Consider the following 60,948-nt stretch of genomic DNA (forward strand, 5'->3'; position numbering starts at 1 on the left):
CAAGAGGCACGTGAGCAGTACCTGGTTTGGTAGTCACTCTAAAGAGGTCAATGCTTTTTGTAATATTAATGGCTTTGTCGTGCAGTTAGAAAGTAATTTTAAGTTCAGAAGATTAAGTATCATGTGTTGGATGTTCAAAATTAAGTCACTTAATGACTTTGCTAGACAAGATTTTTCTCCCCATTGGATGCCTGATAGATGAGGGACTATGAATAAATAATAAAGACTTGAAATTTGCATAAGAATATTATAATTCAAAAGGTTACAGAAAAAAGAGTTTCAAAAGTTGTATTTTATATAAGGCATTTAAAAAGGTTTTGGGCCCACTATTTAAGGTTACTTAAGGAAGAGTTTTTATGTTATTACGTTCTCAGGAGATAACATCTTTACACCCATTAAAGGTTTCAATGTATTGCTCTATTGAATCTGAAACTCAATATCATAGAAATCAGTAATATATGAAGAATCTGGTTTCTAACTTAACAAGGAGGCAGAAAAAGTAGTGTGTTGTTGCTGCTTGAGGCACAAAGCAGCCTTATGATCTTTTGGTTCCTTTATGTTTCAGTCTGTGGAGTCAGCCAACTACTTCCCACATTGAACAACTATCTTTTGCTTGCATTTTAACATAATGCAAATGGACTTTTTAAAAAAGTTTCTTCATTAAAAGATGTTGTCTGTCTGAAAGGAAATCTTTGGGATCAGGGCAAAAGAAGAGGAAACAGACAATATACACTCTATACTACCCATTCTGAATATTGATCAATCCATATTGTAAAACAAGTTGACTACTGCATTTCATTTAGTGGGAATAGATTATAATGTGATTCAATTTCTAAATGAAGTGATGATTGGAAAAAACATCATAAACCAAAGAATTAGCTAGCTACTGTGTCTTCCCGGGTATGAGTTTCTAGGTATGACACTCTTTGAGAAATGGAATCTGCCCTTTTTTTCTCCCTACTAGAAAAGGGAGGGTAGAGAAGCAAAGGCCTGGGGCAGGGAAAGACAGGCTCCAGGCTGTTTCCAGGACTGTTCTCTGGAAGGGGCTGGGAGCAGCCTCCGCTTGAACCCATCTCTCTTTTTCCACACCTGGGATAATTTTGAAGGAGGCAGCCTTGGAGAAAACCATCCTCAAAGGGCACCAGAGGGCTTTGCAGGCTCCCCGGGGCTGCTTTCCTTACACTGGAAAAGATACTGGACAGGATTCAGGCACCCTCAACTCCAGAAACCTCGGAGTCTTCCTCTGTGAAAAGCATGAATGATAACGTTAGGCTGCTTCGCTCACAAACACTGGTGTACCCAATAAAAGTGCTGCCCAATGCCAAACCTAATGTGCCCCCCTCCTGTCACCACCCAGTCAGCAGGGAAAATAAGAACCAGGAGTTTGGGAATGGAGAGGAGAGAGTGGTTTTTCATAGGTGGTAAGAGTAAGTTTAACAAGACTAGAAACACTCAGGGCTGTGGCTCATGTGTTTCCTGGAGCCCTGAGCCACAGGGCTTCCTGGAGATCCTCAGGAGGTTTTAACCCAGAGGCCAGGAATCTTCTTTCCTGTGTGACTTACAAACTGGGCTCTCTGCAGATGTTCTGAAATTCTTGCATAACCCACACATTCCTCTACTTCCAGCTAACTCTACTTTCCTCACTAGCTGCGTTAGGAGCTCCCTCTTAGTCCACGTGCAGGCTCAGTGGCTGTGCAGAGGGAAAACACTTGCTGCAGTAGCCCTTATATCCCACTGCGCCTCCATGTGGCCCCCCACCCTGGACAGAGCTGCAGGGTCCCTCACAACCTGTAGCTGGACACAGTGCAAGGCTGCTTCAGTGTCACTGCTATTCAGAGTTCTTGTGAGGATTAGATGAGATACTAGTTGGGGGAAATTGTAAATTGTAAAGCATCTTAGACATGTCAAGTGTTATTCAATATGACACTCTAGTAAGAACATGGGCTTTAGAACCAGATAGCTCTAAATTCCAAACTCACCTCTGTGAACCTGGGCAAGTTGCTTTACTTCTGGGAGACTCAATTCCCTCATCCATAAAATGAGATTGCAAAGCAGAGAGGTATATGCCTGCTGCCCCTAGGGGGCTGCAGGCTGCTTCTCTTCTAAGAGACTTCATATGACAGCATTCATCACCACATCATGAACTTACCGTGGTCAAAACAGTGAAAGGCTGTCCGGTTCTCAGCCTTTGAAGCTCAACCAGCTGAGTTGGCGGCAGCCAGAGAGCAGGGCCTTGCTGAAGACCGCACTCCCTGCAGCCACGCTCTCCGGATGGCGCATGAACTCTGGATGTCTATTATTTTATGAAGGGAAACAGTTATCCTTGGAAGAAGATCACTTGTGTCAATGTGACCAATTCATGTCCTCCTTGTGGGTGGATCTCAGGGCAAGACAAATCATCATCAGATGCCAATTTATTCATTTACCAGGAGATAGAAGTGTCCCTGAGACCAGTGAAAAGAACTGAATCCACGTGACCAGTGCATTCTCTTCCTTGAGGGAGATTTATGTAGGATGCCAGATAGTAGCCAGAAGGAGACTTGTCAGCATGGAGTTAGATGAGTCCAATGTTTAACAACAAGGGCTGAAATTGCTGGATGGGCTTCTCTCAAGAGCAACCGCCTGGCCAATGGGGCCTGAGTCCCTTCCCGCCTTCCTTGCAATAGCGCTTGGATTGGCCTCCACGTTTGTTTTTCTCTGCCTGTGTCTGCTCATCCTCCTGAATAACCAACACAAGAAGAACCTGACACTGTCAGTTATGATTATGCAGTTAATCAGGTTCTATCAGGTCTTGCAGGCCCACGAGCCATTTATCTCTTTAAGATGATTTTATAAGACAGCTTTTTTCCTGATCCAGCATGCACTGATCTCCCATTTTACCTCTCAGAAAACAGTTTTATTTATCTTACTCCTAAACTTTTGGGGCTCCCTCTCTGAAGCCCCCAAGTACTGATAACAGGATTAAATGATACGACATATGAAAGTTGTCTTTCTGGTGCATAGGAGGGGCTCAGTAAAGAATAATTCTCTGTTTTCCTTCCCTTTCATGCAATATGATAGCTCTTAAGACTTTTATGGAACATAGCCCTGTGCTATGTCACTTGTATTTCAAAGATTAATAGAAAATTGGATTCCAGCCCCTGAGGAGCTCAGGGTATGGTGGTGCAGAGATATTTAAGTGGATAATGTTTTGTTGAGTGTAAAAACCCTGTTGTTCCCAGGCCCATTGGCTGTGGGAATAAATGTGACCTTCCTGGTATTCATTTATTCATTTTGCTGTGCTGTTAGACCTCACCTCTACAAATACAGGGCCCCACCTCCTGCAAAATCCTCCCAAAGATGTGCCAGTGCTCAGGGAGATTAGTGTCCACCCTTCATCCCCATTTTCTCCATTAGCATTAGTCCACACCATGCCCATTTTAAAATTTGAATCAATGATGTTTTCTTAACCCCAGCTAAAGTATATACAAAGCAACCTGAAGTTCCCCGACACCCCACCACCCAGCTGCCCACCCTCACTCTTCCTGCCCCTTGCTGGTACTGAGTCTTTCCTACATTGTGATTCTGGAGCTTCCAAACACCCCAAATATTTCTGAGTATCCCTAGCAGGTATTGCAAATGTTTTCTGAAATGACTCTGTGCCTTCTGTGACCAGCCCTTCTCCTATCAGGCCTGATAGGAGGGAAGGAAGGGGCAGGGGCAGGAAGGAAGGGGCGGGGGAAGGGGCAGGCAGCAGTGTCCCCTGACTTTCTGCCACGTTCTCTGTTGCTACTTTCTTTGTAGCAAAATGTTGGCCCAGCGTGGCCTGGGTGCTGCCTCTCCCTATGAAATGGTTTCAGAGTTGCAGATCGTTGTTTCCTTTAGTCTCTACAGAGGGCTCATGCAAACATCTCTTCAGTCTCTAATTTCTCCCCCAGAGGAGCTCAAAAACACATTCTTGGGTAGGGCAGGGGACCAGTGGGCATCATCTAGTCTAGACTCCCCTCATCTTCTCTCTGAGCTAGATCCCAGTCAAAATTTCCTCCCTCCTCTTTCAGCCCCCAAACCCAGAAGTCCTACTTCGTGTTGATTTATGCAAATAGATGACCAAGAGAGTCACTGGCCACCAAGGCCATACAGATCTGAGGTTAGACTTAGATAGAAGGGCTGTAATAGAAAAATGTGAACCAAGTTCTACAGAAGCAAGTGGTAGTATTGCTTTCAGTTCAGGCTTCACCATTTCTGCGAGGCCATCCCTCCCACTCTCACTCAAGTTAAGCACTTGCTCTTGAATCACCCCGCGGACATTTGCCAGATACCTAATCCGTGCCAAGTACAAAGTGAGGCCTCTAATGGCATGGTTCCCAAGCAGAATCCTGTCCTCCAGGAGATCGCTCCTCTGTTTGATCTCTATACTTGGTACTTCTCTGACCCTGAACACTAGTTTCATTTTTGGCTTATACATTTGGATCCCATATTAGTCTGCAACCTCTCTGAAGACCTAATCCACACTTTAGGCTTCTGAATAAATGTAGTCATCTGAATAGCAACATTTTGGTCAACGTCAGACTACATATACAATGGTGGTCCCGGAAGATTGTAATGGAGTTGAAGAATTACTGTTGCCTAGTGACATTGTAGCTGTCATAATGTAGTGTGACACATGACTCATGTCTGTGGCAGTACTGGTGTAAACAAACCTACTGCATTGCCCGTTATATAAAAGTGTACAATCATGACGTAGACCTTCACATTCACTCATCCCTTACTCACTGACTCATCCAGAACAACTTCCAGTCCTTTGAGCTCCATTTGTGGCAAATGCCCTATACAGATGTACCAATTTTTATATTTTATACTACATTTTTACTGTACCTTTTCTGTGTTTAGGTGTTAAAAAGTTGACTACAATATTCAGTACAGTAACACACTGTACAAGTTTGTAGTCTAGGAGCAATAGGTTATACCATATAGCCTTGGTGTGTAGTAGGCTTTCCCATCTAGGTTTGTGTAAATACACTCTGTGATGTTCACACGATGACAAAATCCCCTAAGGATGCATTTCTCGGAACATAGCCTCATTGTCAAGTGGTGCATGACCATAATTAAATTGTCGGCTGTGGGTGTTATCATAATCCGTGTAGTAGATTATCTTCAGTAAACTGTATATCTCTTTCCTGGATTAGTGACAGCAAGATCCAAGTAGGAAGCAATCAAAGTGAGTGAGTCATAGAGCACGGTGCTCACAAGCATGAAAATTATGCTTCTCTGTGCCTTGTTAAAATTGATTTTACAACTATCTGTTGATTTATGGGAGTCATGACATCTCTCTTATTTTATGACATAGATGATGAAGAGGAAATACATTTTTCCCTCAAATTGAAACTATCAAAATGGTTTCTTTTGGATGTTGCATATAGAGAAAAATCGATAAAGCAGACATAACTCTTCTTACCTGTACTAGAAATGTCAACACAACACATTTGAAATCTGTTGGGTTTTAATATCTTAGTTTATCACTATTATTTCCCCAAAGTATTCTTTCCCAAGTACCCAGAAGCCACATTCAACTTAAAGGCAGAGTAGGTGCAGTGATTTAAGAAACTTCCACAATAGTTTGTCTGGCTTGGCGATGCTCAGGGAGCTGCCACTGGTGTTTAATTGAGAGAGTATAACAGCATTTAGGAGTCCTGGTTGACAGTGACCAAAACCTAGCTGAAACACACAAGCTAGGTGAAAAACTATGCGTGTACAGTTGTACATGGAGAGGAATTTTATTGGCTCAATCCAAGGAAGGGTTGATAGACAAACTGTTGTAGGGTAAGAGTTGCAGGTGGACCCGAGAACAACCGGAGCCAGGAACTGAACCCCACTGAGGCTCTCACTCTCTTTCACCGTCTCTTAATTCAGGCCAGCCAACAATACTCAAATGTTCAATTGTATAATTTTCACCATCTGAGAGATTGTTCTATATTTTTAAAATCTTAGGGAAGAATTCTAATTGGTTTGACTTGGGTCAGGTACTTCCACCTGGTGGACTAACGGAGATTGGGTAAGACTGAGGTAGGTCTCAGGAAAAGCACAAGTTGCAGTGGGGGAACCTATGCACTCACCAGAAAAAGAAAAGCTAAATGGCTAATAAGAAAATTATCTACTACTATGATCTCTGGCCAGAACACCCCAAAAGGCATTTGTTAAGATGGCCTAGATGGCCTCTAACTCTATATTGTGTAGTCCTAGGATTTGAATTATTATGTCGATTTGTTTATTTATTTGACAAACAAAAATTGTGTATATTTATGGTGTACAGTGTGATGTTTTGCCTTATGTGTACATACATGATGGAATGGTTAAGGTAAGCTAATTGCTAAGGTAAGCAAACACATTAGCTCATTTCTCTTTTTGTTGTGTGGTAAGAACACTTAAAATATACTCTCCTAGCTATTTTCACATACATATATAATATACTGTTATTGACTATTGTCACCAAGTTGTACAACAGATTTCTTGAACTTATTCCTCCTATTTAACTGAAATTTAGCTTAATTTGGACAACATCCCCCAGCCACTGCTTGCCCCATATCCACCACTTCCATTGCTGGCTAAATTTGGAAAATATATGAAAAAGAAGTTAAGCAAATTCCAGAAAAAATTAGAAGACCAAAAAGCTCTACATTTGCCCGGCCTGTGAGGATTGATTCTCAACAATTCTGAATTCACTGGGTGTTTAGATGACATTTTGCTTCTATTTAACCGTGTGGACGAAGCCCTGTTCCATTTGCATGGCTGCCTGTACCCTTTAACACCCTGATTCAGAGCTCTGCTTTTGGCTCTCCTAACCCTTTTCTCCCCTCTTTTTGCAGTTGGTACACAAATATTCTTTAGATTGTCATTTTCCAAAAGGTCAAAAATGAGCTGTCTTCCCCTTTAGAGAGTGGGAAGTAGTGTGCATAACCTTCATGGCTATTTTCTCTCTTTTAGTTTTGCAGCCTTAGAAAATGGCATGTAACGTACCTAACCAAAGACAGCGGACTCTGTCAACAACAGGAGAAGCTCTATACGAAATTCTTGGTCTGCGTAAGGGAGCATCAAATGAAGAAATTAAGAAAACCTACAGGTACAGAGTTCAATGGTGACTTTTCTTGTGCTACTAGTGATAGTTATTTTGTGACTGGTAGGTGCCTCCATTAAAGACATAAGCTTCTTGCTAAGACCAGGTAATCTAAATTTTAGATCTAATGTTCCCTGCTCTACAACATAGGAGTGAGAAATGGACAGGCATGGCACTGATTTTATGGAAGAACTCACTGATGATGCTGGACCTTAGGAAAGGGCAGCCTATGTCTTAGACCTGCAGTGAGAGAGAGAGAGAGAGAGAGAGAGAGAGAGAAATGAGTGAACCGACCACAACCAATCGCTGTCATTTTTTTTTTCCTTCTTTGACAGTCTCAGTCTGTCGCCCAGGCTGGAGTGCAGTGGCTCAATCTTGGCTTACTCCAACCTCCGCCTCCTGGGTTCAAGCAATTCTCTGCCTCAGCATCCCAAGTAACTGGGATTACAGACACGTGCCACGATACCCAGCTAATTTTTTTTTTTTTTTTTTTTTTGTAGAGACGGGGTTTCACCATGTTGGCCAGGCTGGTCTTGAACTCCTGACCTCAGGTGATTTGCCCACCTTGGCCTCCCAAAGTGCTGGGGTTACAGGTATGAGTCACTGCACCCTGCCAACCACTGTCATTTAACCCATCTGATATAGCGTCACAGAGTCAGGTAGAGGAATTCTTTTTTAATAAAAGGAGTTGGGTGGAATGCTGTATTTGTAAGCCATATTTCTCAAGCCCTTACTTTTGAGCTTTTATAGTCTAGTTCCAAGTTAGTTATTTCTGGAAAACTTTGAAAAAGACATTTCAAAGTTTTTATTTTAAGTATCCAAGGAATAAAAAAATATTGAGGGAGAAATGCCACTACTACAACCCAAACATATGAGGGAAGCTGTAAAATTAAAGTCGAAGGGACAAATCCCCAACTCAAAACACAAAAAAAAATCATCTGCTTCTACACCGAAGTCTAGAAAGGCATATCAGTGACAGAAGAAACACTAGTTCAGGGCTTCCTACTCCAGGAGATATTCTGCACTGGCGCTGTAGTATGTCAGTCCTCTAAGAATTCCATGATGAGTTTAATGAATTTCTCAAAATTCTGATATTTGTCCCACCTGTAAGGCATGTAGCCTGTCCGATACTTGTCTTGACAATGTTTTGGGACCTCATAGGGCATTTTGAGGTATTTAACTGTCTCTTGGCTAGTTGGAGGAAGAAAGATGTGTGGACTTTAACCACCTTCGGGACAAGGCAGCTGCTTTCAGAGAGAGAAAATCTTTCCAGGAGAGTGTTTGTTTGTTTGCTTGTTTGTTTAGAGATAGGGCATCACTTTTGTCACCCAGGCTGAAGTGCAGTGGTCTGATCACAGCTCACTGCAGCCTCGAACCCCTGGGCTCAAGCAATCCTCCCACCTCAGCCTGCTGAGTAGCTAGGACTTCAGGCTAGCTACTCAGGCTATCAGGACCACCAGGCCTAGCTAATTTTTTGAAATTACCTTTTTAAAAAGATGGGATCTTGCTTTGTTGTCCAGGCTGGTCTTGAACCCCCAGCTTCAAGTAATCCTCCCACTTTGGCCTCCCAAAGTGCCAGAAGAGCCTTGACAGTTTCACATTGAAGCCTAAATTTGCTAAGACTCAGGTTCTTTCTTACATATAGTTTTAAGTAGATGAAACAACCAGAAACTTTTGACTTGTGATACTCTACCATGAAGGTCACGGTGATAACAGAAATAGTGGAATAATCTGTGCTTGTAAGCATTTAAGATACACCTGTGGGTTTTGGTGACTGATGATTAAACTGTTTTCCAACTTGCAAAAGATATGTTGAGTACAAAACTAATTTGCTTATTGTAGAGAATTTGCAAATTACCAAAAATGAAGGCAATAACATTTATCCATAATCCTACCTCTAGTAATAATTATCATTATTATTTTGTTTCTTTCCAGTCTTTTTTTTTTTTCTATCTAGAAAAGACATTTAAAAATCAGGTTGTATTAGTCTATATTCTTCAACTACCTCTTTTTTATTTTATTTTTATTTATTTATTTATTTATTTATTTCTGAGATGGAGTTTCACTCTTGTTGCCCAGGCTGGAGTGTAATGGCGCGATCTCAACTCACCGCAACGTCCACCTCCCGGGTTCAAGTGATTCTCTTGCCTCAGCCTCCTGAGTAGCTGGGACTACAGGTGCCTGTCACCATGCCCGGCTGATTTTGTATTTTTAGTAGAGATGGGTTTTCTCCATGTTGGTCAGGCTGGTCTTGAACTCCCCACCTCAGGTGATCCTCCCACCTTGGCCTCCTAAAGTGCTGGGATTACAGGAGTGAGCCACTACGCCTGGACTACTACTGCTTTTTTTTTTTTTTTTTTTTTTTTTATTAACAAGGTCTTATCATGAAAATATCTTGATGTTACTAAATAGTCTGATTTTTAATGGTGTTAGTCTATGGTTATTCTGTAATTTGTTTAGTCACATTGCAAGTTGTTATTGAACACATAAGTTCTTTTACTTATTCCTTATACTTAATGTACATATATTACAATGCATATTTTCAATTACTTATTTTCTTATGAGGTAAAAAGCTATGCCTTTATGGGAAAAAAAGAATCAAAGTATAAATAAATTTTCAGATTTTAATCAGTTACTTCTTGATTTAGTCTTGAATTAGGTTTTTTTAACCTATGTGCTTTTTCTTACTGTTCAGAAGTTTAAAATTAGGCAAATTTGTTAGTCATTTCTTTTATGACTTTTGTTTTACCAATTATGGTTAAAAGACCTCTTGCAATTACAACACTATAAAAATATTCACCTTATCTTCTTCTGGCACATTTATGATTTTGCTTTGACACTAAATCTTGATCCAATTGAGGTTTATTTTGGCATATTTCATATGCCAAAATATGAAAAAGGAATGAGGTTAAATTCCAGATCTAATTTTTTTCCAAATCCTTAGCCCACTAATACTTATTGAGTCTCTATATTTATCTATTAATGGGAAATTCTCTGGGTTTGGATTGGAACCTTCACCACTGGCAAACTGTAGGACTGAAATGCCTTTGAGAAGCATGTTTTGAAGAAGAAATGACAATGGTGCGAACTGCAATTTGGAACCAAATGGTTACATGAAAATGGTAGAGTCTGATCAAAGTGAATATCAATCTTCTAGTTTATATTTCCCTTAAGGTGCTAGGGAGAGAAAAGTCTTTGCTTTTCCATCTTGCCCTAGACCTATCCAGAGGAGTGTGCCTGGGAGCTGCCCACACCTGTTGGTGGACGTCCTTGGCTGAAGATCACTGAATTTGACTGAAGGCTTCAGGCTGGGACACTGTGCTGGGGGAGGGGAGGTGGGAGGGAATGCCATAATTGCATTGTCAGTTAACTAATTTTTGTAATAACTACAAAACTGCTCCCCAAAACGGGGAGGGAAAAAAGTGACATCCAACTTCCTTGTAATTTTTAAAATCCACTTTACTTTAAAAATGTGACTCTTGTCTTTATTAATTTTGTAAGCTAAAATTTCAGGTCATATGTTAATTAAGGCATTAATTATGCTGAGTTGTTTGCAAATTTAACAATTACAACATAAAGTCTATTCATGTAATTAGTGTCTTGCTATTAATTTTGTTTTAATGTGATACAAATATTATTTTTTCAGGTGATTAGGGTACTAGTATGCTGCCAAAAGCATCTACTTCTCCCTAAATTACATATTTGTATTCTGCAAGTTATTCAAAATGTATGAGCAAGCTGGAAATCCACTGAGACTATTATTCTTATATTGTGGGATCTGGATCAAAGCAGTCACAATATAGTGAAATTAAAAATCAGTGAAATTTAATAAAATTACCAACTGTTGAATCCATACACAACTTGGCCACTGTTATAATATTTGGCTGTGCTCTTGAAAACAAGGCTGAGTTAGAAGACTTCTTTCTTCTTTTGCATTTTATTTTTAAAAAGATAATCTTTCATTTGATTAAAATGAAAACAGGTATATAAAAAAGTCTTTCTCTTACCTCATATCCCCCAAATCACTTCCCCAGGGGAAGCAATATTATCAATTCTTTGTGTACCCTTCTAGAGAGATCTTATGTCTAAATAAGCATATATAGGCCAGGCACGGTGGCTCACACCTGTAATCTCAGAACTTTGGGAGGCCAAGGCAGGTGGATCACTTGAGGTCAGGAGTTTGAGACCAGCCTGGCCAACATGGCAAAACCCCATCTCTACTAAAAATATAAAAATTAGCTGGGCATGGTGATGCATGCCTGTAATCCCAGCTGCTCTGGAGGCTGAGGCAAGAGAATCGCTTGAACCTGGGAGGCAGAGGTTGCAGTGAGCCGAGAACCGAGATCATGCTGCTGTACTTCAGCCTGGGCGACAGAGTGAGACTGTGTCTCGGAATAAATAAATAAGCATATATACAGAACTTCCAGTCTAAGCAAGATGGTGTAGATTTTTCTCTCCCTGCTAAGCACACCTAAAAACCTTGGAAATATAACACAAGAGACAACCAAAAGAGAACTCTGAAAGGTAGAAAGAGGAAGGTTAATTGGTCAGAAATCCTAGGTCACAGCAGCAGGGCATTTTATAATCCCCTCCATCCCAACCCAACAAAAGATAACCCAGGCCCAGCTTTTCCCAATACCCAATCTAGCAAGAGAAGGCATCCAGTTAACCTTATTCTTCCTCCAAATTGAACAGAAGTCCTGCCAACAACATTAGACAAGTCCCACAGAAACAGCAAGTGGCATCAACTGAAAGCCCTCCATCAACATCTTGCCGGGGAAGTGCTCTCTTTTCCCACCACCAGTCTGGGACTCCTGTCTCTCACCTAGAGACCCCACTTGGCAGAGGACGTTAGTAAGGAGGATTCCACCACAAGCACCCAGCCCAGGAATGCTTCTGTCCCCACAGGCTGGAGACTCCCTTCCTTCAACTAAAGGCACCTGGTTCCTCAGCTACTACCAACAAGGAGTGTTGGGAGCCTCAGAAGCAGGAGACAAACCAAACAAACCAAAGAAGCACCGTAAAGACTCTGAAAAGCAGATTGTTATTGGAACCACTCACAAAAGTAGGCTAGAACCTGCATGCTAAACCTAAAGAAGGGGACTGCCTGCTAAAATAAAACAATTTAAATAGAAACCAGAATCTCCCAACATGATAGCCAAAATATCCAGATACAAACAAAATCACCCATCCTACAAAGAAGCGAGAAAATCATAACTTGAATAAGAAAAGAAAATCAGCTAACTCCTGTGCTGAGATGAACCAGATGTTGGAACCATCTGAAAAGCATTTTAAAGTAACCATCATAAAATAATTCAATGAGTAATGACAAGTAATGACATCATAAAATAATTCAACAAGTAATGCTTCTCTTGAAGCAAGTAAAAAAATGGAAATTCCCAGTGAAGAAATAGGAGTTACAAAAAAGAACCAAATGGAAACTACAGAACCAAAAAAAAAAAAAAAAAAAAAAAACATAAATAATAAAACTAACTAGATAAGATTAATAGTACAGTGGAGATGACAGAGAATAGAAATTGAGGACAGATCAATAGAATGTGCCCGATCTGAATAATCGATAAGCAATAAACTGAAAACAGAGCCTCAGAAACCTGTGGGACAATAACAAAGACCCAACATTTATAGCATTGCCGTCCTAGATGGAGAGGAGTGAAACAATGGGACTAAAAGAGTACTCAGAGAAGTAATGGCTGGAAATTGCCCACATTTGGCAAAAGATAGAAACCTACAGACTTAAGAGGCTGAGAGAACTCCAACAGGATAAACCCAAAGCAATCCATGACAAGAACATTATAATTAAACTTCTGAAAACTAAAGACAAAGAAAAAAATGTGGAAGCAGTCAGGGAGAAACAATGCATGGCCAAACACCCATTTGAATGGCAGCATATTTCTCATCTAAAGCAACAGAAGCCTGAAGAAAGTGACAAAACATTTTTCAAGTGATGAAAGAGAAGAACTGTCAGCAGAAAATTCTATATCTGGTGAAACTGTATTTCAGGAGTGAAGGGGAAATACGTTCTCACATAAAGGAAATCTAAAAGAGTTTGTCACTAGCAGATCTCCTCTTAAAGAATGGCTAAAGGAAGTTCTTCAAAAGAAAGGAAATGATAAAGGAAGGAATCTTAGGCGATCAGGAAGAAGGAAAGAACAAGGGAGAAAGCAGAAATATGGGAAAATACAAGAGACTGTCCTTTTCCTAGTGAGTTTTCATGTATGATGATTGGGACGAAATTTATAATACCATGTGATACTCAAAACAATGATATTTAAAAACGGGAGGATAAAGCAGCCAAAGTGGGAGTAAGGTTTGCACCTTCACTCAAACTGATATCAATAGATTGTGATGTCACACACACATACACATATATAATACCCAGTCACTGGGAAACCCACACAAAATGACACGTTCCAATACACACAAATAAATCAACATGGAATCCTAAAAATGTTCAAATAACCCACAGGAAGACAAGAAAAAAGAACAAGAAAAATGAGAAACAAATGAAACAAACAGAAAATTTAAAATCTATTTCAACAGCCTACCATCTCCCCAATTGTCCAAGTCCCATTATCTAAAATTTGTAGCCTTAAACCCTCACATAATAATTATATTGTGTAAACAGCCTAAGCATATATGTTATATTTTCCTTTCTTCTACCCATGGTGGTGTGTTCTCCCTCCTAGCCTGTACTTTGTATTTTCTTAACAACATATCTTAAAGATAATTCTAAGGAATGATCAGTTCATGAAAGGATTTCTCATTCTTTTCATATTACCATGTAGTATTCCATGACATGGATGTCCCATGGCTTAATTAGTTTCCTAATGATAGATATTTAGGTTGTTTCCCATCAAGGCTGTCTTTTTAAAACCAACTTTTCGCCTCTCGGAGAGGGAAACCCCATAGTCCAGAGAGGTAGATAGAGGTGGGGAAAAAGAAACAATCTTGATTCCTGATCCCTTTTCAGTATTTGCATGTCCTGATCCCAGATTCCTAGAGCAAGAATCTCATGGATCCAGCCAGATCAGATGCCCATTCACGTCTAACTAGCTCTGATTCAGGGAATCACAGCTTCCCACTATCACTTAGCAAGGAGGTGCGATCCAACTTTTACCAGAAGGGAAAGGGACAGTGTTCTCTAAAAAAGGGGACAAAGTTGGGAAAGAAATTATCAGTATCTCCAGTTCTTCATTCTTTTACAGAATTAACCATAAACAGCAGCCTCAAAGACCTATCTCAGTCCCTCCCATGTCTATTTGTAGATCTTTATCATAGAGTCTTCCTGTGAATAAAGCACTTTTTCCTATGTCATCTGAAACTCAACCATATGTCATTAGTCAGCTGATAAAATGGAGTCCCCAGCTACCTCAAAGGACAGCTGGGAAAGGTGACAAGAGGAAGGCTTTTACTGTGCCAATCCATCAGGTATTGAAGTTCTTGCCTTATTGACATTTTGTGAAGAGAAATGAGATCTTTTTTTTTTTCAAGGGACGCCAAGCTCTTGGTGGCAAAGCACAGTGAAAATACCAGGTACTATTGTGAATGAACAAATATCCAAGTCTAAAATTATCCTGCCCTTTGGTGCTGCTGTTCCAAAACCATTTATCTAACATAAGATGAATTTGTGATCCAAGTCAAAAGTGGCATATCACAGGGTGAAACTCATGGTATAGTGTCATCCAGAGCCTTCATTATGGAATAAATCTTCCTTTAGTATTGCAGATCATAATCATCCCAAAGGGATTGAAGTCTTAGGCTCATTTAATCTGATTTTATCATTGCTAGATCATGTCACTTAATCTGACCAGTATTTGCCTGAGATAAGCAAATATTTTACCCTCTTCTCCCACTGCCTAAAAGTCTTAAGTCTCCCCCTTATCATGCTGTCTGAAGGATACTTATTTGAGTTAATCTTTTAAAATTCAGATAGACCTAAAATGATGGAGGTTATCCATCATTCATACATTTGCCTGAACTTTAAACTGACATGTTTTGCCTTTCCACCTAATTTAGATATTGCTCCAAGAGCCAACAGGAATTTTGAGTTAGAAAGCTAGTGAAGGAAGTGAGGAGAAGGGAGAGTCACTAGTGGACGGTGGGATGATTGAACAATTGGGGAGATGGGAGACTGCTGAAATAAGGAACTCAAAGACTGCTCTCTATATAACCTCAATACTCAGGCTCAAGACCCTTTCAAGTGACTTGAGAACTTGGGTTCACTGCAGTCTCTGCCATCCTTCTTCTAGAAGTCTCCTCTGAGGAAGCCTTCCAGGGCCTGGGAGCCAGTTCATCTCCATGTAGTGGCATTGTCCACCAAGCCATGTTGCCACCCTGTAGCTGATGCTGCTTTGCCATTTGCTATGTTGGCATGTCCACGGTCACTGCTAGACACAGCCCTGGGTGCTAGACTCTGCTGCTACAGCTCCCCTGCCACTCAGCTGCACCTCCCTGCCAGGCATGGTAGGCGCAGCTGGTGCTCCTTGCCAACCACTCAGTCCCCAAATCCTCTGACCGCTCCTTCAGGCCCAGAAGCCTTTTCTGCTGTTTACCTTGAGAGCCGAGGGAGCACCAAAGCCTGCTGGGCTGTACCTCTGGCAGGGATGAGGCTGGGCTTAGGGGATGGCTCCCTCCCTCCTCTTTGTGATATGCTCTGTTAGAGCCCCCTGTGAGTTCAAAGCATGGTAGAAAAGCTCCTTCCAGTTTTCCTTGTAGCTCTCTTTTTCTCTAGGACCCAGACACATGCTCAGGGGGTGAGCCAGACACTAGCAGTAGTGTCGCTCTGCTTAGACTCTCAATCTTATCCAACAGTCCCCCCTGCTCCTGTGTCAAGGTCTCCACACCTGGCTCTTTCTTTCCTAAGAGGCATTCTTTTCCAGAAGATTCTACAATTCCCTCCCCAGCCTAAGAGAGGTTTGTGTCAGTCTGTCCCACTGGTTCTTTAGATGTACCCAGCTGGGGCTGCCACAGTCATGGCTTGGATTCCTTTCTGGAAGCCTCTTCAGCTCTGTGGAACTTCTGGGAGGCCATTGCTACCAGTTTTCCAAACACATCCTGATGTGCCCTAACCCCGAGCAGTGAACAATGGGCGATAATGACTCAAAGAGCAGCCCTACCATATTCCTGCAGCAAGGCCACCCGATTCTGTGTTGAAACAGGTAAATAAAATGTGTCATCTTACTGTTTGTTGCTCAGCAAGTACTGTGGGTGTATGATTAGATTTCCTGTTTTCTTGTTGGTACATAAAGGACCTTCACTCCAAAGTCATTAGATTGTTGATCCATACTGCTACCTAATGATAGCAGAAGCCAAGAAGGCTGATCAGAGCACGTAACAACACCAGTATGTCTAGAGTCTCTGACACTATCAATGGCTTTATACCAGCAAGTCTTGTTCATTATTCAACGAATATGTGTTGAGCACCGCCTCTGTGTTGGCCACTGTCCTAGGTACTGAGAAAATAGCAGTCAACAAAACAGACCAAATTCCTGCTTCCTTAAACCTGTTCTAAATAGGGCCAGGGGAAGGGGGAGGCTTAATAATGAGCAAATAAGTAAGACACACAGCATATCAGATGTTGCTAAATGCTGTGAAGAAAAGCAGAAGAGGGTAGGGAGTGTTAGGAGTGTGCTGGAAGTTCCACATTCTCTTTGAGATGTTCACATAAACACTAACATCACTCAATTGAAATGTATCCTAAATATAATGTAGCAGTTAAGAGCACAAGATATTTCTGAGTGTGGTGGTGCTTGCCTATAGTCCTAGCTACTCAGGAGGCTGAGGTGGGAGGGTCTCTTGAGCCCAGGAGTTTGAGGCTGTAGTATGCTATGACTGAGCCTGTGAATAGCAACTGCACTCCAGCCTGGGCAACACAGCAAGATCCCATATCTAAAAAAGAGTGCAAGATATTCGGAAAGACCTGAATTCAACTCACTTTTCTCAGCCTCATTCTCTTCATAAGTAAAGTGCAGATAATGATCCGATCTCAGAGGGTTGTGGAGGATTACATGAGATGATGCATGCAAAATGTTTAGCCAAAGTCTGGCACATGGGTACTGGGTGCTACAAAGGATACACAAGAGCCTGAGAACCAACCCTACAGAATGGCAGTTTCCAAACTCAGCTAGGGCATGGGTGCAGGGTGGTGTGCCAAGAAGTGTGAGTATGTGAATGAGAGGAATGGATACAGAATGTGTGTGTGTGTGTGTGTATGTAGGGGATATTTAGATTATGTGACATTTAGATTCCATTGAATACATTTAAAAGAATGTTACAACTGTTTTATTTTAACATGCTGATGTTTATAATATGCTGAAAATTACATTCTTTCCATCTGTTTAATCTTATAAAGAATTTTAGATACCAAGTTAAAAATGTTGAAGGGACACAATTTCTCATTATTAGTCTAAGAGGTGTGTAAGCAAAAAGAATTTAACTGTGGGTGGGGAGGACAAAAGAAACCCAAACATCCCACCCAGAGTGATGACAAGGAGGCATTCAGGTGGCTTCGGGGAGTGGCGGCCTGCGGGGGCACAGCCAAGCACCTTCCTGAGGCCTTTCATTTGCTCCCTGGCCCACTGTGCTGTCCCAGCAGAGCACTGCAGCCTCACAGACAGTAATTCCCTTTCTGCTTTTCTGCCTCTCCCACTCCATCAGTTCCTTGAGGGCAGACACTGGGCCTGGTCTCTCATTGTACTTCCGGCCCTAGCACCATGCTAGTATTTGCTGAATGCAAAAAGGAATTAGACAATATAGAACGTCTGTTTTCTCCCTGATGGTAATCTCAGCTTCTTCAGGACCATTTCTCAAATAATTAGTTTGGTCACTTTGCTGAACAGGGAGTTATTTACTGACCCAGTAAACAGAGGAGGGGCAGATCAGCAAGGAAAGATACTAGTTTCCATTTGGAAACCAGAGAAGTTTTATATGATTCTGGGACCTTCAAGTGAAAAGTAGTTAGGGGATGAGAAAAGGAAAACTGTAAAAAACAGCCAGGTTTGCAATTTAGATAATGTCCCTTCAGTGTTTAAAATCTCATTTGTAACATAAACATTGGTTTTTATTTGCACCAATACGTACATTTTTGAAGTGGACTAGAAACAAGATTATGATGCCCCAAAATGAGGCTGACTGGTTTCTCTGGCATGCTGGGTGCAAGAGCTAACAAAATCCTGTGTAAGAAAACACGCAAAGATCTAGCTCTTCCTTGGCTTTTTAGAGAGCCACAAAATCGGAGTGAGGCTGGGTGTGGTGGCTCTTGCCTGTAATCCCAGTAATTTAGCAGGCTGAAGTGGGAGGATCAATTGAGCCCAGGAATTTGAGGCTGTAGTGAGCTATGATCATGCCACTGCACTCCAGCTTGGGTGACAGAGCAAGACCCTGTCTCTAAACAAAACAAAACCCTAATTAGAGATTAACTTATAGACAGGCATGGTGGCATGTGCCTGTGGTCCTAGCTATTTGGGAGGCTGAGGTGGGAGGATCTCTTGAGCCCAGGACTTTGAGGCTGCAGTGAGCCATGATTGCACCACTGCGCTCCAGCCTATGTGGCAGAGTGAGACCCAGACTCTTAAAAAAAAAAAAAATCAAAGTGAACTACTTTGCACATTAGCACTTGGGTCTCTGTGCCTCATAGATAAGCTTAATTTCTCCTTGTTGACACGGTACCAAGTATTCTGATTCACATGACAGCAGAAGACTCGGTTGACTCTTCTTTTTCATTTGACTTTACATGGAACTTTCTAGAAATTAGCTTCCAATTCTGCAGAAATGAGTTGCCTCAGTGTAGTCCAAAGTGAGGCAAATTCTGTTTTCAAAAGAAGCAGAAAAGAGTGTTATTTCCATAATGATCTGTGGCAACCCCAATCTGTGGTGCTTTTACCCATCTTTATTAGCAATTACAGGTGAAAACAGAGGCTGCTTATGAATAAAGTGTAAATGTCAGGGGAATGCATAGTTAATAGAAGAATTGTAAATATTTACAAGGCAGAGTGATGATTCAAGCTCACAAGATTAATTGACATTAATCTCTATCAAGCACTAATTTGTTTCCTGAGTTCTAAAATCTTCCACTGAAAAGAAGAGTATGTGAGGCCATGCTCACAGCCCACTTGGAAGAGTCGTCTTCCGGTGGGCTGTGTAACCTCCCTTCTCCCTCGTCAAGTCTTTCACTTGATCGGGCCTCTTAGTTCTTCAAGCAGTGCCAACCTCAGTCATTCCTGGGTGCCGGAATCATTACGATGCACGTCTTTTTACTCACTCATTCACTCAGTATCTATTTAGTGTTGGATAATTATTTATATTATACTATGACAGATGAATATACATATTTTATATATATATTCATTGTATTCATTAATATGAACCCTATGCTCAACTTCATCTATCCCACTCACTATACTCTCCCTTGTTTTGCTTGTCTTTGAGACATACCTTTTCAGCCTTATTAAATTTTACTCTATGTAGTAAACTCTTTAAATTTATTGGCTCCAGTTTGCATGGTTGTGCAATCTTCTCCAGCAATGCTGGTCAGCACAGAAACAGGAGTGGAATTAGTGGGTGGCTAATGTCATCTTCTTGGGACTGAAACAGGAAATCAGAATGATTAAGGAATTGAGTAAGATGGTTTGAGTAGCATTCAACTGCATGAACACAAGATTCAGCCTGTATGGTTAAGGAAATTGTCAGTGAGACTGCCAGTCCAGAAAAATCAGCCTTATTAGTTTTAAAAAGTGAGTTTGGGGAAAAATGGGTTTAGGAAGAAGAAGAAAGTGAGAGCTTGACATAAAGATCAGAGGATAATGCTGTTTGTTTTTGCACTGAGAAAAACTAAAAGACTGGAGACACTGAGAGCCTGCAAAGAGCTATTGGCAGGAACTGCTTCTGAAAACTACCAGGACCTGCTTGGAGCTTTGTCACTGGAGCTTAAGCCAGGAGCCGGCAGGAGGAAGGCCTACAGAGAGCAAGTGCTTACTGAGAGCTTTGACTAGAATCGGTGGCGTGAGCTGTTATTGAAAGTAGGCGACAAGATATCAGACAGAGGGTATACAGCCACTTCTACACCCCAGTCTTATCCTCCCTTGACCTTCTAGCAGTAGAGATTGCTGGCTTGAAGAAAAACCACAAATGTAAATTTTCCCCCAGGAAACATAGTAAAGTTAGGTGCCCAGAAACTTTTATTGGGAGCTTGAGCCAGATACAGATGTTTTGAACTGTATGCAGCCTACAGATTCTGAGTGAGCTGTGGGGCTGGTATGTTGTGGGAAAAGGATTATATTATACAGTACACAGAAATCTTAGTGGCTTGCTAAAAGCTGTCAGTGACCCACTGGTGTCAGCAGTTCAGGTCCTCATGCCCTAAAGCAGTGCTTTATGATTGGCATTGGACATGTATTTTATCTATTGTGTTTGCACAAATATTCCAGTTCCTTCTACCTTATTAGGGAGGGTAATGACCTGGCTCTTAATCAGCCATGGGAAAAAATTGTAATGACCAGAAAGCTACCTAAAAAAAAAGATTAAGTATTGTTGTGTTTTTAACACTTACATTTAAAAAATCAAGTATAATGCCTCATAAAGTCAAGTTAATACACATTCTAGTAAAAATTTGGGACAATACTTGTCAAGCAATCATTGAGATACAGTGGTTTCACCATCTCCACTACCACTAGAGGTCAGCACTTGACTCTCCATATGGTTCTGTATGAGGGAAAAGACCAATTCTCTGAAATAGATCATCATCTATGGTTCCTGTTGTTATCTCATGCCATCTGTCTTGAATCACAAAGGTGACTGCATCCCAGAAAATGAGAGAACACTCAAACAATGGCTGGGGTGAGTTGCTCAGATATTCCATCTGCAAATGTGAGAAAATCATAGGATTGTGTAATGTGGCCTTCAGTGTGTCCTCAGTGGGGCCTTGCTGGTCAAAGTACTTGAATCATGTACTATGGTAGCAGGTGTTTCAGAAATAATTACACAGCAGGGGTAGCACTGGCATCACAATCTGCAATTTGAAACCAAATGGTGCCCTGAGCTTTCTATTCTGTCCCTTATGAAGGACAGAAACTAATCCTGGACCAATGGCTCCTGAGTCCCTAAGCCCCGCTAGCATTCTCAGCCACATACTGTACTCAAGCTTCTTGTGGGAGGGCAGTTGTACTAGGTGTAAGTGCATGAAGTGGTTGTAGGGGGTTTGAAGGATTTGGGGGCTGATCAAGGGAAAAGATATGACCACAAGAGGCAGTAACGCATAATAAGCTTTGTTGGTGCTTGGGTGCTTGGATATGGCTGCGTGAGAAGGGCCCTCACAGCATAAGATTGCCCAGGGGTTTTCAGTGAAGGGCCACCATCCGGGAGACGAGGGTGGGGGAACTTCTCAGGAAGAGGGGGTCAAAACAGGGGCTTATGGGACTAGTTATGTCATGCAGTAGCATGGCAGGTCTCTGAGTCAGAGAGCTCCAAAGAGCTATAAAAGCTTGAGATCCTATAACCACAAAGCTCTGTCTTATCAAGAGCCAGCAGAAGAGCAGTGAGTTTTTGCAGGGTAGGTAAAGCGGACTGGCTCTACATGGCCAGAAATCTGATGGTTGGGCTATTTTTTAGATAACTGGATGTGTTAAATAGACATTTCTCAAAAGAAGATATACAAATGACCAACAAACATATTAAAAAATGCTCACCATCACTAATCATAAGGGAAATGCAAACTAAAACCACAATGAGATACCACCTTACTCCTGTAAGAATGGTCATTATTAAAAAGTCAAAAAACAATAGATGTTGGCACAGGTGTGGTGAAAAAGGAATGCTTATACATTGCTGGTGGGAATGTAAATTAGTACAACCACTATGGAAGACAGTATTGAGATTTCTTAAAGATCTAAAAATAGACCTACCATCTGATCCAGCAGTCTCACTACTGAACACAATGTATCAATATATCAAAAAGACATGTGCATGCATGTACTTATTGCAGCACAATTGCAAAGATACAGAACCAACCTAAGTGCCCATCAACCAATGAGTGGCTAAAGAAAATGTGATATATATACATCATGGAATACTACTCAGCCATAGAAAAGAGAAAAATAATGTTTTTTTGCAGCAACTTGGATGGAGCTGCAGGCCATTATTCTAAATAGGTAACTCGGGAATTGAAAGCAAAACACCGTATGCTGTCACTTATAAGCTAAGCTATGGATACACAAAAGCATACAGGGTGATATAAGGGACTTCGGAGACTCAGAAGCGGGAGGGTGGAAGGGGGTGAGGGATAAAAAAGTACAATGTGTACTACTCAGGTGTTGGATGCACTAAAATCTCAGACCTCACCACTATACAATTCATCCATGTAACCAAAAACCACCTGTACTCCAAAAGCTATTGAAATTTTAAAAATATTTCAGAATAAATACAAAAACAATTAGATGTATAAAAATCCAACTTTGATGCTGGCAGGCTTTTAAGCTACTGGGTTTCAGCCTGTAGTTAAGAAATTTTTAAAAAGCTAGGGGCCAATACACAGAGGCTATCTTTGGCTCATTTGTGTAATAGCATGTAAGGCCTTTGGCGGGATTAACATAGTTGAAAGAAGACAACAAAGACATAAGTAATCATCAGGAGTTTCCTGGTTCTCACTGACTACGTAATTTGTACCAATTGTTCCTCCTGCTGACAGCAACTAGAAAAACTGAAAGAACACACCCCTCCCCCACCCCCACCCCCCCATATCTTAAAAGCCTTTGAGAGTAAAGAATTACTGCTAACTGGGCCCTGATCTTGGAGAACAGAAGCTGAAAGACTAAGCAGGACTTTAAAAAACAGCCCTACAGAGAAAAGAGGAGACAACTTGGACACTAGCCCAGCAAGGTTGAAGGTCCTGCAATTTTACTGAGATTCTGAAGTGCTATAATCCAGGAGAAAGGGTAAACTAGAAGGAAATCATCTGTGGTTGACAATTACTTTGGTGGTCGTCAGCAACCATGCCCACTGGTTTTCATGTCCTTGTGTTGTAACTCATGAATCTGGGATGGCTCTCTGACCCAATTTAACCCATAGAATATGGCAGAAATGATGCTGTGCCTAAATATTAAAGAGGTCTACCAGTTTCTGCTTTTGTTTTAAGCTAGCCACCGTTCAAGAAATTTAACTACCCCCAGACCATCTTGTTGTGAGAAGCCTCACGTAGCCATGAGGAAAAGTCACATGGAAGAGAACAGAGTCCCCCAGACAGCAGCCCTAGCTGAGCTCCCAACCACAGCCAGCACCAACTTATCAGCATATATATGAAGCCACCTTGGGAGCATATCCATCAGCTCCAACTCCTCAGCCAATGCCAAGCAGAGCTGAAAATTGTACCCACCAAGTTCTGCCTAATGACAACATTTGAGCAATTAAATAAAATGCTTGTTGTTTTAAGTTACTAAACTTTAAACTTGACTGCAGTCAGTTACAGAGAAAAAAATAATAGGAACACCAGTCTTGTATGGACTGCAACTGAACTTTGAGTCATCTGAGCAGCCAAGGAAACCGTGATCTTTAATGTTGGATTAAGATGATCTTAGTTTTGCGAAGGCCACAGAAATCTGAAAATAGGAAATAAAAACACTTTCTGGTTTAAGAAAACATATTCTTAGTCCTCAGATTATTTCTTAAATATGTTTTAATGCAATATTTGCCACAGAGATAAGCATACAAATCAAGACAATATGAACAAGATTTGGCAGAAATAATAGAAACAGAACCATGAGAATTTTAGACATTTGAATGATCAGATACAGATCTTAAAATAATTATCCATGACCAAGAAGATAAAACATGAGGTTGAGATTTTTTTTTTAAATCCTGAAAATTATGGAAAGGGATATTTCAGATTTGCAAAAGAAACAGAAACTCTACAACAGAAAATGCAATCACCAAAGTAAAAAACCCAAAGGTAGGTTTTACCAGGTTAGAGAGTTGACTGGAAGATAGGTCAGAAGAAAATACCAAAAGGATGGAAAATGAAAAAAGACTTAAAAATAGAAGATTTATTAACAAGATAAAAATGAAGTTTCATTAACAAGAAAGAATTACAAAAGGATGAAAAATGGAAAAAGATAAAAAACATAGAAGATGTATTAAGTTAGATATAAGCAAGTGGAGTCTAAAAAGGAGAGTAGAAAGGGAATGGGGAAAAGCCATTTGAAAAAACAACATGGGCCGGGCGCGGTGGCTCAAGCCTGTAATCCCAGCATTTTGGGAGGCCGAGACGGGCAGATCACGAGGTCAGGAGATCAAGACCATCCTGGCTAACACGGTGAAACCCCATCTCTACTAAAAAAAATACAAAAAACTAGCCGGGCGAGGTGGCGGGCGCCTTTAGTCCCAGCTACTCGGGAAGCTGAGGCGGGAGAATGGCGTGAACCCAGGAGGCGGAGCTTGCAGTGAGTCGAGATGGCGCCACTGCACTCCAGCCTGGGGGACAGAGCAAGACGCCGTCTCAAAAAAAAAAAAAAAAGAAAAAACAACATGTCGATATTCCAGGTTCATGAAAGATATTAAACCACATATACTCAATAAAAGCAAGCAAAATAAATTCAAAGAACCCTATACCCAGGCACATCACAGGAAAACTTCCAAAATCTAAAGATGTAAAGGCTTTATAGCAACCAGAGGAAAAAATACAGATTACTTTTAAAGCACGAGAATTAGAATTACAGCTGATTTTTCAGCCAAGATAACAAAAGCCAGAAGACAGTGGACCAAAGTCTTGAATATGATGAAAGAAGATAACATAACCTACAATTCTACATCCAGGGAAATTTTCAAAATTGAGGTGAAATAAAGACATATTAAGTTTTTTTTAAAGAAAGCTGTGAATTAATCCCTAGTGGATTTTTTTCACTTAAAGGAGGTACTAAGAATGTTCATAGACAGAAGGAAAATGATTTCAGATCAATGGTCAGAGATGCAGGAAAGAACTAATAGTAATAACAATGGCAAATATGTGAGTAAATACATGCAAATACTAATTGTATAAAATATCCTTAAATGCTAATTTCATGAAAGAATAATTATTCAGAGCTTGAAAGACTTAGAGAATTAAAGTATATGCTACCAACAACACGTAAGTTAAGAAGAGAGTAACAGTGTCCATGTTCTAAGATTTTTGTATTATTTTGGAGGAAAACAAAAGTACGTTAACACTAGTCAAGGATTTTGAAATCTCAAAGGACCCTGAAAAGAATGATAAAAGAATATATAATTTCCAAACCAACAGGGAAAAAAAGTAGAGTAATGAGAAATTAATCCAACAAGAAGGCAAGAAAGGAAAGGGAAAAGAAATACGAGTATATTTTAGAAGGGACAAATAGAATATGGTGACTAAACCTGAAAAATATCAGTAATTATGTTAAAAATAAATATAGACCAAATACTTCAATTAAAAGAAAAAAGTCATTCTGAATAAAAAACCGACATCATATGGTTTTTACAAAAGACACATCTAATATTTAAGAATACAGAAAATTTGAAAATAAAAGGAGGGGCAAAGATGCCATGCAGACACTTAGCAAAAGAAAGCTGTATAGCTTTATTAAAATTAAAATGAAGACAGAAAGCATTACTACAGATAAAGAGGGATACTTTGTAATGATAAAAATTTGACACCCTCCAAAGTCTAAACCAGGAAGAAGTCTAATCCCTGAATAAACAAATAACAAGTTCTGAAATTGAGGCAGTAATTAACAGCCTACTAACCAAAGAAAGTCCAGGACCAGATGGATTCACAGCCAAATTCTACCAGAGGTACAAAGAGAGCTGGTACCATTCCTTCCGAAACTATTCCAAACAATAGAAAAAGAGGGAATCATCCCTAACTCATTTTATGAGACCAGCATAATCCTGATACCAAAACCTGGCAGAGACACAACAAAAAAAGAAAATTTCAGGCCAATATCCCTGATGAACATGGATGCGAAAATCCTCAGTAAAATACTAGCAAACCAAATCCAGCAGCACATCAAAAAGCTTATCCACCATGATCAAGTCAGCTTCATCCCTGGGATGCAAGGCTGGTTCAACATATGCAAATCAATAAACGTAATCCATCATGTAAACCGAACCAATGACAGAAACCACATGATTATCTCAATAGATGCAGAAAAGGTCTTTGAAAAATTCAACAGCCCTTCATGCTAAAAACTCTCAATAAATGAGGTATTGATGGAATGTATCTCAAGATAATAAGAGCTATTTATGACAGACCTACAGCCAATATCATACTGAATGGGCAAAAACCGGAAGCATTCCCTTTGAAAACCAGCACAAGACAAGGATGCCCTCTCTCACCACTCCTATTCGACATAGCATTGGAAGTTCTGGCCAGGGCAATCAGGCAAGAGAAAGCAATAAAGGGTATTCAAATAGGAAGAGAGGAAGTCAAATTGTCCCTGTTTGAAGATGACATGATTGTATATTTAGAAAACCCAATTGCCTCAGCCCAAAACCTCCTTAAGCTGATAAGCAACTTCAGCAAAGTCTCAGGATACAAAATTAATCTGCAAAAATCACAAGCATTCCTATACACCAATAACAGACAGAGAGCCAAATCATAAGTGAACTCCCATTCACAATTGCTAAAAAGAGAATAAAATACCTAGGAATACAACTTACAAGGGATGTGAAGGACTTCTTCAAGGAGAATTACAAACCACTGCTCAAGGAAATAAGAGAGGACACAAACAAATGGAAAAACATTCCATGCTCATGGATAGGAAGAATAAATATTGTGAAAATGGCCATACTGCCCAAAGTAATTTATAGATTCAATGCTGTTCCCATCAAGCTACCACTGACTTTCTTCACAGAATTGGAAAAAATTACTTTAAACTTCATACGGAAACAAAAAAGAGCCTGCATTGCCAAGACAATCCTAAGCCAAAGGCACAAAGCTGGAGGCATCATGCTACCTGAATTCAAACTATACTACAAGGCTACAGTAACAGAAACAGCATGGTACTGTTACCAAAACAGATATATAGACCAATGGAACAGAACAGAAGCCTCACAAATAACACCACACACCTACAATCATCTGATCTTTGACAAACCTGACACAAACAAGCAATGGGGAAAAGATTCCCTATTTAATTAATCATGTTGGGAAAACTAACTAACCATATGCAGAAAACTGAAACTGGACCCCTTCCTTAGACCTTATACAAAAATCAACTTAAGATGGATCACAGACTTAAATGTAAGACCTAGGACCATAAAAATCCTAGAAGAAAACCTGGGCAATACCATTCAGGGCATAAGCATGAGCAAAGACTTCATGTCTAAAACACCAAAAGCAGTGGAAACAAAAGCCAAAATTAACAAATGTGATCTAATTAAATAAAGAGCTTCTGCACAGCAAAAGAAACTACCATCAGAATGAACAGGCAACCTACAGAATGGGAGAAAATTTTTGCGATCTATCCATCTGACAAAGGGCTAATATCCAGACTCTACCAAGAACTTAACAAATTTACAAGAAAAAAACAAACAACCCCATCAAAAAGTGGGCAAAGGATATGAACAGACATTTCTCAAAAGAAGACATTTATGCAGCTAACAGACACATGAAAAAATGCTCATCATCACTGGTCATTAGAGAAATGCAAATCAAAACCACAATGAGATACCATCTCACACCAATTAGAATGGTGATCATTAAAAAGTCAGGAAACAACAGGTGCTGGAGAGGATGTGGAGAAATAGGGACGCTTTTACACTGTTGGTGGGAGTGTAAATTAATTCGATCTTGTGAAAGATAGTGTGGCAATTCCTCAAGGATCTAGAACTAGAAATACCATTTGATCCAGCCATCCCATTACTGAGTATATACCCAAAGGATTATAAATCATTCTATTATAAAGACACATGCACACATATGTTTATTGCAGCACTAGGCACAATAAAAAGACTTGGAACCAACCCAAATGTCCATCAATAATAGACTGGATAAAGAAAATGTGGCACATATACACCATGGAATACTATGCAGCCATAAAAAAGAATGAGTTTGTGTCCTTTGCAGGGACATGGATGAAGCTGGAATCCATCATTCTCAGCAAACTATCACAAGAACAGAAAACCAAACACCACATGTTCTCACTCATAAGTGGGAGTTGAACATTGAGAGCACATGGACATAGGGAGGGGAATATCACACACTGGGGCCTGTCAGGGAGTGAGGGGCTAGGGGAGGGATAACATTAGGAGAAATACTTAATGTAGGTGATGGATTGATGGGTGCAGCAAACCATCATGGCACGTGTGTACCTGTGTAACAAAACTGCATGTTCTGCACATGTACCCCAGAACTTAAAGTATAATAAAAAAATGATTCAACAAGAATATATAACAGTTATAAGTTTATGGGCTTCTAAAACACATGGCCTAAAATATGCAAAACAAAGAGTTGACAGAACTTTAAGGAGAAATCTGCAAACCTACAGTCATAGTGGAAAGTTTTAACACATCTGGCTTGATCAATAAAATGGCTAAGGATATAGATTTGAGCAAAACAATTATCAAACAAAATCAAAAACTATAAAAACAAAGTACCCAATAGGAATAGAATATATATCCTTTGCAAACACACATGGAACATTTATAAAAGCAATAAGACATAAGGCAAGTCTCAAATTTTAAAACATTTCAATCATATCAAATATGTTCTCTGACAGCAATGCAATTATGGTAGAGAGCAAAATTTTTAAATAGCTGGAAATTTTCCGTATGTTCGAAAATTAGGAGGTATAATTTAAAATAACTCATGGCTAAAAATAACAAACCATAATTAAAATTATAAAATATCTATAATTCAATGCTACGTATTAAGACGTGAAATGCAGTCAAAATAGCACTTACGGGAAAATTTATAGAGTTTAATGCACATATTAGAAAACCAAGCCCAGCAATAAATTTTAAAAATACATAACGACCAAATGAATTTATCCCAGAAACATAAGCTTCATCTAACATTTAAAAACTCAATCAATCGTATTAACAGACCAAAAGAGAAACAACATATCTTCTACATAGGTGCAGAAATAACATTTGATAAAATTCAAAATCCATTCATTCTTAGTGAATTCAGAAGAAGGACACCTATTACAGCCACTTTTGACATCGTACTGGGAGGGTCTTAGCCAGGGCAGTACGATAAGGAAAAAAATGTAAATGATATAAGGATTCGAAGGGAAAAAAATCCAATTATCACTTAAGCTTATATAATTGTCTATGTAGAAAATTTAAAAGAATTTATAATTTAATAAAATTTGGACATGAGCTTGGGAAGTTAGAAGGATAAAAAATCAACATACAACAATTATTTCAAACCTAAGCATAAAAATAGAAAAATATTATTTTTATCCGCAATGAATAATTACGAACATTTTTAAATGTCAAAACCACAAAAAAATTAAGCTCCCAGGACTAAATTCAAGAAAATATACATAGGACATAAAGGTAAAAATGATAAAACTTTAAAATTCATTAAAAAGATCAAAATAGGTGGACATATAATACAAAAGTCAATCTCCAAAATAATCTATAGAGTCAATGCAATTGCAATAAAAATCTCAATCGGTTGTGTGAATGTGTGTACATGTGTTCGTGTGTGTGTGTATATATGTATGTGTGTGTGTGTAAATTGACAAGCTAATTCTAAAATTCATGTGGAAATGTACAGGACCCAGAATAACCACAGAACTCTTGAAGAACAACAGGATGGCAGAATTTGCTCTTTAAGATATGAAGACATATTTTAAAGCATCACATGTAAGACTGTTACTGGCCCAGAAATAACCAAATTGACCAATGGAACAGAATAGAGATCCCAGAAATCCATGGAAAGGATGTCCTTTTCCTAATAAATGGTGCTGCAACAGTGGAATATCTATATAAAATAAGTGAGATTAGAATTCTACCCTCCAGCACATTAAAATGTCAGGTGTAAATGGGCCATAGACTTCCATATGAAAGGAAAAGCTATAAAGATTGTGGAGTTATAGAGAGTTTATAGAACAATATCTTCCTGAATTGAGGAACAGATTGGTTAATTCAGTAAATTAAAATAAAGAATTTCTGATTACCAAGAGATACCATAAAGTAAAACAACAAGAAAGCCCCAGAATGGAAGAAGATATATGCAATACATAAAACTGACAAAGAATTCATATCTAGAATATGCATTTTTAAAATACCACAAATTAATTTTAAAAACCAAAGTAAAAATCTGTAAAGGACTAAAATACACTTAGAGAATATCCAAATGGTATGTATAACAGCCTCATATAAACCGCGAGATTGACAAATATTAAAATATTTTAAGAGCTGGGACATCATGGTTAGAATCAGGCCTCAGGTGACTCAGAGACTGGTAGAGAGTGGTAGGTAGTAGTAATTTGATTGCATCTTTAAGTGTTAGATGGGGCAAGGAAGATAATGGAGCAAAACATCGTAACTCTTAGAATTATGCTACTGCCTCAAAATAGGAAGATCTTGAGGGCTTTAGATAATTACAACTATAAACCACATGTTTATCTTATCTGCCACTAATTAAATTCACTATGCATTTTAGTTGAAAGCTGTCATTAGATTCTGAAGTAGGAATTAGAGGCATTGAATGCTGTTTCTAATATTAGCTACAGCCATGCCACATTGACAGGTGACCAAGAGTGTAGAGACATTTAGAATTAAAGGCTCACATTCTGGTTGAATATTATGTCACTTTAAGTATCAATGTAGAAATGACAACAAATACCCTTAACAATGGATAGGTGCCTATTCTATTTAAAAATACTCCAAGCACTTCCTTAAACCCTACATTCCATAGTTGTTTCCTTGCTCTATGGATAACACGCAAGAGGGCGAGGCATTGTACGACCACCTCCTTGACGGTTGTGGAATTTTGGCAGCTGTCTCTGCTCACCATGTTTCCCGAGGATTCCTCAGAGCCAAGAGTATCTGCCAAGAGGAATCAAAATGTTGCTGATGACCAGGAATTGGATGTGTTACAAGTGGAGGTGTTCCAGCTCTCCTAATTTGCCAACTCCATTGTTAGGAGTGTGATAAATGGATTGGGTGCATCTGCCCTTGTGAGCTGACAAAGATCCAAGTTGCTTAAAAAATGACAGGAAGCAGCCCTAGAAACAAGAAAATGTATGTAAAGAGGCATTTTCCAGAGATTTCTTCCTTCCTGTTTGTTTGTTTGTTTGTTTGATTTGGAGTCTCACTCTGTCGCCCAGGCTGGAGTGCAGTGATGCAGTCTTGGCTCACTGCAACCTCCACCTCCCGGGTTCAAGCAATTCTCCTGCCTCAGCCTCCCAAGTAGATGGGATTACAGGCGTGTGCCACCACACCTGGCTAATTAGTAGAGACAGGCATGTTGACGAGGCCGATCTCAAATTCCTGACCTCAAGTGATCTGCCCACCTGGAGATTTCTTTCTTTCAAGGCAGAAGTGACAGCCCTTTCATTTAATTGGCCAAGACATGATCTTTGGAACCATGGAGGGGAAATGCTGCAATTCATATTTCAGGGCCCAGAGTGAGAATTCCAGGAATATTAAGCCATTAGAATTAACATGCTTAAGGTATCCACTTAAGGCTTTTTGATGACCAACATAGTATTGTTGCAGTTTGAGGACTTTTCTTCCTTTCTTCCTTTTTTTAAAAAAATCTTGCTTTGTAGATTTTCCTTCCTTGGTAACGAGTCATTCAAGGAAACAAATTCTGAACTTCCAACTGTTCAAAGAGAACAAAATCTGTGACTAAAGCTTTAAAATGTTCAGGGGAAAAGTTACACAAGTAATATGCAGAGTTTTTATAACAAACAAAACTAGAAGTTTCACAAAAACCTGTTTTTAGTTTATTTATTTTTACAAATGGGGCTTGCTCTGTTGCCCAGGCTGGGTGTAATGGTACAAGTCATAGCTCACTGCAGCCTTAAACTCCTGTGCTCAAGTAATCATCCCACCTCAGCCTCCCAAGTAGCTGAAATTACAGGTATGTGTCATTACATCCAGCTAATTTTTAAATTTTTTTGTAGAGGTAGGATTTCGCTATGTTGCCCAGGCTGGTCTCGAACTCCTGGCCTCAAATGATCCTCCCACCTTGCCCTTCCAAAGTGTTGGGATTACAGGTGTAAACTACCACATCCAGCTTCAGTTTTTAGTTTAAACTTAGCTAACGAAAACTAAGTCTTAGTTTAACAAAAATAACTAAAACTGAATCTGTAATCCCAATGTGCAACTATATACATTGCTAATTTTGGTTATAACTTTCCATTTTCTGCTTACTTTTCTGTTTTATTTTTTCCTATATATAGACATATATGTAATTGTGTGCATGTGTGTGCACATGCATGGGTGAGTGTGTGTGTGTGTGTGAAGGCCACCAAAAATAATTTTCATTACTAAATTCAGTGGTCAATCTTTTTTTTTTTTTTTTTTTTTTTTTTTTGAGACAGAGTTTTGCTCTTGTTGCCCAGGCTGGAGTGCAATGATGCAATCTCGGCCCACTGCAACCTCTGTGTCCCAGGTTCAAGTGATTCACCTGCCTCAGCCTCCTAAGTAGCTGGTATTATAGGCACCCATCACCAGGCCCAGCTAATTTTTGTATTTTTAGTAGAGATGGGGTTTCACCATGTTGGTCTTCAATCCCTGATGTCAGGTGTTCCACCTGCCTCAGCCTCCCAAAGTGTTGGGATTACAGGTGTGAGCCACCATGCCCAGCCCAGTGGTCAATTCTTAGTCTTCATCTGCCATGACCTGTGAGCAGCATTTGACACATTATGATCACCCTCCTCCTTGAACTATATTCTTTGCTTGGTTCCCAAGAACCCCCACTCTCTGGGCTTTTCCTTCTGTATCATTGACCTTTGTTTTTAAGTGTCCTTTGCTGATTTTCCTTTCCCAAAGCTCAGTTATTCTACTTCTTGGACTCACTGTCTTGGGAATCTCTTTTATTCCCTGGTTCTAAATATCATCATCTACCTGCTGAGAACTCCCACATGTACATCTTGCCTGAGCTTCAGACTTATTTCTCTCTACCTCTACTTGAAAGTCTAATAGGCATCTCAAAGGTGTCCAGAATAGAACTTCCAAACCACTCCCCAACTACAAAAAAAGGAAAGAAAGAAAGAAGAAAAAAGAAAGAAAGAAAGAAAGAAAGAAAGAAAGAAAGAAAGAAAGAAAGAAAGAAAGAAAGAAGAAAGAAAAAAGAAAGAAAGAAAGAAAGAAAGAAAGAAAGAAAGAAAGAAAGAAAGAAAAAGAAAGAAAGAAAGAAAGAAAGAAAGAGAGAGAGAGAGAGAGAAAGAGAGACAAAGAAATCTCTTGGCATCTCATTAAATGGTAACTCCAAACTTCAAATTGCTCAGGTCAAAATTTTGGTACCATTCTGATTCTTCTTTTTCACTGCCACCATATATACAATCCATTAGCTAGCCCTTAAAATACTTCCAGAATCCAACCACTTCTCACTATATCCTCACTTCTGCACTAGTCCACACCACCATGAACTTTTGCCTGGATCACTACAAGAACCTCCTGAAAGAGTCTCCCCACTTTTGCCTTTGTCCTCTCCAAGACTGAGTGATCCTTCTGAAGCTAAAGTCTGTTCATATCACTCTTCTTCCCAACACACTCCAATGACTTGCCACATGACCCAGACTAAAGCCAACATCCTCACAATGGTCTACTCAACATTCTATGTGTCTTGCTTTTTAAATTTAAAAATATAAATATAGGAAGCAGCATAGTGGCAGTTAAGAGCATGCGGTCAAGGTCAGCTTGCCTGTGTTCAAAGCCTTCTATAAATTATCATCAATAGCTGTGTGGCTATTGGGCAACTAACTTAACCTCTCAGTGCCTACATTTCCTCATCTGTAAAATAATTATAATATCCATATCATAGGGTTGTTGTGAGGATTCATAAATTAATACTTCTAGCATGCTTACAATAGTGCTGAAATAAACATAAAAGTAAAAAAATGACAAAAGGCATTTTATGCTATTAGCAAATATTTCATTATAAATTCTGTATGTAAGAAAACATGTCTCCAATGGTCCTATCTATAAGAATTTATAAATACCCCAGATATCTTTCAAAAAGGATAAAAAAAAGTTTTGGTTCAATAAATTTAAGATGAACCATCATTGTTTGATTTTTAAAAATTTATTCCGAGTTTAGGATTAGAATGGATTATCCATCATGATTTATGCTTTTAAATATTTTGGTAATTTAAAGCATCCTGACGCTGAGCTCCTTAAATATTCATCTACTTCCTAATCAATAATACTTTAGTTCCTAAAATAGATGTGATTTGTTCTGTTTATCATACAGATTGATTTATAAAGTGTACTTTACTTTTCTGCTTTACTTCTGGACTTACATTACTGTTTAAAATGAAACAATTTGATCTAAACTAATACAATAAACAAAAGCTTAAGGTGTGTTCCTACATAGATGTATGATAGGCACAGTAGGGAGATGAGTCAGGTGGAATTTCCAGCAGGGTCCCTCAGGAATTGCTTTCTGATCCACAGAGGAGAAGGCCTTATGCCCACAAGAAAATTTATATAGATTATTAAGTGGAAAGACCTATTTAGAAAGAGGCCAAATATGCATTTGAATGCAAAGGAAGTCACAGTATTTGTTCAGAAAACCAAGAGATAGTCAGGGCTTGTGGAAGATTGATGAAGCGGTCTTAATTTTGTTCAAGAGAGACTTTTTTGATAGCCGAGTTGAACTTTTAGAATATATGTTGTGACGTTCTGTTAATTGTGGAAAATTCTTCAGGTTCTAAATGGAAGTTTGGTGTAAACTGATCCTGTTGCTGAAACTCTTAAAGGTCTGTAGGGGTGGGCTACTGATAGCTTCGTGGTGAAAAGACACTTTGCGGATTTGCCGACAACAAATGTCTCTCAGGCTCAACAGTCGTGCAGATACTGAGAATTCCTCTGGAAATGTGAGGGGAGAATTAGTACTATTTTGCCTGTGCACTCGAAACAAGGGACACCATTTAGTGAAAATGTACTTGTCAATCACCGCTAGTCTGAAACTTACCATTTCACAGTATTTGCACTAATAAAGAATATACAAATGAACAGTGCCCTTCTAAAATGCCGTCATCGTTCATTCTTGTCAAATTACACTTTCCTTGTTTTCTTTTATTTTAAAAGAAAATTGGCCCTGAAACACCATCCAGACAAGAATCCAGATGATCCAGCTGCTACTGAGAAGTTTAAAGAAATCAACAACGCCCACGCAATACTTACTGACATCTCAAAGAGAAGCATATACGACAAGTACGGATCGCTGGGACTCTACGTAGCCGAGCAGTTTGGAGACGAAAATGTTAACACCTACTTCATGCTGTCGAGCTGGTGGGCAAAGGTGAATCTGAATTTCCTTTCTTCACAAACAATCTCCTGTAACACCATGATATTAATCACTCTTTTAGATTCCATCTCAAAGGAAGTCTAACCTTCCTGCTATTAAACTCTGGTAAATAAAAGGAGATACTGCTTCCACTGAGTGCTATTATTTAGGATCATTTCTGGTTTAGCTCAACAAATAATTGTAAGATACAACATGATTTAAAATACTTCTAGACATTAATTATATTTGAATTTGGAGCTTCAGATTAACTCTTTATAATGACTAATTAAGGACTGACTCATTGCTCAAAACCAAAAATAATTTATTAGTGTGACAAGTGCTTAACAAATTATTATAGGGCAAATTTAGCCATGTCCTTTACTATCTATAGCATAGGCTACATCAGCAAACACAATACTGGGGAGAATGAGTGGTAATTATGTCAGAGACTCACTTGGAGCCTGCTGTGAGGTAGAGGAGAAAGAAATGAGGGGGAAAATGTGAGAATTTACTAGTGGAGGACAGGGAATTGGAAAGGCAGAGACAGGGGGACAGAGAGCAAAATGGATACCTAGTCAAGAAAAAGGCGACATTTTTAAGGGCTTAGTGCAATCAGAATTGACTTTTGTGTGGTAAATTTTGTTTGGTTTCCTAGGAATCTCTGATATATATATGTTTGGTGATGGTTTTTACTTGTTTGTGAATATTAATATCCTTATCTTCTGATAAAAGTATATTTACACATGGGTCATACATGTAGTCCATCAACATATTTTGTGGACAGTTCACATTCATATAAGTTCCAATACATAATAATAATTATTAAATATCTAAAAAGGCAAGTTTAATAGTAGTATCTGATTGCTATTTTTTTCCACTAAATCTTGCTAAATTGAGTTTTATGTATGCAGGAAGAGAGAGAATATGTTTTTGTACATCAGCATGCAAAAGGATTCTTGCAACCTAGCCTAATTTGCTTACTACAGTCTTCAGAGTTCTGTTTCTCGGGGATACCTGGGATTCCCATTTGAAACCCCTTTCTCTATTGTTGAAGACTTAGGGGAGAGACAAGTTCCTGTTGAGAAGATTTGGAATTTGGAATGAGAGTGTACACACTGACAATGTCATTTATGACAATAGATTGAATGTTCATAGGACCGTACAAGCTTTTGTGGGTTTGCTTGGGAACCAAACCTCTGGGCGTGACATTGTTCCATGGGAAGATACTACAGAGGCAGGTCCAGATAATTACACATATCCATCTGATGGCACATCAGGGCCTGCCTGCATAAAAATGAGAATAAATTTCCTTGCTCTGGAAGCTGAAAAAATTGATCAAAATTAATATGAACAAGCAGAATCTGCCCAGTAGTGTGAGAGATACACAACATAATTCCTGGTGTGGTTCTTTAAACATGAGACCACAAAAAACATATCTTTACCTTCTCCTTGTACCAAAGCCCAGTTTCACAGCGCCCATCAGAGTGGCCCTGCATGTAGCAATCATGTGTTAAATATGCATGACATGAATGAATCAGTGTACCACAAAGTTACTATTTGTAAAAATATTAGACATCTACTTGTGCCTAGTTCTGTACTAAGCACTGTAAGGGATAAAGCAAGGTTATTTCCACAGAAGGCAAACAGTTGGAATAAAGAACAAAACAGTATATGAATGAAAAGAAAAGTTCAGAGAAGAGAACAATATGGGAATTGCATAGTAGAAACAAAAAAGACAAAAATAACTAAAAAAAGGGAGGAGTTTCGTGGGGCAATGGCTCAAGAACACTGCACAGGAGGGTGTGGAGACAGTGAGGTGGCGGGTGTTGTCGTTGTTTTCAGAGTGATTTACCTAAGACTACGAAAATGTAAATTCTCCATAGCGAAGAGATTATATATTTGAGGATGTGACTGAAGCTCCCCTACTCCAAGGCACCAGAGTCTCCACCTCACACCTGGGGCCAGAGTCAGAGATGAAGTCCAGGGCTACGAAGCACGAGTGGGGCAGGTGAGGGCTGTCAGCATTAAAGATTTCTACCTGAAGTTATTGAAGAAGTACTCAGGCATACAAGTCCTCTTTATCCCTCTTGCTCCCTTAATTAGATAAAATCTGTGGGTTTTTTTGTTTTTGTTTTTTTGAGACGGAGTCTGGCTCTGTCGCCCAGGCTGGAGTGCAGTGGCCGGCTCTCAGCTCACTGCAAGCTCCGCCTCCTGGGTTCACACCATTCTCCTGCCTCAGCCTCCTGAGTAGCTGGAACTACAGGCGCCCGCCACGTCGCCCAGCTAGTGTTTTTTTTTTTTTTTTTTTTTTTTGGATTATTTTGTTTTGTTTTTTTGTAGAGACGGGGTTTCACCGGGTTAGCCAGGATGGTCTTGATCCCCTGACCTCGTGATCTGCCCGTCTCGGCCTCCCAAAGTGCTGGGATTACAGGCTTGAGCCACTGCGCCCGGCCAAAATCTGTGTTTTAATTAGAGGTGTATAAACCCCTTTCTTTCTACTCCAAATTGCATATTTTTGATAAAAATCATAAATTGATTTTGCTCAATTCACAAAAACTGACTTTTTATAACTTCACATTGGAGGAGTTGAGAGTTTCTTTTAATTTTTAGCTATAACAAACAGCGAGCAAACCTTTTATGTTTTGGGGGAAATCCTGCTGCTGTTCACCAGGCAGAGCAAATAATTTGTCTGTTTATTACTTGATACAATCATTAATTCAGCTGGTATTTTATAAGCATCTAACACATATCAGGCACTAAGTCCTTCAGTAGGAGGAACTGAAAGATGACTAGCTGACAGTGCCAGCTTGCAGGAAGCTCATGGTCTAGTCCAATGAGACAGATCTATAAACTGATCAATGTTCTAAAAATATCACTTAAAAAAAGCACCAAAGTAGAAGTCTGCATGAAACGCAATTGGGGACAAAGGAGGGAGTCATTGTTTGGGGCAGGATCAGGAAAGATGTCATAGAAGGGATCTTTAAGATGAGTCTTACACACCAGGTGGATATTTTGTTAGGTGACTGGGGAACTGGGAGGTGGAAGTCCAGACAGATGAATCCACAGGGAGAGCAGAGCTATAAGGCAAGGAAAGGCAAGAACGGGGCTGTGCTGGTGCAGGGAGGCATTGGCAGAGCCAGATCACCATCATAAGGAACTTGGCTGTATCTCAGAGGCAGGAGCGCCATTGCATGGGTTCAAGAGAACATGTATTTCAGAAAGTTCACTCTATCAGCAATGCACAGCATGGATTTGAGGGACGCCAGAGGGGAGGCAGGGAGGCCAGTTGGGAGGCTGCTAAAGTGTCCAGACTAGACATACTGAAGGTCTGTTCTGAAGCCCTGCTGGCCAGGATAAAAGCATGAGGGAGGATACAAGAGACTTGAGGAGAGAAGCTCTCCAGGACTTGGTGACCAGTAGGAATGTGAGTGTAGGAGGGGGAGGTATTGGAAAGTTCATTCTTTATCATTCTGGTGAGGATGATTCAGTTCCTCTGGGCAGGGGGCTTGCTAACTCATTTGACCTGCAGAGGTTTTGTTGGTTGGTTTTTTGGTTTTTGTCTCGCTTCGCTCTGCTCTTAATAATGATCACCATATAGCTTAAGAATAAAAAAAGAAACTCCATACTTTATTACTTTGGCTACAAGTCATTTCCTCTGGGTCTAATTTATTAGGCAAAACTTTACCAGGAAATTGATTTCCAAGGAAGTGAAATCGTTCTTATGTGGAGTAAGGATGAGGGTGAAGATGTGGCCTGTGGGGTGAACTGTGAAGTCTTCAGGTCTCTGGGGGTAACTGGGTGCAGACTTGATTTCATGGGTTCTCCCCTCACCGCATCACCCCTCATCCTCATTTTGCTTTGCCTCTGTTTCCCTAGGCCCTGTTTGTCATCGTTGGCCTCTTGACAGGCTGCTATTTTTGCTGCTGCCTGTGCTGCTGCTGCAACTGCTGCTGTGGGCATTGCCGGCCCAAGTCATCAGTGCCAGAAGAGGACTTCTACGTGTCCCCAGAGGATCTGGAGGCACAGATCAAATCCGACATGGAAAAAGGTGGGGTACAATGAGAGCAGAGGTAGTGAGTGTCCATTCATAGGCCTGAGCAAGCACCAGGTCCCACAGAGACAGCTATCACTATAGTAGGAGAGCTCCCACAACCAAATGGTTGGAACCTCACAGACTGTCAGCTTTGGTACAGCTTCTGAGGAGAATGAAAAGACCGATACCTTTACCAGGCATAGAGAAAAGCAGTTCCTGATGCCATTAGAAAGAAAAATCATGAAATATGCTGATGATGAAACAAAGGAAATACAATTCAGGTCTCATTACAAGAGAGTGAGCACTGGATTCAGGGAGGATTGGATGAAAATGCTCAGGGCAGGAGAACCAAGGTAGAAATTTTTTGCAGAAAAAGCATTTCAGCCGGTTCCTTTAGGATCCTCTTTGGAATAGAAGGAAGTGGGCATCAAAAAAAGTCACCAACCCTTGACTTTGCTTCTTTTTAACGACTTGATTATGAATTTGGGTGAACTAGGAGAGAGAAGTCCTTCTTTACCTGAAATGTAGCTTCTTTCAGGAGTAGCCTCAAACCAGCATCAAGTATGGGACTATTTGCTTTGCTAACCCACCTCCATATGTCCATGTGTATGCATGACTGTGATGTAGTACTTGATTCTTCAAGTTCATTCTATCCAGAAATGAAAAAAATTTAAAAGTTTAAAGAAAGATGAGAGCTCACGGATTCGCAGCACCAGGAATACTTTATGGCCTCTGGGCAATGCCTTTGTTTAAAGAAGCTGGGGTCAGACCTGCCATTGTCCCGCTCCACCTTACAGCCAAGATCCTCCTGTCATTCTCTCCCATTGTTCTCTCTCATAGTTATCCTGGAGTACAGACTTCATCACTGAATCCTCAAAAAAACCTAGACAGCCAAATAAAAGAATTACTTGATAATTCAGACAGTGGCCCATTTTTATCAGAACCGCTAAAATTAGGAACAGTTTACTTTTCTGGACTATATTGTACTCTGATTCTTTTGATCAAACTGAAACGGAAATTCCAGGTCATCTAGCATCAGAGACCAGTTAAAGGCTTCCACACACGTTTTATTCCCTATGAAATGCAGTGCTAAGTAATATCCAGGTATTAACCACCCTGACTCTAGCTCAGAGGAAGGGGTCTTCAATCATGTGAATTGTGCAGACTCCTAGACTCTTTAAGGATTGGGAGCTCAGAGAGGACAGAAGGGGCTTTCTTGAAACCTGGGACCTCTTGCTGTGGGGACCTATAGGTGGCCAGTCCAGCAAACAGAGGTGGTGTTCTGACCATTTTTTTATTACTGACCTTGACGCCAAATTGTGGGCCCATGGTGAAGCCGAATTATAACTCTCCTTTCCTTTATTTGAGATATAAAAGGACAAATTAATCTTTTAATGCGGGCATATACACCAAGAAGACCAAGCAAGCAGGATTACAAGTAAATGGGTTAAGGAGTAATGTATGCATGGAATATCTGTTTCTTCAGGAAAAGGTCCACGACGTTGACACAGCTTGCCTAAGAATGACAATCCTAGGGTCTGAATCCCATCTGCTCTTGTGAAGGAGAGAAACTGTTACAAGATTATGTCAGGGATTGCTAGCCCCATAGACCACAGGATCTCCCATAACATCCATCAACCCAGCCCAGTACTCAGTCACTGACAGAGGACCAGAAGAGACAGCAAGATAGGGGAGTATCTTCAACATCCTCCACTGGGTCAACCTAACTGAACTTTTCCTTTACAGTGGGAAAACCAAACCTAGGTGAATTGAACTTAGATATCCCCAATCCAGTGTTTCACACTTCTCTGAACAACCTCAGTCTTTCCTGTTTAAAATGAGATAAAAACTCCACCAGGTCATTTCAGTAGACCTTCTTTGTGGACGATTTCTTTTTTGGAACAGAAATCCATACTAGGTGCCAGATTCTACCCAGATTTCCTCCCTGCTGGGTGATTGGTGATGAATCTCCATGTCTCTCACTGTGCTCAGCTCTGACGCCCCAGAGCTATCAATTCCATCACAGAGGTCAGATCTTGGACAAAGTAAACCGTGATTCTGTTTGACTATGTTATTAAGAATTCTTAACCAAAAGGAAAAGCTTTATCTTATTTCTAAATATTTAACAGCTCATATGCAGGGATCCAGATTTTGTGGGACTTGAAATTTACACAATTTGGGCAAACCTCTTTAAGAAAAAGAACACAAAATTAAATCTGAAAGTGAATATATATGTAGAATGAGAAAAAGAAATCACAACAAATTGCAAGGCTTAAATACTTAAGGATACCATAAATGTCACAAAATCTAGAGAAATAGCAATTGTTTAATTAACTCTCTGGTACACCTCTGCAATATGCTTCCCCTGAGGTTTTGCAGCTACACATCCATTGATTGCTTCTTCATATTAATAGGGCAATAATTTTGTAGTATTTTCTTTTTATTTTCTTTTTCTTGAGATGAAGTCTCTGTGTCGCCCAGGCTGGAGTGCAGTAGAAGATCTCGGCTCACTGCAACCTCTGCCTCCCGGGTTCAAGCATTTCTCCTGCCTCAGCCTCCTGAGTAGATGGGACTACAGGCATGTGCCACCACACCTGGCTAATTTTTTGTGTTTTTGGTAGAGATGGGGTTTCACCGTGTTAGCCAGAATGGTCTTGATCTCCTGACCTCGTGATCCTCCTGCCTTGGCCTCCCAAAGTGTTGGGATTACAGGCGTGAGTCACCACGCCTGGCCATTTTGTAATATTTTCTATGAAAAAAAAAATAGAAAAATCTGCCTTTCCTCTAGCATGTTTGATCAAAAAGTTTTATTACTGGTAAATTAGAAAAGTTTATTTCAGCTTTATGACTCATTATTGATAATGTTGTCTACATTTTTAGGGATTGTTGTCAAATTCAGGAAAACACCTATATAATTTATTTCATATAGAAGATATAAGATTTGGAGGAATTTTCCACAGAACACCTTTGATTTTGTACATTTCAAACCTTGTTGTCCTTACTCCATCTAATACTCCCAGCATCGGAGCCCAATGGACACATTCACATTGTGTAACATCACGTCTGGTTTAGATTTTCATGTCCCCTCAGCAAGTGAATTGGCACAGTGAGCTGTAGGAGTCTACCTAAAGCCATTTCTGCACTCGTAGGGCTAACAGTAATTAACTACACACAGAGCTGCTGCAAACCACAAAAACATATCCCACTAAATTCAACTGAAACCTAACCCTAACTCTTTATCCCCTTAATCAAATCCCCAAAATGTCTACAGTTCCTCTGTTGCCATTCATCAGACAGAGAAATGTGACAGAAGGGAAGTCAAAGTGGAAAGAGATGTTTTTGTTGATTGTGGCCAAAATATCTTTCTTTTGCAAATTACAAAAAACATGAATACATCGTTAGGGCCCCAATAGGCCCTTGGAAGGCTGTGCACAGGTGAGGATCCTTGAGCTTAAGTTTTATTAACTGTGCAGTAAATCCAGCACTGTTCTTGGATCTACCCTTTCCTTTTAAGGAACTGTGCCTTATTTGCAGTTAGTTGTATTAGCTAGATTCACGTTTGTACTCCACTAACCCAGAGTTCAGGCTGGTTAAGAATGAAAAATCAGACTTCATCTGAAGACTAAGCTTTCTGGACTGTGGTCCATTAAATGGACTGCACTTGCATCCGCTCTGCAAAAGAAGGGAACCCACTTAAGGTTCTTTAAGAAAATACACTTGAAAGAGTCTACTAGCCACTTAAAAATCAAGTGACTCAAGATAAAGAATAAACAGCATTCATCAAGGTTTGAATCCATTAGAAGGCACTGGTATGACATTAGGGCTTTAAGAATCTTATTTTAGTGATACTAAAACTTAATTAAAAAATGGCAAACTTTTTCTTACTTGGGGAATCCTTCATTCTTAGGTAGGATTTAATCATAAAATCTTAGGATTTTAGACTTGGGAGGAATCTGAGGAATCAACCCTCACCTCTGCATGGCTTTTCCAGCCAGCTGCTCATTTGAAAGCTGCCTGTGGTTTAGGACTTTGTTTATAAGTAAGAGATGCCCATAAAAATTCAACCACCAAAGGAGGGCGTCGAGTCCACATTAACTCTACAGTCCACCCTCAGGCACCATTCAAGGGTACCAAAACACAATTACATTTACACAATTTTTGTGTAAATTTTTTTTGTTTTACAAAAGTGTGGTATCCACATATTATTACGCCCTTTTCCTGCTTCTTTGCAGAGGAAAATTTTGATGAAATCATATTTATCAGTTCTTTTTAAATTGATTGTGCTTTATTTTGGTGTTATGTCGAGAACTCAGACTACCTTTATGTCATAAAGACTTTCTCCAATGTTTTCTAAAAGTTTTTGAGTTTTATGTTTAACATTTAGATCTATGACCCATTTTGAGTTAATTTTCATATAAGGTGTGAGGTTTAGGTCCAGACTCTTTTTTTTTTTCTTGAATATGGAATCTAATTTTTCTAAGACCATTTGCTGAAAATGGTCTATGTATCCTCTACATGGCTTCTACTATGTATCCTTTGTTCATTGAATTGTCTTTCCCTCTTTGCCAAAAATCAGTTGGCCAGGGTTGGGCAGGGTGGCTCACATCTGTAATTCCAGCACTTTGGGAGGCTGAGGCTGGCGGATCGCTTGAGGCCAGGAGTTCAAGACCAGTCTGGCCAACACAGTGAAACCCTGTCTCTACTAAAAATACAATGATTAGCCGAGCATGGTGGCAGGTGCCTGTAATCCCAGCTAATCAGGAGGCTGAGGCACAAGAATTGCTTGAATCTGGGAGGCAGAGGTTTCAGTGAGCAGAGATTGAGCCACTGCACTCCAGCCTGGGTGACAGAGCAAGACTCTGTCTCAAAAAAAAAAAAAAAAAAAAAAAGGTCATATTTCTATGGACCTATTCCCGTATTCTCTAGTCCGTCCCATTGATCTATGTGTAGGAATCTACCTAAAGTCATTTCTACACTCGTAGGGCTAACAATAATTAACTACACACAGAGTTGCTGCAAACCACAAGAACATATCCCACTAAATTCAACTGAAACCTATCCCTAACTCTTTATCCCCTTGATCAAATCCCCAAAATGTCTACAGTTCTTCTGTTGCCACTCATCAGACAGAGAAATGTGACCTCATCAATTCCACACTGTCTTGCTGTCTTGCAGCTTTAAAGTAAGCCTTAAAATCAGGTAGTGTGATTCTTCCAACTTTATTTTTTTTTTTTCAAAATTGTTTTGGCTCTTCTAGTATCTTTGCTTTGCATATAAATTTTAGAATCAAGTTGTCTATATCTACAGAAAAATCCTGCTGGGATTTTTATTGAAATTGCATTAAATTTGTAGATCAGCTTGGAAAGAATTGACATCTTTACTATGTTGAATATTCCAATCTATCACACAGTATGTATCTCTACTTACCCAGGTCTCATTTGATTTCTTTCATGAACATTTTGTAGCTTTCAGCGTACAAAGCTAGTATGTCTTGTTAAATGAGTACCTAAGTATTTCATTTTGGAGAGAGCTATTGTAAGTGGCGTTGGTTTTAATTTTGTTTGCAGTTGTTCATTGCAAGTATTTACAATTTCTTTCTGTGTTGCCTTTGTATCCCATGTCTTTGCTAAACTCATTTAACAGTTTGGATTTTTGTGAGTGTGTAAATTCCTTGGGATTTTCTATGCAGACAATTATATCATCTACAAATAGAAACAGTGTGATTTCTTCCATTCACATCCTTATTCCATTTGTTTCTTTTTCTTGCCTTGTTGTACTAAGATTTCTACCACTTTGTTTGCTGCTGTGCTGTTATTGTCTTAAAATTCTTAATTTTTGAATAAGGTACCTCACATTTTCATTTTGAACTGGGTTTGGCAAGTTATATAGCCACTACTGAGGATATTTCCTCGTGTGGACTATAAATCGGGATTTCAAGTTTGATGACTTTTGCCAACAGAATTTTTCTTCGAAGGAACTATTAGCTAACTTTACATTTACATTTTAAAATCTACATTATATAAGGATGTTTAAAAGAACAGAGGAGCCAATCCTCACTGGCAAGGAAAAAGACAAAATGCCTCCAGAGCATAATACTCTGGTTTTAGGGAAGAAGAAAACAAATTAAGATGAGACAAGGTGGGATGGGGAAGACTAAGTGGAGCCAGTGCTTTATATTAATTACCCATCTAAATGCTATGTTACAGATTATTATACTGTACTTGGAGATTTGACCAGCATATGAAGATTACCACAGGAAATTAATTTTTCATACATGAGCACTGATTTTAAGGAAATATGGTTAGCAGTTCTTTCTTCTATTATTCTCCCCATCTTTTATCCAGAAATGTCAAGATGCAAAGTAGAGTAAAACTACTATGGGGCAATCTTTACTCCGGAATAAAAGTAATAGCTACTTAACACTTTTTCTTCTTATATCTTACTGTATGAACAAATAAGAGAAAGGAACAGGGGTTAACTAGGGAAATACATTTATGATTTGAATTCAGTTACTGTAGCAGTCTGTTTTCACACTATTATAAAGATACAACCAGAGAATGGGTAATTTATAAGCAAAAGAGGTTTAATTGACTCACAGTTCTACATGGCTGAGGAGGCCTTAGGAAACTTACAATCATGGCAGAAAGTGAAGGAGAAGCAAGCACCTTCTTCACAAGGCAGCAGGTGAGAGAGAGAGAGTGAGCAAAGGGTAAGTGCCACACTTTTAAACCTTCAGATCTCATGAGAATTCACTCACTATCATGAGAACAGGATGAGGGACACCAGCCCCATAATCCAGTCACCTCCCACCAGGTCCCTCCCTTGACACATGCAAGTTAAAATTTGAGATAAAATTTGATAGGGACATAGAGCCAAACCATATCATTCTGCCCCTGCCCCCTCCAAAATCTCATGTCCTTTTCACATTTCAAAACAAATCATCCTTTCCCAACAGTCCCCCAAAGTCTTAACTCATTCCAGCATTAACTCAAAAGTCCAAGTCCAAAGTCTCATCTGAGACAAGGCAAGTCCCTTCTACCTATGAGCCTGTAAAAGCAAAAGCAAGTTAGTTACTTCCAAGATACAATGGAGGTACAGGCATTGGGTAAATGTTCCCAATCCAAATAGGAGAAACTGGTCAAAACAAAGGGACCACAGACCCCAGACAAGTCTGAACCCTGGCTGGGAAGTCATTAAATCTTAAAGCTCCAAAGTCTCCTTTGATTTTATGTCTCATATCCAGGGCATGGTGATGCAAGAGGTGGGCTCCCACAGCCTTGGGCAGCTCTGTCCCTGTGGCTTTGCAGGACTCTGCAGGGTACAGCCCTTGCAGCTGCTTTTCCTAGCTGGCATTGAGTACCTGTGGCTTTTCCAGGCTCTTGGTGCAAGCTATTGATGGGTCTACCTTTCTGGGGTCTGGAGGATGGTGGCCTTCTTCTCACAGCTCCACTAGGCAGTGCCCCAATGGGGACTGTATGTGGGGGCTCCAAACCCATATTTCCCTTCTGCATTGCCCTAGCAGAGGCTCTCCATGAGGGCTTTACCCCTGCAGCAGACTTCTGCCTTGACATCCAGGCATTTCCATACATCCTCTGAAATCTAGGCAGAGGATCTCAAAGTTCAACTCTTGTGTTCTGCACACCAGCAGGCCCAATACCACGTAGAAGCCACCAAGGTTTGAGGCACCCTCTGAAGAGTACCTTGGCCCCTTTCAGTCTCATCTGGAGCTGGAGTGGCTGGGATGCAGGGCACCAAGTCTTGAAGCTGCATAGAGCAGTGGGGCCCTAGACCTGGCCCAAGGAGCCATTTTTTTTTTCTCCTAGGCCTCCAGGCTTGTGATTGGAGGGCCTTCTCTGAAGGTCTGTACATGCCCTGGAGACAGTTTCCCCATGATCTTGGCTATTAACATTCAGTTCCTCATTACTTACGTAAATTTCTGCAGCAGGCTTGAATTCCTCCCCAGAAAATGGATTTTTCTTTTCTATCATATAGTCAGGCTGCAAATTTTCCAAACCTTATGCTCTGCTTGCCTTTTAAACATAAATTCCAATTTCAAACCATCTCTTTGTGAACACGTATAACTGGCTTTCAGAATCAGCCAGATCACCTCTTGAATGCTTTGCTGCTTAGCCATTTCTTCCACCAGATACCCTAAATCATCTCTCTCAAGTTCAAAGTTCCACAGATCTCTAGGACAGGGGCAAAATGCTGTCAGTCTCTTTGCTAAAGCATAGCATGAGTGACCTTTGCTTCAGTTCCCAACAAGTTCCTCATCTCTGTCTGAGATGACCTCAGCCTGGACTTCATTGTCCATATCACTATCAGCATTTTGGTCAAAGCCATTCAACAAGTATCTAGAAAGTTCCAAACTTTCCCACATCTTCCTGTCTTCTGAGCCCTCCAAACTGTTCCAACCTCTGCCTGTTACCCAATCCCAAAGTCGCTTCCATATTTTCAGGTTGTCTTTATAGCAGTACCCCACTCTGCCTGTACCAACTTTCTGTATTAGTCTGTTATAAAAATACCACTCTGCTATAAAAATACCACCTGAGACCGGGTAATTTATAAACAAAAGAGGTTTAATGGACCTCGCAGTTCTGCATGGCTGGGGAGGCCTCAGGAAATTTACAATCATGGAGGAAGGTGAAGGAGAAGCAAACACCTTCTTCACAAGGTGACAGGAGAGAGAGGAGTGAGTGAAAGGGAAGTGTCACACTTTTAACCCAATCAGATCTTGTGAGAACTCACTATCATGAGAACAGCTTGGGGGAAACCGTCTCCATGATCCAGTCACCTCCCTTGACACATAAGGATTCCTACTCAAAATGAGATTTGTGTGGTAACACAGAGCCAAACCATATCAGTGACCAAACACTACAAATTTCACTTTTAAGTACATGTTATAGGACATTATAACTATTTCTTAATTTATGAAAATCCAAATTTGAAATATCAACTCCTTTCTTAATTGTTGACTTATAAAAACTATTAGAAATATTTCTCACCTGCCTTAAGAGAGTTTTAACAATTCTAATTATGTATCCAAGACTTTGTCTTGTGTATTTGTTATTGTGTGCATATTCAAACATGCCTACTCCTTGACTCTAGCTGAAGTCTAAGATACCTTTTGATGATATAAAATTGTACCAAACTCTGTTCAATAGTGGTGTTACAGTGTGGGATTTGGTAGCAAAGGGGATAGATTTGTTTGGGTTTTTATGGCCCTTTAAACTATATCAGAAAGTATAATCCAGCTTCTACCTTTAAGAAATAAATGGGGGAAAGTTCAAACAGTGGCATCTTCAGTATTCACTGGCAACTACAGAACTTATAAGTGGATTCCTATGTCTTTCTTAAAATAGAAATATACTCCCAATATACTCCCAAAATGGGACCCCAGGAACACAGAGGCATTCTGTTGTTCTTATGAATCAATCAAGATCAAATGGAAGATAGATAGTGTCTTGGGGGAACCCTTCCCCAGTTTTGTTGTCTTTGAAAATTTGAAACCTTAAAGGTAAAAGGTAATAGGTACCAACTTATTTCCCTTACTTTCATATGCTCACAAATTAGGAGTTCTACTTTGTGAAATTTTGGGTGGTATGTTTTAAAAAAGCTCACTTAGACCCTATACTCCTTTAGCAGCTGAAAGCCACAATGAAATAGAATTCCACTATGAGGGCCTTACAGACCATCTTGAGAGAGAGCCTTATTTCGTGGGACAATGTATCTGTATGTAGTATATGTGCTTGCATGCGTGTGTGTGTGTGTGTGTGTGTGTGTGTGACAGAGAGAGAGAGAGAGAGAAGGTATGGAGCAAGAGCCCAAATTGGAACCAGTTACCTCTGAACACCCTGACAAAGCAAACCCACAATATAACAGCTAAATTCAGTTTGATTTTTCCAAGCTGAAGGCAGTAGAATGACCTCCAACCAAAATTTCCAGCTAAACCCTAAAAAAACAAAACAAAACAAAAACCCTAAACAAAACAAAACAAAAAACTGTGGAGTCATGATTGCCCCAATTTTTTTTAAAGGAGGGAGAATAAAAGAAAAAGAGTTTTATACTATTGACCTTGGATCTAAAAATGTGAGATTCAGTTCATAGAAAAATCTGTTGACTGCTTAACTGTTCTTGCCACTCACCTGGATAAAACCCAAATACATTCACAACCACAAAACCACTGAGATGAAGAGGCCATATGGCTTGTAATTAGACTCTCACTCTTGGCCAAGATATTGAGACATTTATTACATTTGCTATTTAGTATTCATCACATCTTACTGCCCAGGGAAAAGGCACCAAGGAAGAGATTAAATTCATCCTTCCCCTTTTTGCCACTCCCCACATATCATGCTTCTTCCTACCCCTTTCCCTCAATCAAAAGGAATCAATTTCTAGAAATAATGCATGGAAAACAATGCTTGCAAGTCAAGAGTGCTGTGCTTCTTCTTTATACGGAAACAGCAAGAAAGTACCATCAAGGTCTTAGGCCAGAGCAGTAGGACAGGTTTGTCAGCTCTGAATGCTCCCCCAAAAAGCAGCTCAAAGTGAACCCAAGATTTCTTTGATTTTTGGCCATTAAGGTTCAGTGAGCAAACTTACTGGTCAGGTTTATTGAGATAGTCTTCGGACAGCAAACATTTACTGATCACTTAGTATTTGCCTGATGCTATACCAGGGGCTAGAGAAAGTAAAGACATAGTTCCTGGTACTTTGGACCTTACAAACTAGCAAGGGAGATGGGGAGACAAATATTAAATAAATAATCACACAAAGAACTAATTAATTTACAGGTACATAAGCCTGCCAAGAAGAAGTACAGGGGCTGTGAAAGTGAGCACTTGGGGCCTCACCCGCATGCAGGTTGAGGACACTTTCCCAGGAAGTGACATTTAAAGCAGAAGACTTTAAGAAGGAGGAGGAGTTGAGGGGTAGGGGACTCTGGGGATGGTGCACTGTAGAAGGGACCAATCTTAGTACAAGCAAAGAACTATCACAGCCTCTCCCCATATTCTTAGGGATAAGATGGTGAATAGTGCTTTGCATGCCAGGCAAGGCAGGTAGAGTCATATTGGGCTGTTCTATTGAATAGATTTATCAGGTAATCGAATGAAGCAGAAGTTGTGCAATGACTATTTTTTGCAAAGAAACCCAAACTGAGATATGCTTACACAAAGGTTCAAACCATCAAAATGAAACGTGATAAGTGGAAGTAGCTGGAATCCCCAACAGTTTGCTAGAGAAGTGCAAGAGTGGTAGGATTACCTAGGGAAGGGGGAAAAGGACTTGAGAGACTCCATGGAGAAAAATGCAAAAATATAGAGGGGAGATGAAATATTATTCCGCCATAAAAAGCAATGAGGTAGTGATACATGTGGATGCTACAATGTGGGTGAACCTGGGAAGATCTTGCTAGACGGAAGAAGTCAAACACAAAAGGACAAACATTGTACGATTCAATTTATATTAAAGATTCAGAATAGGTAAATCCAAAGAGGCAGAAAGTAGATTGGTGGTTGCCAGGGCCTGTGGCGCGGGACAAATAGGGAGCAACTGTTTAATGGGGACTGGGCTTCCTTTTGGGGAGATAAAAATGTTTTTCAATTAGACAAAGTGTGAGTCATACATTAGCTGTATTTGTACTCAATGCCACTGAAGTGTTCATTTTAAAGTGGTTGGTTTTAAGTTATGTGAATCTCATTTCAATCTTAAAAATATATAGTAGGGGAGAGGGTGGACCAAGATTTGACTAGAGAAAGAAACTGAACACCCTTCCTTCAGAAAAGGAGAGTCCTTTGTTCTCTGCAAATTCATGCAGCACAGCGAGTGGAGGATATCACAGGCCTAAGGAAGGCATTAAAATTCCCGAAAAGGGACAGCAAAAAGGTGACTCAGCCTTTTACGCCAGCTAACCTTTTACACCAGCTAACTTGAGGGCAGTCCACCCCAGGGACTAAGACAGAGGGCTGTGGAGTCAGATAATCCTGGCTCAGGCCTCAGCTCCCTAAGTTACTGGTTGAGGTTCTGGGGATAATTTACCTAACTCCTTTATCTGTTATTGTTTTTCTCAAATATTAAATAGATACAAATAAATATGACCTGGGTTTCTACCTCAGAAAAAGAATGTTACCATCACCTTTAGAGCTCCTTGTTTGCTCTTCAGAAGTAATGATCTTAAATCATGTGTGACCAGTTCTTACTATTCTTTTTAGTATTACAACTTTATTTATAATCCTAATGGCATACTGCTTGGTTTTCCCTATTTTTGAACTTCAAGTGAATAGATTTACATGCAATAATTATCTTTCTTCAACTTTCTTTATTTTTACTGTGTAATATTTCTTTTTTAAAAAAATAGTTTCAACTTTTATTTTAGATTCGGGGGTACATGTGCAGGGTTGTTACATGGTATATTGTGTGACGCTGAAGTGTGGGGTACAGATCCCATCACCCAGGTAGTGAGCATAGTACCCAATAGTTAGTTTTTTAACCCATGCCCCCTTCTCCCCTCCCCACTCTAGCAGCCCACAGTGTCTGTTATTCCCATTTTATGTCTATGTATGCTCCATTCAGCGTTGTCCTTCTGAGGTTCATTCACATTATGGCTGTCATTCATGTATTTTCACTGTTGTATAATATTTTGGGTGGCCATCCCATAATTTACTTATCCATTCTACTGCTAATGGACATTTGAGTACCGTCCACTTTTTGACATTACAAACGGTGCTGTTATGAATGTTCTTGCATGTATTTTCTGGTGCATGAATGCTAGAGTTTTTCTCGGTATATGTATACAGAGGATGTAATTTTTTAGTCAAAGGATACACACTTATATAACTCATTAGGTAACACTGAGCAGTCCTGCAAAATCATTGCACTAATTTACATTCCCACTAACAGTTAACGAGAGTTCCTGTTGCCCCACACCCTTGCCTACATTTGACATCCCCAGATGGTAAATGTGTGACAATCTTATAGGTGGGAAACGGTGTGCCATTGTGGTTCTAGTTTTTATCTCCTTGATTAAAATTGACATCTTTTCATATGTTCATTGTTCATTGGGGTTTCCCCTTCTATGAAATGCCCATTCAGATCTTTTGCAGGTTTTAGGATTGTATCATCTGCCTTTTCCTTACTGATTTTTAAAATATTCTGGATATTGATTCTTCATTGATTATGTTTATTTAGAACATATTCTCCCAGTTTGTGACTTGGTGTTTTACTCTTTATGGCATCTTTTGATGAATCAAAGTTATTGATTTTAATGTTGAAAAGTGAAAAGTCTTTGCCTTTATGTTTAGTGATTTTTGTGTTTTGATTAAGAATTCCTGTACTAACTCAAACATATAAAGATATTCTCTGACATAGATTTTCAAAGTTTTATAGTTTTGCCTTTTCACATATACGAGTTTAATCACCTGGAATTGATTTTTTACATGTGGTATGATGTGGGACTCCAATTTCATTTTTTTTCCAGATAGAAAACAAATTGTTTCTGCACACTGATTTCTAATTTTGGTTTTGATAAACATTAAGTTTCAATAGATATATGGAGCAGTTTCTGGGCTTTCTGTTCTAGTCCATTGGTGATTTTGTTTATTTTATGCAATACCAAGCCCACTTATAATAATCCCTAATATCTGTTTAAGCAAGTCCTTCTCCCTTGTACTTCAGGAGAGTCACATATCCTTAGTATTTTGCTTTCTTATATAAATCTCAAAATCAGGTTTTTGTCAAGTTCTTTAACAAGAATTCCCTAAGCAAAACTTTTTAGGATCTTGGTTAGAATTACAGTGAATCTACAGATCCACAGGTACAATTGACACCTTTAAGAATTTGAGTCTTTTAATAAGTGACATGGTATATTTCACCATTTATTGGCTTTCACTAAGGATGTATTTTCCATATCTTTAGTTATATTTATTTTTGAATACTTTACCATTTTTCTTACTATCAATCAATTATATATGTATTTTTCTACTTGCTTTTTGGCATATAGAAATGTACTTTTAAAAAACATTGATTTTTGAATCCAAGAAACTAGCTAAACTCTCTTGCTAATTTTAATTATTTACCCGTAGATTCTTTAGGGTTTCTACATAACTGTTTGTCTCATCTGTGAGTACTGACTGTTTTGATTCTTCCTTTCCATCTCTTATCATTTTTTCTTTATTTTTTAAACCATACCAAGTATGTGAACCCAGTTTTTTCTCTTGCCTTTCTGTGTTTTGCCAAGACTACTAGTAAAATGTTGAAGAGAAGGTACTTTCAGGGTTGCATCATAATTAGTAAGTTTGCTATAGGTTTTTGATCGGGTTAAGAAAATTGTCTTCTATTCATATTTTGTTAGAACTTCATATTTGATTGTGGATTAAAATTTTATCAAATATTTTTTCTTCATCAACTGAGATGGTCCTGATTTTTCTCCTTTGATCTGTTAATGTGATGAATTATATGAACTGGTTTTCCAATATTAAAGCAACCTTCTACTCCTTAGATAATTAAACTCAGTGTAGTCTTCATGTATTAACTATTTTATTATTTGATGAAATGAGCTGTCAATATTTTGTTTGAGATGTTTGTGACAATGTTAATGAGTGAGAGTGATCTATAATTTCCCTTCCTCAAACTTTCCCTACTGTATTTTGCATCGAGATTATGCCTCATGAAATAAATTGCAAAGTATTCCTTTGTTTTTTACTTCTCTTGGAGAGTTTGTGTAATACTAGGATTCTTTCTACAGGATTTTGAAGACCTTTCTGGGCTAGCGTGTAACTGTGCAAATTTTAAACTATTGATTTAATTTATTTAATGTTTATAGACCAGTTAGATTTCCCTTCTTTTTTATTTACAAAAAGAAAAAAATGGTTTCTTCAAGATTTCCTCTTATCCTTTACACATCTATAGTTATCTGCATGATTATTCTATTTTTTATTCTTTACATTGGTCATTTCTGCTTTCTCTCTGTTTTTTTTTTTAAAACCATTCTCACCAGATGTCTTACAATCTTATCAGTCTTCTCAAATAAACAACTTTTGGTTTTGTTGATTGGTTCTACTTAATTTCTTTCTTCCTTATTTCTCAGTTTATTTTGTTCATTTTCTAACTTCCTTTTATGCTTCTTAATTTTTGGCCCTTCCTCTGTTCTTACATTAAAAATTTAAGACTATAAATTTTAAATTTTCCTATAAGTTATACTTCAGTTTCACACACACACACATACACACACACACACACTCACACACACATACACACACACACACAGACGTTCTTATATTGTTCTCATCATCTGAGTTCTAAATATTTTCTGATTTCTATTATGATTTTTTTTCTTTAATCTGTAAGCTAGGCCTATGTATATCTTAATTTTCAATCTTGGGATTTCGAGGTTACTTGTTGTTTGTATCTAACTTGACCGCTCTGTGATCAGAAAATGTCAACACTATGATACCAGTGCTTTGAAATGTCTTAGGATTTGCTGTACAGCCTGGAACTTAGCCAATTTTTATAAATGTTCCACATTGCTTCAAAACAACACATTCTGCATTTGTTAGGTTCATTGTTCCATATATGTCTATTGCATAAAGCTAATTTATTGTATATATTAGTTTGCTAAGGCAGCCATAACAAACTACTACAGACTGGGGCTTTAAACAACAGAAATTTATTCTCTCAAAGTTCTGGAGGTCAGAAGTCAGAGATCAAGGTAGCAGGGTTGGTTTCTTCTGAGACCCCTCTTCTTGTTTGGTAGCTGTTCATCTCCCTGTGATTTCACATGGTGTTTCCTCGGTGTCCAAATCTCTTCTTATAAGGACACCAGTCCTATTGGATTAGGGCCCACTCTAGTGACCTCCTTCTAATTTAATTACCTCTTTAAAGACCCTATCTCCAAATATGATCACATTGTAAGGTACTAGGAATTAGGACTTCAACATACGAATTTTGGGGGAGACACAATTCAGTCCACGACATAGTCCTTTTCAAATTCTATGTAAGATTTCCTTCCTTGATTTCATGAGTTAGGTGCTGAAAGCAGTCAAATTTTCCACTGTGATGATGAAGTCTTCTGTTCCTCTATAAAGTTCTCTTGATTTTTGATTTATGATTTTGATTTTGAGGTTATGTTATTAGTGTATATAAGTTTAGAATATTTACAGCTACTTGGTGAACTAAACATTTTATTATTATGGAGTTACTTCTAGCTCCAGAAATGCTTTCGCCTTATATTTTATTTTGTCTGTTAAAATATACTTACATTAGCTTTCTTCCCATCAGTGTTTGTGTGGTAAATATGCTTTCATCATTTTACTCTCTACTTTTATCCTTATTTTTTAATGCAGCTTGGGTTTTTAAAATTCGGTCTGACACTATTTTTCTTTTAAATAGAGTATTATATCCATTGGTATTTATTACCATCAATATAATGTACTTTGATCTTTTTCTATTACCCTACTTTTTGTGAGAGACAATATAGAAATAGTCTTAAAGGGAACAGACCTCTGAGAAACACTGCCTTGGTTTGAATATCAGCTCTATTACTTCCTACCCATGTAAAGTTGGCCTAGTTACACAGTCTGTGCCCCCGTTTTCTCATTTGTAAAATGGTTATAATAACAACCCTACCTCATAGCATCATTATAACTTTGAGTGAGTTAATATACATAAAGTGCTAAGAACACTGCTGGATACAAAATAAGATATATACATATACCTAATTTTTGGTAATTTTTTATCATTTTATTTATCACTTTAAGTTGACATGTTTTTCTATTTCTTTTTTTTTTTTTCTTTTAAATTGTCAGAGTGTCTTTTCTTATTTAATTTCCTTCTGTCCTCTGATTTGGAAATTATATTCTCTTTTCTGTTCTTTTGGAATTACCCTGAAAATTTATCAAACATACTTAATTTGTCAAAATTTAAAGCCAATTCTTATCTTTACCCTCCTCTTGAACAATACGAGAATTTTGTAACACTTTAACCCTGATCAACTTCTTTCTGACTTATACATTACTTTCATATTTTAGATTTTTCTCAATTTTAAGCCTCATACATTTTTATTACTGTTTTATATTCAATAATTATTTGGTTTTACTGACATATTTACTGTTTTTTAAAATTTTTTTACACCTCAATTATTTCACCTGATAACTGTTTCTGCCTGAATTATATCTTTTAAATTGAGTCTGCAGTTAGAAAAATTTGTTTTTTACTGTCTGAAAATATCTTTATCATGCTCTTTTAAAAAAGAAATGTAACTTATTAAGAGAGTTTGTCAATAAATATAGATTGATATCTTATTTCAGTATATTGGAGACATAGTTTCATAGTTTTTTTAGCTCCACAGTTTTATCTTCCATATTTGCTATTGACAAGTAAGATTGCTTTTAAAATCCTTGTCTTTTTTTTTTCAGACGGAGTTTCGCTCTTGTTGCCCAGGCTAGAGTGCAGTGGCACAATCTTGACTCACTGCAACCACTGCCTCCCAGGTTCAAGTGATTCTCCTGCATCAGCCTCCTGAGTAGCTGGGATTACAGGCGCCTGCTGTCATGCCTGGCTAATTTTTTTTTATTTTTTATTTTTTGTAGAGATAGGGTTTCACTACATTAGCCAGGCTGGTTTCAAAGTCCTGACCTTAGGTAATCTGCCTGCGTTGGCCTCCCCAAGTGCTGGGAATGCAGGCGTGAGGCACCGCACCCGGCCCAAAATCCTTGTCTTTTGTTCTTCAATGTGACTAAGATGTTTTAAAGATGGGTTTCTCTCTCTCTCTTTTTTTTTTTTAGACAGAGTATCACTCTGTCACCAGGCTGGAGTGCAGCGGCACAATCTCAGCTCACTGCAACCTCTGCCTCCCAAGTTCAAGTGATTCTCCTTGCCTCAGCCTCCTGAGTAGCTGGGACTACAGGTGTGCGCCACCACACCCAGCTAATTTTTGGATTTTTAGTACAGACGGAGTTTCACCATGTTAGCCAGGAAGGTCATCTCCTGACCTCATGATCTGACTGCTTCAGCCTCCAAAAGTGCTGGGATTACAACAGTGAACCACTGTGCTCTTTAATTTATCCTGGCTGGTTCTATGGATTGGTGTATTTCATCAATTCTAGAATAGTCTCAGCCATCAAATCTTCAAATATTGTGTCTCCTTTTTTTTATTTCTTTCTGAAAGTTATGTTAGATATGTTAGACCTTACAATTCTTTCCATCATGTCCTTTAACCTCTTTTATATTTTCTCTTTGTCTCTGTTAAATTTTAGATAATCTCTTCCAATCTGTTTTCTACTTCACTAATTCTTTCTTTAGCTGTTAAGCCAATTCATGAAGGTTTTTTCCATGTTTTAATCTCCAGAAATTCTCTTTTAAATTTTAAGATCTATTATTTTATTTAATTTAATTACTTTTAAAATGTAATTATTTTGTATTCTGTATCTGATAAATGCAGTTCTTGAAGTCTTTCTGGGTCTGATTTGGCCTTCTGCTGTTTATACTGGATCTTAGTATGCATTGTTTCTATATGTAATCACTCTCTCTCTGTCTCTCTCTCTGTCTCTCTCTCTCTGTCTCTCCCTCTCTCATTCTCTCTCTCCCTCTTTGTCTCACACACACACACATCTATATCTCTACCTCTAATTGTTTTTACTATGAGCTCATGTTTCTTGCAATTTTCTGATGATATTTTGAGGCCTAGGTTGGAGGTGAGGCCATTCACTTTTGCTAAGTGCCTGAGAGCACATCTTGCACTGGACCTCTTTAAACTAAATTATCATCTTGAGGTTTCTTAGAACACAGAGGTTTTGAAAACTTGGTCGGCCAACTTGTGTATTCATTGGCTTGCCATTAAACATTTTTAGGGCAGCTCTCTCAACTTAGCACCCAAATTAAAGGCTAACAAATCTCTCTGTAGATTTAGGAGTAGATTTAGTGATTTTAGAGACAGCATAACCATTTTGGGCACTAGCTTTATCTGAGGAGATTTCTATTAGACTCTCCCTCTAAGCAAACTCCCAGTTTTGACTGCTGTCCCAAGAAGGGCCAGTCATCCAATTGTACACTACTTAATGCCAGGCTGCATCTTTCATATAAACTATACCTTCCCTGTAGATATACATTGTAGTCTATATGAAAGGTGCCCTTTGATAATGTTCAGTTTCCAATCTTCACCACTATATGTGATGGTTCTATCTGTATCCCCACAAGATGGTGAAAACTAAAGTTCAAGTTCACCAGGTTCAGCAAGTGACAGCTGGGTTTGGTGCTTTGGTTTTATAATTCCATAACTGACAAAACTTGAATAAAGAGTAAAGACAGTGCCTCCTCCTTTTTGAAGTCCTTAAAATGGTAGATATATTGATATCTTATGAATTGAGTTGGTTTGCCAGTCATGATTTCAACAAAAATACCTATCACTTGCTTCATTAAAAGAACTGTAACATGATGAAAGTGTTTATTGCTTTGCTTTGTTTATTTTTAGATGTGGACTTTCCAGTTTTTCTCCAGCCTACAAATGCAAATGAGAAAACACAGCTAATCAAAGAAGGATCTCGAAGTTATTGCACAGACTCTTGATATTGAGCCCTCTGAGAGTCCACAGTCCCTCCTCTCAGTTCAGTCTTGTTTCCAGATGGTCGTAGGGGAGCGTGTGGGGCATAAAGTGCTGTGAACTTTTCCATCTTGGTATTTTATTTTTGGGTTAGGAAAACATGATTGCTATATAATTTTCTCAGTTTGCAGACTTTCTCTCTGAGTAGAATTTCTTATGAAACACATTCAATTTGAGTGAATAAAGGCCTGAAGAGTTATTTTATGCTCCTTGCCTGATGTAGGACAGTGGAATTGTACAGCCTTTATGAACCTGCCCTTTATGTGAGGCAGATCTGATTCCTAACTGACCAAAGTAATATTCCAGAACAGAAGCCACTTTTCTTCCATGTAGCACAATATTCATATCTACCACAAACATCATCATCAAAATATATGAGAACCTATAAAGAGTTTTTGGGTGTGGAGCCTCTTCCATGTCAATATTCAATAAAGTTATAGAAATGTTTCAAGAGCCAGAAAAGGATGATTAGATTTCTTAAAAATCATATTTTTAAGGTATATTTTTGGAACATTAAAAATTGGCATTTACTGAAAACTGGCAAGTAAAACCAGGAAGAAACAGGTTTTGTGTGTACTTTTAGATCGGCTTAAAAACAAAGCAAAACAAAACTTCAACCTGGTTACATGGTGTAAGTGAACCAGAAAATCATTCTGAGACTGAACCAGCCCCATCAGCATGTTGATCATTTTCTAGTAAAATAATTTTTGTATAACTGGCTCAGATTAGCCAAACTAAGGAAAAACAAAACAAAACAAAACAAACAAACAAAAACACATGAAGGGATAGAACTCTAAACTCTAGAGCCTAAATTTACACCAAAACGCATATCACCTCATTTTTGTTAAAATTATTTGCCTTGACAGAAATTGCTCAGCTCCGTACATGTTACACAATTTAAGCCCAGAGGTCATCTCTGCATCTGCTTGTTTGATTCTTATATTTATTATGTGGTAGAAACCATGTGATATTTCTAAAATACTACAGCAGAAAAAGTGTTTGTTTTTCTAGGTCTTTCTTACTTCTTTATATAATATTGCATTTTCAAGATCTTGTTATGTTTTTATATAATATTGTATAAAATGCCTTCATCTTTTTTCTTGTTTCTTATCCCCCTCCCCACAAAATTATAGTCAATTGCTGCTAAATATATATTGTAAGTGAGAATTAGTGTTATAGCTCTGACAGTTCTGACGTCATTAAAATTCTGCTCTAACTCTTTAGTTACTGAATTTTTTTTTCTATGTAATCAAGCAGACAGAGCCTTGGTTTGAAAGTTAAGAAACCTGGTTCTAATCTAAGCTTTCATTAACTAGCCTTGTGACCAAGTGAGATGAAAATAACATGGCTAATCTCTCTATGGCTCTGTTTCCATATCTGCCCTGACCACCTTCCAAGTTGCTGGATGACCAGATAAAATGGCTAAAGTGAAAGAAATCTGAAAAGTCAAATGTTCAACAAATGTAAGATGGTTTTAAATGAATTTGTATATGTTGACACACACAGACAAATGTACTGTGACTCGCTGCATATAAACTGTCTCACCCAACAAGACCCATAGAGACACCCAGTATTAACAGCTCCAGTAACCAGCAAGTGCTTGGAAAGCTGTACTCAACAAACAAATGCTATTTTCTGTTTGGAGGAAACAATAGGATAAATAGCCCAATCTGCAGATAATTTGAGCCATTCCATTTCCTTCCTGTGGTCTTTTTAAGCAAAATGGTCAGGTCTATTTTGAAAAGCAACTTACAAATTACAAAGCTCACCTTCTCTTTCTTGCTCAAACCTCA

At 39.0% G+C, this 60,948-nt stretch overlaps 1 protein-coding gene across 1 annotated transcript; it reads left to right on the forward strand.

Moving 5' to 3' along the window:
* The first annotated feature begins 6,964 nt into the window (after nt 1-6,964).
* On the forward strand, nt 6,965-60,371 carry DNAJC5B (DnaJ heat shock protein family (Hsp40) member C5 beta). The gene is made up of 4 exons (XM_045398339.2): nt 6,965-7,096; nt 35,327-35,540; nt 39,402-39,573; nt 59,027-60,371. Exons 1-4 carry the CDS (start codon nt 6,978-6,980, stop codon nt 59,119-59,121), a joined length of 600 nt encoding a protein of 199 aa, XP_045254274.1. The 5' UTR covers nt 6,965-6,977; the 3' UTR covers nt 59,122-60,371.
* The last annotated feature ends 577 nt before the right edge of the window (nt 60,372-60,948 follow it).

The sequence above is a fragment of the Macaca fascicularis genome, chromosome 8 (genome assembly GCF_037993035.2).
Source record: "Macaca fascicularis isolate 582-1 chromosome 8, T2T-MFA8v1.1".
Taxonomy (NCBI): domain Eukaryota; kingdom Metazoa; phylum Chordata; class Mammalia; order Primates; family Cercopithecidae; genus Macaca; species Macaca fascicularis.

What these genes read in the sequence shown, in the direction of transcription:
- DNAJC5B (XM_045398339.2), top strand. Translation starts at nt 6,978, where the DNA reads ATGGCATGTAACGTACCTAACCAAAGACAGCGGACTCTGTCAACAACA. An exon ending in TGTCGAGCTGGTGGGCAAAG is followed by an intron (nt 35,541 to 39,401) that starts GTGAATCTGAAT and finishes CTGTTTCCCTAG; the next exon opens with GCCCTGTTTGTCATCGTTGG. An exon ending in CAAATCCGACATGGAAAAAG is followed by an intron (nt 39,574 to 59,026) that starts GTGGGGTACAAT and finishes GTTTATTTTTAG; the next exon opens with ATGTGGACTTTCCAGTTTTT.